Source organism: Periophthalmus magnuspinnatus, chromosome 11, assembly GCF_009829125.3.
Source record: "Periophthalmus magnuspinnatus isolate fPerMag1 chromosome 11, fPerMag1.2.pri, whole genome shotgun sequence".
Classification (NCBI taxonomy): domain Eukaryota; kingdom Metazoa; phylum Chordata; class Actinopteri; order Gobiiformes; family Gobiidae; genus Periophthalmus; species Periophthalmus magnuspinnatus.
Genome location: NC_047136.2, coordinates 21,337,965 through 21,410,053, shown reverse-complemented (window position 1 = coordinate 21,410,053; position 72,089 = coordinate 21,337,965). Strand labels below are relative to the sequence as shown.

Below are 72,089 nucleotides of genomic sequence, written 5' to 3'. Positions count from 1 at the left end.
ATTATTAAGAGGTGTCTGATCTCTCAAAGCCCTCAGCTCTGTCCCTCTGCGTGAAGACGACACCGACCTTTGACCTCTGACCCTTATGTGGCTCTAAGACTACAGAAAGAACAAGAGTAATAGTACAGAATGTCTAATGATTGTATAAACTGAATATGACTTGTACATAATTGTTGAACATTTCGTTTTGATAGTGATTTCTAAACAGGAGATAAAGTGATCCAGTGTCTCCTCCGCTCAGCCCCTGACACAGACTCAGCCTGTGCTCTCTAGGCACATCCTGAGCCTGAGGGCAGCTGAGGGGAGGCACAGCCAGCAGCAGTGCCCTCTGGTGATGTTCAGGCACTACTGCAGCTCACTGTAAATACAAGAGCACTGCATATATAAAACAATACGAATTTAATGGTGTAAATGAAGTCAGTTTTGGTTTTAAAGGGCCCATATTACGCTATTTTCTGATCTGTTATAATGTTGTTTCCTCATCACAAACAGACCTGGAGTTGTGTTTTTTTCATTCACAGGTTTAACACATAAACCCTACATATTTAGGCTGAGTTCTTCTCTCAAACTGAAAACACTCATCAGGTGGTAATACAGAAAGTGCTCCATTGTGTTTGTAAACTCCACACACCTTCACTAGAATCATTTGGATCATTTCAGCTCTGGAATTGACAATCTTACACTGAACTAAAGGCAAAATGTAGCTGCTAACTCTAAAACTACCACAAAACACAACTCCAGGTATGTTTTTGTGGAGGCAACAACATTATAACATGAATTAAAGCTCACAACAGTCAATTTTGTGCCGTACAGGACCTTTAACCATAAGTTCACGTATAAATGCTGTCTTATATAAATTAGTTTGACATAAAGAGCAAAATGTCATTGAATTGTATGTTTGAGATTGGGTTGTTAATAGATTTTATTTTATCATTTTAATATTTTAAATTGTGAATTTGTGTTTTCAGCTTTTTCAGTTCTGGTAATGATCCCGATTCTATACAACAAGACTATACTATATTATACAACAATCTGCAATCCATGAAATCAACCGATACCAGAACACAGACTGAAAACTGCATTTATTTCCTGTAAACTAAACTAAAATAAGACAAAACTGATCCAGACATGTTACGTAGCTGTATTTGTCCTTCATGTAATGACAGAACAGCTTTGTATAAATAAAAGTAAAAAATAACAAATTGAGACTTTCTGGGCCGACTATGACCTGTAAATCATCTTATTACATCAGTTTAAATGTCCAACCAGGATATCGACAGACCTGATATTTGGAAATTGGCATCTGTTCAGTATTCAGCACCAAGAGCGATCAGTGCATCCCTAATCGCAGGTCACATGTGCTTCTAATCGTGTTGGAAAAAGCTAAAATAAAACTACTATTAATTATCAAGATGGCAAGGGATTACATCATCAGTAATGGACACTTCTTTCTGATATTTACTTCTGAAAATGCCATTTAACCAGCGCACGAAAACTGGAGATATTTGCAGATTCTTACGTCTAAAAAGAATAATAAAAAAGAGTCTTTGTTTACTTAGCATTTTTATTTTATTACCGCTGGTTCTCTCCTTGGCTTCGTCCCCCTCGAGGCACTTTACTCTGTCTGAAACCACTGGCCTTCGTTTGTTCCCAAAGCCCCAGACGTTAAATCAGCCTCACCTGTTTGAATGTAGAGTAGGAGTGCGGTACTTTGAAGGTTGCCTCTTCTGTAGAAACACAAGTACTCGTCTTTGTGAATTATTAAAGTGTTTAAGAATCCCGCGGTCAAAAACAGAGAGCTGGATCTGTGCAGTTTGAGTCTGAGTCGTGTCTTGTGTTTTGAGAAGCTTTGAGCGCCTCGTTCAAGGTTGTTCTCTCTGTGTTCAGCGTAAATAATTTATATTTGAGAAAAGCTCTGAGTTTGCGCTGCACCTGGTAAAGAACCTTCACTGTCAATCAATACCTGCTGGGTTTGCTTAAAGATCAGAAAACAGGGAAAGGCTGTGGCTCAGTTGGTAGAGCGTTTGTGCACTGATCTGAGGGTTGGTTATTCTCAACGTAACATCATTAGATCCACTGACCCACAGGTTGACGGTGTGATTCCAGCTCCCACAGATGAATGCTGCCATTGTGTCCTTGGGCAAGACACTTAGCCCACCTGTGTGTGTGTGTGTGTGGTTCCTTGATGTCATGGAAACCTCAAAAAAAAAACAGCTTGTAACTTTAGATAGTTTTAGTTCTAAATGACTTTGCAGATGTTAAAGATGCACTATGTAGCTTTTATTTTAAGGGTCCACCAGCTGATTGTCTCCGTGAAGATGTTATTGTATTACCTGGAATGTTCCACAGTGTAGTATTAAACTTATCTTGAAGAAAACAAGCACCGAGCCAAGTTAGAAGTCGGATCTGTGGAGAAGAAACCCCTCTCACAACATGAATCTGTCTTATTGAATGTATTTTTAAGCAATAAAAACAGGATGTATACGTTTAATGCCATACTGTGGAACATTCCATCAGAAAAGTGACATACTATATATTTAATAGAAGCTATTATATATGCAAAAAAATGTAGTAGTAGTTGTAGTAGCAGTAGTAGGAAGGTTGATCTGAAAAGTTTTGCGTAAGATTAACTTCGATGTGATACCTTTTTGTAGAACCCAGAGTTTAAATCAGACCTATTCTGCAACATTTCAGATTTTTTAACCATGTTCTAGTCGTTTGTTTTCATTGAGCCTCTGAAGTTGTATTTGGAGTGATTCATGTTTGGGTAATCTATAATCGACTGTTTTTAAAATGCCATTTTGCTGTTTTTACCTTCACTGGTACATGCCCACTGTGACATATGCACTTCCTTTTCCAGATTTATTTTCTTAATTGTTGATACTTGTAGGATTCGGCAGCTTTGTGTAGTCTTTTGTATACAAATGAAAAAAAAAGGGCAGCTCTCCATAGGGGGCGACGACAGTATGCGGCGTTTTGTTGTGATGACGTTTACGGTGACATCAGCTCTCATTAGACACCACAGTTTTCTAACGTGAAAGTGAGCGGTCAGTATGTCTGCTTTGTTGCTCCTGGAGTTGTTTACAAAAAATCCTACATTTTAAACATATAAATCAAAGACCGGACATTTTATTATATTTTCTTGTTTTGTTATTTACATTATTACATCATCTTCAGCCCTCACGTTGATGACCTCTTCCATGTGTTGCAGTTGCGCTGATGTTGACAGGTTTATACTAAACTCCACTGTTTCCATCTGTGTGTTTGTGTGGCAGATGAGTTCGTTCAGCACTCGCGCTCTTACCCTGCTCTCCTCAGTGTTCGGGGCGTGTGGGCTCCTCCTGGTGGGCGTGGCCGTCTCTACAGATTATTGGCTGTTGATGGAGGAGGGAATCGTACTCCAGCAGAACCAGACCACAGAGGTGAAAATGGCACTGCACTGTGGGCTCTGGAGGGTCTGCTTCGTCGCAGGTCAGTCTCTCTTTATAAATATATGACAGACATCAAACCACATTTTAATTAAAGCCCCACTGCAGAACTTATTTTTGTTTAGTTACGTAGTTTTTTGGTGATGTCGCACTAAAAAACATGCATCCTGACTATGAGTGGACTTGCATTTCCACAAACCTGACTCTTACTTGGCCTGGAGGAGGGGCACCTGCTTGTTTCCATGGCAAACGTGTTCATGTGGATGTAATCTGCTACAGTCTGGTATAAAACTTATCTATATAGAGAATGTTCCTAACTCTTTGCATGGAAACAAGCTGGTGCAGTGCCACCTCCAGTGTTCCTTTAAATTAATTTTATAGGAGGAGCATCAATAAAATGGCAAAATTGGCAAGGCAAGTTTATTTGTATAGCACGACTGGTACACAAAGTGATTCAAAGTGCTTTACGGAATAAGAAAGACATTAAAATCACAATACAAGAAATCAAAACGCAAATAATTACCAATAATCATCATAAAATTAATATTAAAAAGGAAAGTGCAGTTTCAGTCGTATGCACAGATAAACAGAACTGTTTGGAGCCTGGATTTAAACATTGTCAAAGTAGAGGCCTGTCTCACTGTTCCAAGTTTTAGCTGAATAAAACTAAAACTCTGATTCCTCATGTTTAGTCCTGACTCTGGGCACCAGCAGGAGGTCGGTCCCTGAAGTTCTCCTCATGTGAGATGGTTCATGTGGCTCTAACATGTGGGAGATGTTCTTTGGTGCTGGTCCATGGAGAGACTTGTTCACACAGAGCTGCTTTAAAGTCTATTCTCTGAGCCACAGGAGCCAGAGACCTGAGCACAGGACACATGTGTGAAGTACTTCCTGGTTCTAGTCAGGACCCGAGCAGCAGCGTTCTGGATGTACTGCAGCTGTGTTAAGGCTCGTTTGAAGAGGCCAGTGAACAGGACGTTACAGTAGTCTGACCTACTGGAGACAAATGCAGGATAAATCTGGTGCCCAGAGTCAGGACTAAACTAGAACTAAACCAGAACTACACCGGGACTAATCAGTGTTTCAGTTTTCTGCAGCTAAAACCTGAAAGATGTGAGACAGGCCTCTACTTTGACAATGTTTAAATCCCGGCTCAAAACAGTTGTGTTTATCTGTGCATATGACTGAAAGGTTTTTATTCCTGACTTGTTTTTTAATGTTCATTATTTATGTTTTGATTTGTTGTATTGTGATTTTAATGTCTTTCTTTTAAAGCACTTCGTGTACAAATTGTGCTATACTAATAAACTTGCCTTGCTTAATTTGGAGTTTGGATTTTTCTGATATGCGATGGGAAGTAACTGAATACCTGTACCAAAAATACATACATACTCATTTTGAGTACCTGTATTCTGGTACAGTTATTGTTTCATTTGGTGGTGTCCAGAATACATTTTTTCTAACCCAAACCTCTAATTAAAATGCATACATGGAGTTACTTCATTAATAAATTTTGGCTTTGAACTCCACAATATTAATGAGAAAACAGAAAACACAGCACTTATGATGAGGCAGGTAAACAGATAGAAATTACTGCGGAACAAACAGGGCAACAAAAATCAGACTGTGAGGAAATCTCATGGTTTTTTTTTCACTATAATATAATGCAACTCATGTAAAAGTACAAAATATTCAGAAACCAGTACTCTGATTGTCCCATGTAACAGAACAAACTAACTACATTTTAATTTGGGTATTTATTGTTCTGTACTACATAGATTCACAGTATTCCTCCATCCCTGGTCTTAGGTCCAGAGAAGGGTCGCTGTGTGGCCTCGGAGTATTTCACTGAACCAGAGATCGAGATCACCACAGAGAACACAGCCAACATCCTCAGTGAGTCACATACCTCATCTGTATCTCATTCTGTGTGTGGTGATATTGTTATTACCCTGTGTTCTTCTCTGCAGCCTGTTTCATTCAAGGTGAACTGTGTAATGCTCTAGTACTTTAAATGTATAATGTGAGAACTCAGCTTCAGAGTTTACAATGTTCTTTGCCATTTCACTCTTCATTTCATGTACTTATTGGCAGTGGTGGAAGGTAACAAAGTACAAGTAGTGAAATACTGTACTTAAGTAGAATTTGTAGGTATCAGTACTTTACTTGAGTACATTTTACAGTGGATACTTTTCACTTTTACTTCATTACATTTGAGAGCAGTATCTGTACTTATCTGTGTAAAACCCTCAGTCGTCCAGGTCTGATCCAGAGCAAAAGGCAAAGTTAGAACTGAAGAAGTGTCTTGGATGAGTCTTCACTCCTACAACGATTTGTCCAGTTGACAGATTTAACTTCGCCTTTTGCTAAGTATCTGTACTTGTTCATGGTAACGTCCTGACTAAAGTTTTCGAGTTCAGGCTTCAGCTTTGAGCAAACAAAAACAAAATTTACATGAAAAATTAAGAAATGGATTCATATTGTTACTGTGACCAAAATATGTATCATTTTGAATCTATATCACTACACACTTTGACAAATGAACAACACTTAAACAGGTACTGAAATACTTATACTTCAGCAGATTTTAATTTTTTTCACGTGATACTTTTACTTAAGTCATTCACTCTAAGCTCGATGGTGCTAAGCTGCTATTGCCACAGCTGTCCTGGGGCAGACTGATGGAAGTGAGGCTGCCAGTCTGCACCACCAGCCCCCACCCATCCCAGCACTAACCAGGTCCTGTTCTGCTTAACTTCAGAGATCTATTGAATGAGACTGTGACAACCTGCCCGGTCTCTTCTCTGTTGTGTACTATTGGATAATCCTGTATTATGTAAAGTGGACAGGGCCAGATGTGCTTCTGTGTCTCCTGCCAAACTCTCACTGAGGACTTTTAGGGACATAGTGGGACTTTATTGAATGTGCTGTTTTCTAGTTTATGAGGTGCAATTTTCAGATAAATAGCACCACACTTTAATTTATTTTTGTATAATTATAATGGACGTACTTTGTGCTCTTACCTCACAACGAGATGGTCTCCAGTTTGAGTCCTAAGTGATACTTTGTGGAGCCATGTTCTCAAATTTCTGGGTTTTTGTTTACCCCAGGAATCTGCAAAAACATTTAAGACTGAGCGATGTCACACACGCAGTGGTGGAACAAAGTAAAAGTAGTAAAGTGCTGAGGTCTGTCGTTTACTTAAATACATTTTAAAGTGGATAATTTTTACTTTTTCTTCACTACATTTGAGAGCAGTATCTATATTTTCTACTTCACTACATTTTTGAACTGGACTGAGAAGTAAAAGTATTTTTTGTTATTGTCTGAGACCTGCTGAAAATGTTTTGATCAAATAAAAATATACAAATAAAAACAGATTTGGAGCTTTATAAGACTCAAAATGTGGGCGAAATACTTTCACTGTTTAAGTACATTTTGAAACAGGTACTTTAATACTTTTACTTAAGTAGGTTTTTTCATGTGATACTTTTACTTTTACTTGACTATTTTTTGCTCCAGTATCTGTACTTTTAGTAGTAACAAAACTGAGTACTTCCACCACTGCAAACAAGTGAACGTGCTTTTCCTTATATTCATTATTAAGTAGTTTTAAATCTTTTATTATATTTTATCTAACTTTAAACAAGTAAAACTCCCTTTAAATATTAATATTTTAAATTTAAACAATAAAGATTTTAAACATAGTCATTTGCAACACCACAGTCTCCCGTCTGCTCCATTGTGTTTTTACAGACAGAGCAGTGACTGTGGACCTCTCCATTAAAAAGACTCCAGCTGATCACTGACCTTTACAAACGACTGGGTCTTGATTAGTTTAACACTTGATTAATGACACAGCCTCAGTTCACTTACCTCATCGAGACCTCAGAACCACAATATACTCAGTACTTACACGACCAGAGCAACGTTTGAACACAACATCTCATTCAATGTTTTTATTTCTCTTTAAAATGTAAAAAGTAAAAATAGATACACACAGAAGACATCAAATATATGAAGCAAGACATACGCAATGATGTAGTAAGGAAAAAAGTTTAATAACTCTGCTCAAGAGACTCTAAGAGAAATGATCAGGTTCAACATTTGTGAACCTTTTGGATATTTCATGGTAAAGTACAAAGTAATCAATAGGAAACGCTGTCTCTTGCGCCCCCATGTGGGAGTATGACGTTATCACACTGTATAATCTCATGTTTGTGTTGTAGAAATGGTTCGGACCGCCACCCCGTTCCCGATGGTCTCCCTGCTCTTCGTGTTCACGGCGTTTGTCATCAGTAACATCGGACACATCCGACCTCAGCGCACCATCCTCGCCTTTGTCTCCGGGATCTTCTTCATCCTCTCAGGTCTGTTCTGTGTACTACAGTCTAAAGTACCAGGTCTGTTCTGTGTACTACAGTCTAAAGTACCACGTCTGTTCTGGTGTACTACAGTCTAAAGTACCACGTCTGTTCTGGTGTACTACAGTCTAAAGTACCACGTCTGTTCTGTGTACTACAGTCTAAAGTACCACGTCTGTTCTGTGTACTACAGTCTAAAGTACCAGGTCTGTTCTGTGTACTACAGTCTAAAGTACCACGTCTGTTCTGGTGTACTACAGTCTAAAGTACCACGTCTGTTCTGGTGTACTACAGTCTAAAGTACCACGTCTGTTCTGGTGTACTACAGTCTAAAGTACCACGTCTGTTCTGGTGTACTACAGTCTAAAGTACCACGTCTGTTCTGTGTACTACAGTCTAAAGTACCACGTCTGTTCTGTGTACTACAGTCTAAAGTACCAGGTCTGTTCTGTGTACTACAGTCTAAAGTACCACGTCTGTTCTGTGTACTACAGTCTAAAGTACCACGTCTGTTCTGTGTACTACAGTCTAAAGTACCACGTCTGTTCTGTGTACTACAGTCTAAAGTACCAGGTCCTGTTCTGGTGTACTACAGTCTAAAGTACCACGTCTGTTCTGTGTACTACAGTCTAAAGTACCACGTCTGTTCTGTGTACTACAGTCTAAAGTACCAGGTCTGTTCTGTGTACTACAGTCTAAAGTACCAGGTCTGTTCTGGTGTACTACAGTCTAAAGTACCACGTCTGTTCTGTGTACTACAGTCTAAAGTACCACGTCTGTTCTGTGTACTACAGTCTAAAGTACCAGGTCTGTTCTGGTGTACTACAGTCTAAAGTACCACGTCTGTTCTGGTGTACTACAGTCTAAAGTACCACGTCTGTTCTGTGTACTACAGTCTAAAGTACCACGTCTGTTCTGGTGTACTACAGTCTAAAGTACCACGTCTGTTCTGTGTACTACAGTCTAAAGTACCACGTCTGTTCTGTGTACTACAGTCTAAAGTACCAGGTCTGTTCTGGTGTACTACAGTCTAAAGTACCACGTCTGTTCTGTGTACTACAGTCTAAAGTACCACGTCTGTTCTGTGTACTACAGTCTAAAGTACCACGTCTGTTCTGTGTACTACAGTCTAAAGTACCACGTCTGTTCTGTGTACTACAGTCTAAAGTACCAGGTCTGTTCTGGTGTACTACAGTCTAAAGTACCACGTCTGTTCTGTGTACTACAGTCTAAAGTACCACGTCTGTTCTGTGTACTACAGTCTAAAGTACCAGGTCTGTTCTGTGTACTACAGTCTAAAGTACCAGGTCTGTTCTGGTGTACTACAGTCTAAAGTACCACGTCTGTTCTGTGTACTACAGTCTAAAGTACCACGTCTGTTCTGTGTACTACAGTCTAAAGTACCAGGTCTGTTCTGGTGTACTACAGTCTAAAGTACCAGGTCTGTTCTGGTGTACTACAGTCTAAAGTACCACGTCTGTTCTGGTGTACTACAGTCTAAAGTACCACGTCTGTTCTGGTGTACTACAGTCTAAAGTACCACGTCTGTTCTGGTGTACTACAGTCTAAAGTACACGTCTGTTCTGGTGTACTACAGTCTAAAGTACCACGTCTGTTCTGTGTACTACAGTCTAAAGTACCACGTCTGTTCTGTGTACTACAGTCTAAAGTACCAGGTCTGTTCTGTGTACTACAGTCTAAAGTACCACGTCTGTTCTGTGTACTACAGTCTAAAGTACCACGTCTGTTCTGTGTACTACAGTCTAAAGTACCACGTCTGTTCTGTGTACTACAGTCTAAAGTACCAGGTCTGTTCTGGTGTACTACAGTCTAAAGTACCACGTCTGTTCTGTGTACTACAGTCTAAAGTACCACGTCTGTTCTGTGTACTACAGTCTAAAGTACCAGGTCTGTTCTGTGTACTACAGTCTAAAGTACCACGTCTGTTCTGGTGTACTACAGTCTAAAGTACCACGTCTGTTCTGTGTACTACAGTCTAAAGTACCACGTCTGTTCTGTGTACTACAGTCTAAAGTACCAGGTCTGTTCTGGTGTACTACAGTCTAAAGTACCACGTCTGTTCTGGTGTACTACAGTCTAAAGTACCACGTCTGTTCTGTGTACTACAGTCTAAAGTACCACGTCTGTTCTGGTGTACTACAGTCTAAAGTACCACGTCTGTTCTGTGTACTACAGTCTAAAGTACCACGTCTGTTCTGTGTACTACAGTCTAAAGTACCAGGTCTGTTCTGGTGTACTACAGTCTAAAGTACCACGTCTGTTCTGTGTACTACAGTCTAAAGTACCACGTCTGTTCTGTGTACTACAGTCTAAAGTACCACGTCTGTTCTGTGTACTACAGTCTAAAGTACCACGTCTGTTCTGTGTACTACAGTCTAAAGTACCAGGTCTGTTCTGGTGTACTACAGTCTAAAGTACCACGTCTGTTCTGTGTACTACAGTCTAAAGTACCACGTCTGTTCTGTGTACTACAGTCTAAAGTACCAGGTCTGTTCTGTGTACTACAGTCTAAAGTACCAGGTCTGTTCTGGTGTACTACAGTCTAAAGTACCACGTCTGTTCTGTGTACTACAGTCTAAAGTACCACGTCTGTTCTGTGTACTACAGTCTAAAGTACCAGGTCTGTTCTGGTGTACTACAGTCTAAAGTACCAGGTCTGTTCTGGTGTACTACAGTCTAAAGTACCACGTCTGTTCTGGTGTACTACAGTCTAAAGTACCACGTCTGTTCTGGTGTACTACAGTCTAAAGTACCACGTCTGTTCTGGTGTACTACAGTCTAAAGTACCACGTCTGTTCTGGTGTACTACAGTCTAAAGTACCACGTCTGTTCTGGTGTACTACAGTCTAAAGTACCACGTCTGTTCTGGTGTACTACAGTCTAAAGTACCACGTCTGTTCTGTGTACTACAGTCTAAAGTACCACGTCTGTTCTGTGTACTACAGTCTAAAGTACCAGGTCTGTTCTGGTGTACTACAGTCTAAAGTACCACGTCTGTTCTGTGTACTACAGTCTAAAGTACCACGTCTGTTCTGTGTACTACAGTCTAAAGTACCACGTCTGTTCTGTGTACTACAGTCTAAAGTACCACGTCTGTTCTGTGTACTACAGTCTAAAGTACCAGGTCTGTTCTGGTGTACTACAGTCTAAAGTACCACGTCTGTTCTGTGTACTACAGTCTAAAGTACCACGTCTGTTCTGTGTACTACAGTCTAAAGTACCAGGTCTGTTCTGTGTACTACAGTCTAAAGTACCACGTCTGTTCTGGTGTACTACAGTCTAAAGTACCACGTCTGTTCTGTGTACTACAGTCTAAAGTACCACGTCTGTTCTGTGTACTACAGTCTAAAGTACCAGGTCTGTTCTGGTGTACTACAGTCTAAAGTACCACGTCTGTTCTGGTGTACTACAGTCTAAAGTACCACGTCTGTTCTGTGTACTACAGTCTAAAGTACCACGTCTGTTCTGGTGTACTACAGTCTAAAGTACCACGTCTGTTCTGTGTACTACAGTCTAAAGTACCACGTCTGTTCTGTGTACTACAGTCTAAAGTACCAGGTCTGTTCTGGTGTACTACAGTCTAAAGTACCACGTCTGTTCTGTGTACTACAGTCTAAAGTACCACGTCTGTTCTGTGTACTACAGTCTAAAGTACCACGTCTGTTCTGTGTACTACAGTCTAAAGTACCACGTCTGTTCTGTGTACTACAGTCTAAAGTACCAGGTCTGTTCTGGTGTACTACAGTCTAAAGTACCACGTCTGTTCTGTGTACTACAGTCTAAAGTACCACGTCTGTTCTGTGTACTACAGTCTAAAGTACCAGGTCTGTTCTGTGTACTACAGTCTAAAGTACCACGTCTGTTCTGGTGTACTACAGTCTAAAGTACCACGTCTGTTCTGTGTACTACAGTCTAAAGTACCACGTCTGTTCTGTGTACTACAGTCTAAAGTACCACGTCTGTTCTGGTGTACTACAGTCTAAAGTACCACGTCTGTTCTGGTGTACTACAGTCTAAAGTACCACGTCTGTTCTGGTGTACTACAGTCTAAAGTACCACGTCTGTTCTGGTGTACTACAGTCTAAAGTATCAGGTCTGCAGTCACAATAGACAGTGTTATATTTTCAAATTATATTCTCAATTCTTAAAGATGAACTATGTAACTCTTCTGCCACCTGCTTTTCTCCATAGAGATGTTGAGGAATGTTCCACAGTGTGACATTAAACTTATATTTCATGCATTAAATTACAGGTGTTATTATTGCTCAAAAATACTTTGACGAAGGATAAATTCTTCTGGTTTGCAGTTTAGTCGCTCAAAAGATCTGACTTGTAACATGCTGTCACCTGTAGTCTCCATGGAGATACAGACGCAAATGCCATCTTGTGGAACTTTACAGGAAAAGAAATATAAGAAATATTTCCTGAAAAGTAACATAGTGAAAATGTACCCTATGAAAATGAAAATGAAGCATGGCATTAAACAGATGCATCAGTGAAATACTCAGCGGAAGATTCCAGGCAAAACAATCAACATCTCCATGGAAACAAGCAACTGACAGACACTTGACAAGAAAAGTTACACATTGCACCTTTACCCATATCTTTCAAACACCGTGCTTTCTCAGTGTTTTGCAGTATTCTGTGGTTTCTGTGAGCTGCCCCGAGGATCAGAGCAGATGTGTTTAGTGCTGAAGACTCAGATCCACTGAACAGATGCTGCTGTATTTCAAAGTGATGACACAGCCCACTATTTTAACTCAAACATTTACTCACCAAACTACTCCTAGGACTGTGGGTTTATGCAGAGGGCATTTCTGCTTTTCAACAATTATAGGAACCAGTTTTGGTTTTGGAGACTGTAGAATGAACACCAAAACACTACTCTTAGGTTAAACGTGGACTGTGTGGAGTATAAAACATCTCTAAACTCAAAAGTCTTGCAGATTGACTGATTTACACTGATTTGAATTGGTTGGGGAATAGCGCCATCTGCAGTCCAACTTCTCACAAAGACCAACCCAGGTTCCTGAAAGGTGATGGACCCCTCATCCCTGTTTATACATTCAACAATCGCTCATTTGGTAGATTTTTTCCCCATTGATCTGAAGGTTGCCGTTTGAATCCCGCTCTCGACATGAACATCATTGGTTGAGCGATTAGATCCACTGGCCCACAGGTTGGCGGTGCGAATCCAGCTCCCACAGATGAATGCTGTTGTTGTGTGAGAGGTTCCTTGATGTAGAGCGCTGTGAGAGTCTTGAAGGTGGAAAAGCTCCATTTACCTCTATTCTCCAAACAGAGTAGGTAAGAGAATGGCGCGAAATCAGTGTAAATCAGTCGCAAAAAACAGTACAATCACAATATCACATGACCCTTCTGAAGAATACAGAAGACATCCCAAACATGTCAGAGTGTAAACTGTGCTCTAGCCAGCTAAAAATAAGTTAAATTCCGAAATAATTGGAAGACCGAAATAAACCTCGTTGAAGCGAACATCCAATCAGTGTTTTGAATTCGGTGAAGAGCTCTCCTCAGAGTTAACATCTGAAGTGACAGCGTTGGTTCTGCCTGGCCTCCTCAGACTCACATCTGCTCAGACATCTGCTCCTGTCACAAATATAAACACTATAAACATCTCCACTAGATCTGACCAAGATGGAGGAGGAGGAGGAGGAGGAAGAGGAGGAGTTTCATAACAGGAATCTGAGTTTAAACCCTGCAGCAGTTCACATTGAGGTCAAGTCAACACATTCAGTAAGAAAATAGGTTGCTCTAACCTTTGGCCTTTTGTGAATATGACGGTAACAGTGCTACAATTCCTAATACTACTAATACTATGCTACTGCTACTACTATTACTGCCGTTCTTAAAGAGGGGTATTTTACTTCTATGGGGTATTTAAGAGGAGGTGGACCAACATGAACCATAAACTAGGAAATAAACTGCACCAAAACACATAGACTTTGAAGATTTGGCAGTATCGTCAATGTGTGTGGAGAGATGTAGACAACTTTTTTTTACTTGTCACTGTTTCCTACATCCTTTCATTCGCCTAAAACTGCACTGTGTAACATTTCGCAGTATAGGGGTCGTCAGCTATCAGCTCGGGCCTCTTTAATGCTAAGGTCCACAGCCAATTCTTTGTCAGTAAAAACGTTTGATTTGGAGCAGACTGGACACTTTGGGGGAAGTTGGACGATGGAAATGTGCCTGTTTTTTGTGTTACATCGCGATTAAAACTATATTATTTTACTGTTCAAAATGTTTATTGAATGACAAAAACATGTCAATTAAACAAATGAGACAGAGATTGTGAAAAGCTACAGAAAGTGTGTGTTTACTGTGGAACGTTCCAGGTGAAGCAATGATATCTCCATGGAGACAAGAAGAGAAAAGTTACATAATCCAAATTTAAAGGGCCCATATTATGCTATTTTCTGATCCGTTCTAATGTTGTTTCCTCATCACAAACAGACCTGGAGTTGTGTTTTGTTTCATTCACACATGTTTAACACACAAACCCTGCACGTTTAGGCTGAGTTCTTCTCTCAAACTGAAAACACTCTGTTCCACCTTGTGATGTCATGTGGTAATACAGGAAGTGCGTCGGGACAGATTTGTAGACGTAGTTTGAGTCGATGCATGTTTTTGTAATGTTTATTTAAATTGCGAACTGCGAGATGTTCATTGTGGGACCAATGTTTGAAGAAACACGGTGGAAAAGGAGGGATTTTGTCTTGTTTTTTTATGCTAAATATTTTAACATGTACAGACCTGCTCCGGAACTTTTTATATTTTTGGATTTTTTGACCAATTTGACCGAAAATTATAATAACATGTGTGAATAAAACAAAACGCCAATGCAGGTATGTTTTTGAGCAGCATTAGAGGATGACTTAAACCTCACAAGAGTCAGTTTTTCATAATACAGGACCTTTAAATTATCTTTGTATTGTGACTCTCAAAACGAAGGAAGTAACATTAGCCTTAAACAAACACGGGGACATGATTGACAGCAGAATATTACAAATCTTTGTTCAAATGACTTTCTGTTTCCCATCGATCGCTTGTGCTCATTTCAATCCAATCCTTAATTTACAAACAGCAAAGTCATTGGGGATTTGCTTGGTAACGCACGAGGATGATTACACATCCCCAAAGAATAAAACCTTGATTAAACTTGAAGAGCGAGCTGATCTACTGGGACAAAAATTGAATAAAAATTAGACTAGAAATGTCTTCACCAAACGAGCGGGTCACTGTTTTAGCTTTGCCTGGAAAATTCAACAGTATCGCAGTTAACGTCTTTATCTCCATGGACACAAGCAGGCGGAGGACGCTCTAACAAAAAAGCTGCACAGTGCGCCTTTAAACAGTGCGCATGCTGATTGGTTTTGCGTTCGGTGCATGTTTATGTGTTGTCGGTAAGTAAGTGGCTCCTCCGGTGGCAGATGCAGGCGTTACGGGGGGGCACTGCTGACTGGACGCTGCAGAATCGTGACTCCATTTTGAAACGCAGAGCCAAAGGAAAACCCACACATTTAACTACCTGTGGGGACGGTGACATAAGACTGCAGTCTGGTTGTTAAGGGTAAAACTGGAGAGAGAAAGAGACGGGGAAATGAAACGACTTTTGCGTTTGAATTCATTTTAGAGTGGTTTAGTCCTGCTTGGGTTTGTCATGTTTTAGGCGGCAATTTTAGTCCTGATTATTGTCGAGCTTGGTTCATATTTCGTTTTGGGCGAGTGGTACGAATGTTTGAAAGTGTCCTTGATTTTAAAACGTAATCTGATATCTGCCTGATACTATCGTAATCTGCCTGATACTATCGTTTAAAGATGGCTTCCTGTTTCCATAACAACAGTGAATTGAGTAATTATCACTCAGTTGCGACAGTGGCTCAGCTGGTAGAGTGCTCGTCCATTGATCAGAAGGTTGAAAGTTTGAATCCCGCTCTCAATGTGAACATCATTGGTTTTCCAGGTACCACATTCGAATCCTGTTGTTGTGTCCTTGGGCAAGACACTTAACCCACCTCGCCCCAGTGTCTGTGTGCACTGGTGTATGAATGTGTGTGTGAATGGGTGAGTGGTTCTTTGATGTAAAGCGCTTTGAGTCTTGAAGGTGGAAAAGTGCCATATAATATACTGAAAAGTGTGTTGTCTTTTGCAGTACAGGCTAATATTCCAGGTTGCTAATGGCGACCAAGCCGAGGTCAAGATATGGAGATGGGTCGTGTGCGATGCATGGAGTTGTTACTCTAAAATTACAAATGCAAAACCTGAACATTAAGTAAACTATAGGCTGCGCTCCTGCTCTTGAATTTGATGATGTCATATGTTCAAATAGAGGGCGGGGCCTGTATAACTCTATGGAAGATTTACTGTTTATGAAAGAAATCTCCAAACTCATTATAAGGTTGGGATCGACTCCACAAACTTGTCATATTAATCTTATGGCTTAAAGTCCTTTTTACAACAGTAACGTCTTTGGTTGGATAATGGCTCCATTTTATGAAGATATTGTGAAAAAAAAATAATAATAATTTGACTTTTGTTTAATTAAACTGACAGAGACGTCGTTGAACTTTGTGCCAGTTTTTGTTTCATGTTGATCGGCCCAGTGATTATAACAGATATTCTACAATGTCCTAACACCACATGAACACAACCTATTGAGACTTTGCGGCTGATGTCATCAACATTCCCTGGGGTTGTGAAGCTAACTGGAGGCACTGCTCTGTCTGAAGCTCTATTATACTTTAATCTGAGCTTTATTTTAACACAATCTGACACGAAAGAGCTGAGTTGGAACTAGATGATCTGATTTGTTCTGTTAAACAAGTCCCTCTCAAATAGCATTACCGTCACAAGCTAGCTAGCATTAGCCAACAGTTTTTCAGTTAGTCGCTCTCACCTTTTTGTTGAAAATCAAACTCCTAAAGAGGACCGTAAACGTTTAAATCATGTTTGTATTTTTTCTTGAGTTTTCAGACTAGCTTATAACTTCTTTGACAGTGTTTGCTAATGTGCACATTGTGTCACCATGGTAACTGCTGAACATTTCACCATAGAGATACATGTAGAACCTCCCAGAGTGATGTCACTGCAAAGTATCAATAGGATTGGTACATAAGTGGATAAACAGCCTTATGTAATCTGGTCTTTTGTTCTGGTTTTAAACAGTGAGATGAACAAAGGCGCGAGCAGCAGGTGAATAAAAGCGCATTGATTTTGCCAGTACGATCACGTCGGCCCAGGCCCATTAAAATGATTGTAGCTGCAGTAATTATCCTTCTCCCTGATGAGAACAGACCTGGCGCTGTCACACACTCCAGGAATTAGACACATCCCTCCCCGTGTGCTTTTGTGTGAAGTCGAGCCATGACAAACACATTTAGACTCTGTGTAGAGACATTTTTATGACAGCAAGAGACAGGGAGGATGGAAGGGGAGATAGAGAGAGGGAGGAGAGGGGGAGATAGAGAGAGGGAGGATGGAGGGGGAGATAGAGAGAGGGAGGATGGAGGGGGAGATAGAGAGAGGGAGGAGAGGGGGAGATAGAGAGAGGGAGGATGGAGGGGGAGATAGAGAGAGGGAGGATGGAGGGGGAGATAGAGAGAGGGAGGAGATAGAGAGAGGGAGGAGAGGGGGAGATAGAGAGGGGGATGGAGGGGAGATAGAGAGGGGGATGGAGAGGGGGAGATAGAGAGAGGGATGGAGAGGGGGAGATAGAGAGGGGGAGATGGAGAGGGGGATGGAGGGGGAGATAGAGAGGAGAGGGGGAGAAGGGAGGGGGTGGAGAGGGGGATGGAGGGGGAGGAGAGGGGGATTGAGGTGGAGATAGAGAGGAGAGAGAGAGGGGGATGGAGGGGGAGACAGAGAGGGGGATGGAGGGGAGATAGACAGAGGGAGGAGAGGGGGATGGAGGGGAGATAGAGAGGAGAGAGAGGGGGGGATGGAGGGGTAGATAGAGAGGGGGAGGAGAGGGGAATGGAGGGGGAGATAGAGAGAGGGAGGAGAGGGGGATGGAGGGGGAGATAGAGAGGAGAGGGGGATGGAGGTGGAGATAGAGAGGGGGAGGAGAGGGGGATGAAGGGGAGATAGAGAGAGGGAGGAGAGGGGGATGGAGGGGGAAATAGAGAGAGAGGAGAGGGGGATGGAGAGGGAGATAGAGAGGAGAGAGGAGAGGGGGATGGAGGCGGAGATAGAGAGGAGAGAGAGAGGGGGATGGTGGGGGAGATAGAGAGGGGGAGAGAGGGAGGACAGAGAGGGAAGATTGCGAGGAAGATAGAGAGGAAGAAGAGAGATGGGTAGGAGAGAGGGATGAAGGGGGAGATAGAGAGGAAAGAGAGAAGGGGAGAGAGGGAGGACAGAGAGGAAAGATAGAGAGGAAGATAGAGAGGAAGAGAGGGAAAGAGACGGGGGAAGAGAGGAAGAAGAGACGAGAGAGGAAGGAGAAAGGGGAGGATAGAGAAAAAGAGACAGGGGGTGGAGAGGAAAAAGAGAGAGGTGGAGAGAGGGAGGATAGAGGGGAGGATAGAGAGGAAGAGAGAGAGAAGGGGGGTAGAGCAGAAGAAGAGAGAGGAAGGAGAGAGGGGAGGATAGAGGAAGAGAGAAGGGGTGGAGGGGAAAAAGAGAGGGGTTATGATAGAGAGGAAAAGAGAGGGAGGAAAGAGGGAAAGATAGAGAAAGAGTTTAAAAGTGAGGGAGAGAGGAGAGATAGAGGTGGGGAAGTGAGGGAGAGGGAGAAGAAAGGAGAGAGAGATATGAGGTAGTGAAAGAGGACATCAGAAAAAAGAGATAAGAGGACAGAAGCAGAGAAAGGATGGAGAAAGGGAAAGAGCGAGTGATGGGAGATGAGAGAGGAGGATAGAGAGGAAGAGAGAGGGGAGGAAGAAGAGAGGGGAGAGAAACAGAAGGAGAGAAGAGAGGTGAGGGAGTGAGAGATAGGAGCAGGGAGCAAAGAAAGAGAGTGTGAGGTAAAACATGAAAGAGAGAGGAGACAGAGAGACAGAAGAGGGGAAAAGAGAAAGAGAGGGGCAGAGAGAAGAGGTCAGAAAAAGACAGGAAAATGGGGAGCAAAGGGATGCAGGGAGAGAAAAGAGGGGGGAGTGTGTGAGTGAGGGAGAGAAGATAGGGGAAGATAGAGAGTGTGATTGAGAGAGAAAGGAGACAAAAGGGGAAGGTGAGAGCAGAGCGGACAAGTGAGTGGAGGGGGGTGAGTGAGAGACAGGAGAGAGGAAAAGCAGAGAGAGATAGATGGGTGGATGGAGAGAAGAGAGGGAGGCAGATGGGGTGAGACAGAGACACAGAAAAGAGAGATAGAAAGAGAGAGATGGGGTGAAAAAGAGAGAGACTGTTGGACATATGTTTTCTGGGCTTGTTTTCTTCTTGTAGTGTATTCAGAGTCAAACGGTGCAGTAGATGCTCGATGGAACCACAACACTGCCCCCTGATGGACAAATAACAACAGTGCAGTGTTTACTTCAATGGAATAATCAATGCAAAATGAGTCAGACTTAGAATTTTAATTTTAGATCTGAGCTTTTCCAATTGTACACAACAGATAATTATAGCATTTTGTCGTAGATTACAACAATTTACTATGAAGAAAACACTGCTAAATGGAACTGTTTTATATATTAACATTTTGTGTTTTTGAAGTATTGTTGATCGATTGGTTGATAGACTGATCAGTTCTGAAGGTTAAACATGTACAAAAGTGAATGTGCAGTGTTTTGTGATCCCAAGTGGAAGAAGTACTCAGTACATTGTGTAAAGGTAAAAGTAAAAGTACAGATACAAGAACAAAGACAAGAACAAAAAAAATGTAAATAAATAAATAAATAAATAAATAAATAAATAAATAAATATATATATATATATATATATATATATATATATATATATATATATATATAGGAGCATTAGAATCAGAATCCTTTTATTGCCATCATTTGTGAACACAGTTAGGAACTTATTTTGGTGATAAAGTGCAACATAAAACATAAAACACACTGAATAAATACAAATACAAATAAAGGCATGCACGAAATAAAAAAAAAAAAAAAAGATATGCTTAAAAATCAAATAAAAATACTTAAAGGTAGAAAATATATACAACAGCAGCATCAGAACAACAGTGCAAACATGACTTATTAAAGTGACCGGTGTTATAAAGTGTCCAGTTTTGTGCAAATATTATAAAGTGTTCATTAGCTACTTTTTGTGGGAATATATTATCTGTTTCTAATGTTGTCAGTGACACAGTTCAAGATGATGTAACGCTGTTTTTCTCCTGCAGACTCCATCTTTAATTAATGTAATATAATCATTGTTTTGATGTTTTCATGTTTGAACAGATGTGAGGTCTTACAGCAGAATAGAGTGAAGTCGCTGCATATGAATGAGAGCAGAGGTGGGGCCTGCTCCACCTGCTCCACCTGCTCCACCTGCTCCACACACAAACAGAGACATTCAAACTAACTCAACATCTGGAGCTTTCAATTAGAACATACTCAGTGAGAGCAGTTTGGAAATAATCAGATCAGGATCAAACTGATAGGAGTTTAGAAATGCAGGTGAGCGGTGATGACGTGTTTTAGTGGTTTTAAATTCTCAATCACAAAGGCTGCAGTTAGGAAATCAGAGAAATCAACTAATGTCTCCTTCAGTCAACAAAAACTTCAAACCCTGTAGTTCCGACTCCTACACACATGTTCTGAAGCGCTCTTTGTCGTCTCAAATCTGCTGTCAACTAAAACTTTATTTTTTAAAATGAAATATACAGTATTCACAAAAATCCACACTACAGTAAATGGTCATGTTTTTACACACACATTCATACACCAGAGTACACAGACACTGAGGGTGAGGAGGGTGAAGTGTCTTGCCCAAAGACACAACAACAGTACAAAAGAGGGAGAGCAGAGAGAGGGTAAAGAGGAGAAGAGAGTGGAGGAAAAGAACATAGAGGGAGAGAAGAGAGGTGAGGGAGAGAGAGGAAGGAGAAAGGGGAGTAGAGAGGACGAGTCAGGGGGGTGGAGAGGAAAAAGAGAGAGAGGAAGAAGAGAGGGGAGGAAGAAGAATGAGAGAGGGAGGAAAGGTAGATATAGATGAAGGGGGGTGGAGAGAAGAAGAAGAGAGGGGGATAGAGGGGAAGGAGGAGGGGCAGATAGAGAGGAAGAGAGAGAGGATGAGAGCGGAAAAGAGAGAGGGGGAGAGAGGAAGGATAGAGGGGAGGATAAAGAGGTAGAGAGAGAAGGGGGTAAAGCAGAAGAAGAGAGAGGAAGGAGAAAGGGGAGGATGGAGAGGAGGACAGAGAAGGGAGGAAGAAGAAAGAGAGAGGGAGGAGGGGTGGATATTGAGGAAGAGACGGGGGATAGAGAAGAAGAAGAGAGGGGGGATAGAGGGGAAGGAGGACAGGCGGAAGGGAGGATAGAGAGGAAGAGAGCGGGGGAGAATAGAAGAAGAGGGATGAGGATAGAGGGGAAGGAGAGATTGGAGGATAGAGAGGAAGAGAGAGAAGGTGGAGAGGAAAAAGAAAGAGGAGGAGAGAGGGAGGATAGAGAGGAAGAAGAGAGGGGAGAAAGAAGAAAACAAACTAAAACTTTATTTTTAAAAGATAATTTTAGGGGTTGAGGTGGGATAAGATGGAAAAAGAGGGATGGTGGACAAAGAAAGAGAGGGTAAGGAAAAACATGAGAGGAGGAGAGAACGGAGGGAGAGAGAGAAGGAGGCAGTGTAAAAGCCATGAGAAAGACAGAAGAGGTTCGAAAAAGGAACAAGAAACAGGGATAGAGAATGGAGAGAAGGGAGGTGAGGGAGAGAGACAAAGAGTGAGGGATTGGGGGAGGGAACGAAGAAAGAGAGGGTGAGGGAAAAACATGAGAGGAGGAGAGAATGGAGCAGTGTGAAGACGTGAGAACGAGAGGGGAAGAGAGAAGAGGTCTGAGAAAGACAAAGAACAGTGATAGAGAATGGAGAGGGGAGAGGCAGAGAGAAGAGAGGGGAGCAGAGGGAGGGAGAGAAAGAACATGTGAGAAAGTACCTGCCAGAGTTTTATGAATGGCATTTCAATTGACTCCTGAAACATTTCCAGAGCTGGGAACAATACTTTGGTCACAGTGTCACATGGTCCAATCAGAGTACTGCATTACTTAGAACACTGTATACTTCGATTACCTTTACACCGAGTTGCATTTTAAGTTTAGTGTAAAAAACGTAGCGTAGGATATGAACGGTTGCATTGTTATTATGTTTTTTCTCACTAATAATGTTTGACGCCTAAATTGCAAGCGCTGTAATGTATTTCTCTCCAAACCAAGTCCTAATATTTGCTTTATACCTGATATTGCATGATCAGATTCAACATTCCTGCCTTGACCTTTTGGATATTTCATGGTAAATCCTGTATAACTGATGATTCATTGAGCCGTGTGTGTTTCTTCAGGTCTGAGTCTGGTGGTGGGTCTGGTGCTGTACATCTCCAGCATAAACGATGAGGTCATGAACCGTCCTCGAGAAGCAGAGCAGTTCTTCCACTATCACTACGGCTGGTCCTTCGCCTTCGCCGCCTCCTCCTTCCTGCTCAAAGAGGTACGCAACAACACGATGTGCGATGGGAAATGTGGTTCCTCCTTCTCAAAGAGGTCAGAGAAGAACCAAAGAGGATTGTTAAGGATTGGCTCCATAAATTTGCCTCTGAAGTTGTATTTGGAGTGATTCATGTTTGAGTAATCTTTAATCGCTTATTTTTAAGACGCCATTTTGCTGATTTTCACCTCCACCTGTACACGCCCACTGTGACGTACGCACTTCTCCAACTGTATTTTCTGTATTACAACATTGTGACGTCATATGAGCCCAAACTACCTCACATTTACTCCTTATATTAATCCCAAACTGCAGTGAACTCATAGCAGAGAGTGGCTGATGTGAGGAGGAGGAGGAGGAGGAGGAGGAAGAGGAGGCGAAGGCTGCATCAATATTCATAAATGTTAATAACTGTGATTCTGGGGCAAAGGCTTATTCAGTCCACTGCTCCTCTGCTTCTCTGCAGTGGACTGGAGCAGAGAGAGGGGTGAGGGTGGGGGGGAAAGGGGGACACTGAGGGTAGACTAGAAGAGAGGGGCAGATGGGGGGTGGGGGTTAGAGTTAGTGGGGAGGAAGAGGAGATACTGAGGGTGGACCGGGGAGAGAGGGAGTGTGGGGAAGAAAAGGGGGATGCTGAGGGTAGACTGAAGGAGAAAGAAGGGGGGGTATTTTACGGTCAGAGAATCAGGGAGTGTATGGTTAGTATGCTAGTTGTTTTCCAGTTCCAACTCTGCTCTGGTCTCTGGTCGTTGTAAGAAGTGCTTATAAACTATGGTGAGTAATTAGGATGCTCTGAATGTATAATGCAAGTGAGGGATAACTTTGGACCACTGCAAACTGTGTAAAATGAACTGTTTTAAGGCTTCTTTAACTAACACTTTACAAAGTTGAGAGAATAAATAAAAAAATAAATAAACAATATAGCAATTAGCACTGAATTCTTAAACAGAATAGCTCAACCTATTCATGCAGGAACTCATTTTTCTGACAGTTTAAACATTTTTATTAGACTAATCATAACTATTGTGTACATTTTTGGTCCTCGTTGTTAGGCAACAGTTATAGAATTACCTCTATGTACACTACCAGGCCAAAAGACATCAATATATGAAGTGAGATTTATGTATATAGGTATATTATGTTTATATTTATGTGTATATATAGCCACCCTTTGCTTTGTTGAAAAATATTTAGCAGAGTTATTTACCTTATTTATTTGGCGTCTTCTGTGGGTATATAAAATGTAGAAAGTAGTAAAAAAAATAAAGAAAAAAAACCATGAATGAGAGTGTATTTTGTATCTGCTGCCCAACCAAGAAGTAAAATTATAAACTAAACCAATTTAAAGGGGAAAAAAAAAAGTGAATATATTTAGTCATATCTTAAAGTTTCAGTGAGACGAGCGGTCCAAGCTGTCTTGTGCTCTTGAAGGATGAGGGGGGCTCTGTGACATTTGAGCCAAACCAAAATGCCACAGAAATGCTGAAGAAGCCTGACATTTATATACAGAGCATCAGCCGAGAGCTCAGCGCCCAGAGCCAGCTGCTGCTTTACAATCTATGGCTTTAAAAATGAAAACCTCCTTTTGAAAAATGTGATGTGGGTTTTAGGATTTAGAGATAGTATTGGTTAAAGGTGTACTCTGTAACTTTTCTGTTTTTTGTCTTCATGGAAATGCTATCCCTTTTCCTGAGTGTTCCACGGTACATGGCATAAATCTTACTGTATCTCATGTTTATTCAATTACAGCTGTTTTTATTGAGTGGGGATGCCTCTTCACAGATCTGACCTGTAACTTAACCTGCTTGTCTCTATGACAGTAGGTAAGTTTAATGCCATACTGTGAAGCATAGCAGGAAAAGCAATAGCATCTCCATGACGACAAGCAGGTGGCAGATATGGACCATTTTGAATATTTGATCTTTTTAATAAATGCTAGTAGATATGTTTAATGCCATACTGTGGAAAATTTCAGGCAAAGCAATAACATTTTGAATATTTCATGTTTTGAATAATGGCTTGTAGTTTAAACATTTATAATAATAATAATGTAATGTCATATTGGGAATTGCCTATGACAGACAAAACGACATCTCCATGGAGACAAGCAGGTGGTGTATAAGCCTTCAGAAAAGCTACAGAGTGCACCTTTATCCCATGAGTTTGGCCACAGTGCGGAGAAGTCCAAGACCCATTTACCTTGTCCCTGTCCTTAGCTGTTATCTTGTTCTTTATAATCCTCTCTCCTCTCCTCCTTATCTTTCTCCTTCTGTGCATTCTTCCTTTTTTTCATTTTAAATCCTAACTTTTAAATCTTAGTCTGTGTCCTGCTTTAATCTCTCGTCTTCGCCTTTTCGTCTTTGTATCCTCAAACCGTGTGTGTCCCCGAGTGTTCATCTTCGCTTGGCTGTCCTCTTTTTAAAGTGAAATCTTTTATCCCATACCCTTTGGAGCCTCTAGCGCTGGCGGTTTTAGCATCATGTGAGAAACACTGCAGGCTTTGATGTAGCACACTTTTATTGTTGTTGTTTTCCTCTTTTCATAAGGACCTCCATGCAGCTGTGAACTAGAACTGAAATACATCTGTAGAAACTTGGACTAGACCAGGACTGAACTGCTGTCACTGATACTAAAATAGAACAGGGACCGAACATGATCCAAACCGAGTCTAAACCAACCCCTTAAAGTGTGACGGTGTAATCCCTCATTCATCCAGGAGGGGCCCAGCATATAAATGTCTTCAGAGGTATTATCTGGACAGTGGTTTTGAAATTGTTTCCGCTTCCATCCAGAATTCATTGTGAGCTTTATGTAATTTTCATGTATCTTTATTTATACAGAGAAAGCCCAATATCTTCCACGTCTTCTGCACATTCATTTGTTTTAATGCAGAATCGGTCACATGAGACACTGTTAATCCTACGTGTAAGGAGTCACTCAGTAGGCCAATTAGGTGCAGCGACTGACACCCGTGGATCATTATGTTATAATTTACACATTGTTAATCGCAATATTCATCTAAAACAACGTAATGAAAGCGATTTGTACCAAAATGTCAACGCAACGCTGCCCAATCCTACGAGTATCACCAATAGAGAAAAGAAAATGACGGTGAAAACAGGGGTTGATCAGCAAAATGGCGTCTTGAAAATAAGCGATTAAAGATGCACGAATCACTCCAAATACAACTTCAGAGGCTCAAAGAGAATAAACAACCACAACATGTTTAAAAGTCCAACTACTGTAAACTGCAGTGACCTTGGGAGGCAGCACACACTTAGAAGGACTAGGAACAGTGGATAATGAAATTGAAACACCTATACACAGTTTACTAGCAAAAAAATGTATGGATTTAGTGTTTCGTTCCACTTTATGTTCTGCCTTAAGAGAGGAGTTTTAAAGTGAAACTACACTGGCTTTGTTTAGTCTATTTATGAGTTATGTTATGTTTCTATTGTGATTTTCCTGACTCACCTTCATCGCCGTTAAGTATTCTAATTAGCATGATTAGCCTGGTCTCTTACTTGACCAAAGAGTAGACAGTAAGCCACGATTCCAGTTCCAGTTTGTGAAGTGGACAGCCGACTGTAGACCAGAATGTGACTGTCTTCCCTGTCGATACAGTGTTTTGTGTAGGAATTGCACCAATATGTGGGGGGAAAAAAATCCTAATTATTTATTTTTTTAACTCAAAAATATGTAAGGCCGGTTTAGTAGTTGGAAATCATGTCCAACTCCCAGTGTTATCATAGTGTCCTTGGGCAAAACACTTAACCCATTTTCCCTGAATCCATCTCCTTATTTAAATCCATCTTTTAAACCTCTTTGACATTCCTAAAGCTGATTCTCGCTGTTCTCCCGCTGTTTTCTGTGTAACTAAACCAGCGGCGTTCCTTTGGGGTCGGCTGTAAACATGAATACATTTCCAATAATGAGCCGTTCCTCTGAGGAGCGTCGACCCGTTTTGTCTACGCGCTGCAAAAATTATCGCGCATTTATGTACTTGTTCCCCATCGGCAGAAAGAGCAAAAGCAGGACAAGACTAGTGCAGATTCGGGAGTTTTCTAAAGGCGATTTCTGGCCTTGGCTGCGCCTCATGGTGGACGAATTACGTAAAGAGTTTGGTACAACAGCCCCAAAAACATGCGCTCGCAAAAATGTAGTGAAAGAGTTGAGTCCTGAGGGAAAAGCTTGAATAAATTAACTGTGTTTAAGCAAAATCGATATATTCTCCTGAACTCAGCTGCTTAGGCTGCAATGTCTTCGTTTTATCCTGGTTTAGTCCTGGTTTAGTTCGGGTTTGTTCCTGGTTTAGTCCTGGTTTAGTCCTGATGTGAACTTGGTTTGGTCCCAGTCTAGTCATGGTCTAGTCCTAGTTTAGTCCTGGTTTAGTCCTGGTTTAATCTTGGTTTTGTCCTAGTTTAGTAATTGTTTAGTCGTCGTTTAGTCCTGATGTGAAGTTGGTTTGGTCCCAGTGTAGTCATGGTCTAGTCCTGGTTTAGTCCTGGTCTAGTTCTGGTTTAGTCCTTGTTTGTTCCTGGTTTAGTCCTGGTTTAGTCCTGGTTTAGTCCTGGTTTAGTCCTGGTTTAGTCCTTGTTTAGTCCTGGTTTAGTCCTGATGTGAACTTGGTTTGGTCCCAGTCTAGTCATGGTCTAGTCCTAGTTTAGTCCTGGTCTAGTTCTGGTTTAGTCCTGGTCTAGCTCTGGTTTAGTCCTGGTATAGTCTGGTTTAGTCCTGGTTTAGTTCTTGTTTAGTCTTGGTTTAGTCCTTGTTTAGTCCTGGTTAAATCCTGATGTGATGGTTTGGTCCCAATCTAGTCATGGCCTAGTTCTGGTCTAGTTTTGGTTTAGTCCTGGTTTAGTTCCAGGTTTAGTGTGGATGTGGCTAAAGTGTCCATGCCTTAACATTCAATAAGGTCAAAGGTTATGAACAGTTCATATAAAAGTGCATGTGGCCCTGTCTAAGGCCCATAGTCGGCTGCTTAAATCAATGAGTTTGAATTGTCATGAGATTCTTTCCATAAATGATATGAATGATAAAGACTTAGAAATTTGATTTAATATGTATAATCCAAAAACATGTTTACTTGTGACTAAGAGCAGATATGGGTTAAAATTTTACTAAAATATAGAGGCTTACAGTAATGAATGTTTTGTAAAACATTGGGATATTCTTAAAAATGCTGCTATTCGACTATTAGAATAAACATAATTACATAGTGTTATCTGGACTACACAGAATCTAAAACCAAAAGATGTTTTATATGAAAGAGAGAATGTCTAAATAAGAATGAACACTCTGATTTTAATCACTAAAGCACTTCACTCGCCATTTTTCAACCTTTATCTGGGAAATAATATATCTAAAGCCTCGTTTCCACCGGCATAGTTGGCTCGGGGCCATCTCGGAGCGGGTCTGTTTGGAGCGGCTCCCTCCAGCCGAGTTGTGTTTCCATGCTCGAGGCACGACTACAGGTTCAGGGTTAGAGCTCTGCTGACGTCACACAAACATTACAAAAGTTTTCTAACTAAATCAGATTTGAATTATACTTGTGATCATGAGGCCAATTTCAGCAATTCACAAAAAGATGTTTAGTATATGGCACTGTGAGACATGGCTAAAACTACTTTATCATCTGTTTTTTCAGTATTTACTGCACTTCTCTGGGCCTGTACACTGTGTTTTAACCCTTCTTTATGTAATGCATTGGGTTTGGCTTCTGTTAGATGCATTACGCAACATTTTCAATCTTTATACATGAGTGTCACATCCACAAACAGGAAACTGCTTTTGCTAACGTGCTTTGTTTCGCGACACAGACCGGCTCAACATATAAAGTTGTTATATCTGGAAATAAGACATTAGGTTAGTGTTTGGTGAGCGATTATTAAGTTCTGTTTCTATCTGTTTTGGTCATTGAGTCTGTGTTCTCTCTTGACCAATCATCTCGTTTAATGTGTAGCTACACCTTAGCTAAAGCGATCCGTACCACGCTGGCTTCCTCTGGGAGGTAGTGCGGTCCAGGCTCCTTTTCAGGCTCCTCAAATTGAGCGGTATGGTTCACTTTAGACATTGGAGACACTTGCGGCCAGTACCGATCTGCTCCAAAATGAACCAGTGGAAATGAGGCTTAAAATATCTAGTGTATTTTATAGAATGATTGTACAGAAATAATTGCTAGTCAGCATCTGTAACTTGACTAAATGTGTTATTTTTGCAAAACGATTGATATCTTATTCTTTCTGTCTCCTCAGGGGGCAGGTGTCATGTCCGTGTACCTCTTCATGAAGCGATACGCAGAGGAAGAGCTGTACCGACCCCACCCCGCTCTCTACCGCCCCCGCATGTCCGACTGCAGCGACTACAGCGGTCAGTACCTGCACCCGGACTCCTGGCCTCCACCCAAAAGGGGGCGCAGCGGTTCCGACGTCTCCTCGGACATCTCCATCCAGCTCACCCAGACCCCGCCCCCTCAGCAGCAACAAGCCACGCCCCCCTCCTCATCGGGACCTTCGTCAGCAGCAAGCTACCAGCTCCAGCCCGCGTCTTCCTCCTCTTCATCATCGTACCCTCCGCACCCATTGCACCCAGGGGCGACACCGAGCACCTCCACCCTCCCCCGATCGTCCCACCCGCAGCACCCACACCCCAGTGGACCGCCACCCCAGTCCATACCGCTACAACCACCGGCCGCAGTGCCTCCTCCCCGCTACCAAGCACACATGCGGATGAGCGCATCACCATGCTAGGCTAACACTAAGGGGCTAATGCTAAAAAGCTAAAACATCTGGGTTATTTCTGTATACAGGGCTATAGAGTTAGCATAACAGGATTGTGGACAGTAGTATGGACAATATGAAATCATTTAAGACTATTGCATCAGCTGTTGTTGTAATTTTAGGTTTTACGGCTCGGCACTTTACGTTTTCTTACATTTACTTAGGCTAGCTAGCTGTGGTTAGTTTGGCAGGCAGCATGTACTAACCCGATTCTGAATAAGTTGAAAGAATGGACAAATGTAGCCTACATAAAAAAGAATGAAACTGTTTTGCATTAGAAGAAAAGTGGGATTTGAATTTCTGATGGTTGGATTAAAGACACAAACACCCCCATTATGATAGACAGACCTTTGCCACAACACCGCTAGGCTAGTTCCAGTTGAACGAATCACATTATAGAGGGATTCATTTACTTTATTGGATGGTAACTCAAATTAAATGTGTTAAAATAAGTCACAGCCTTTTCAGCCGGTTTCACACTAGAATAAAATACTTTTCCATACTTTTACGTTTCAGTCCTGTTCAAAAATCTAGTGGAGTAGAAAGTTCAGATGCCTGCTCTCAAGTGCAGTGAAGTAAAAGTAAAAAGTATCTACTTAAAAATGTCCTCAAGTAAAGTTACAAACTCCACACACAAAGTTAATACCTAATCTGAGAACATTTTATAAATTGTAAAAGTAAATGTAAAGATTTTTATCTCTATACCAAAAGCAAACCTAAAGATGTAAAATAAGATCTTTATAAACATAAAATAGATGCTCAGTTGATTGTTTAGTTTGCACGTTGTGGAGCAATCAGAACATTAAAGGGTCTGTACCTTAAAAATGTAAAAGACAGAACTACATTTTGCTCAAATACATGGGCAAATCTGTGTATTGGCCCTTTAAGAGGCTCATTCAATTTGAAAACATCACCTACTTTTAATATTGATGAGACCAGAACTATTGGGGCGGTGTTGTGGAAACGGTCTATATATGTATGTACTGTATGTACGGTGAGTAGGTTTAGTCTTTGAAATGTGAGAAAAGAGCTGAGAGAGAGAACTGTCCAACAGCCACTGAAATGACAAATCAAATGTAAATCTGTGTAAATATTGAAACTTTAGCCTTTCCTCTAAGTTTGTTTTGGATGTGGGCTTCCATAAGGTTCTAATCATGATCCACGAGCAGAACAAAGAACAAAGATTTATGTAGCAGCCAATAATGTTATAACAGGTAATATGTTAAGAAGTAACACATTTGTCCCGAGCCACCTCAGCTGCTCCTCTCCATGTGGAGGAGCAGTGACTCTACTCCGAGCTCCTCCTGTGTGTCTGACCTCCTCATAATCCTCCTCCTCATGAGGAGCTCCTCACTGTATCTCTAAGGGAGCGCCCGGCCACCCTTCAGAGGAAACTCATTTTGACTTCTATCCACCATCTTGTCCTTTCGGTCATTACCCTGGACGCCTCCCTGAAGAGGTGTTTGGGGCTTGTCCCACCAGGAGAACCCCAGGAGGGACTATTTCTCTCGACTGGCCTGGGAACGCCTTGGGCTCCCACTGGAGGAGCTGGAGGTAGTATCTGGAGTGAGGGAAATCTGGCAGTCCCCACTGAGACTGCTCCCCCCGTGATGCGACCCAAGATCATAGGAAGAAAATGGATTGAAATTTCAAATTGAGTTTGTTTGGTTGCCATGGATACTGCCTCATTATAGTTTTAAACAAATGTAGTGAACGTTATAACATTATTGGTTATAACAAATGACAGTGTAGCAAACAGGACTGTGTTAATTCTGTAAACCTGTTTTTTATATTGAAAAACAGTAGTAAAATTCTGTTTTTAGAAACATTCAAAATGAGAATGTCAAAATAAAACAGGGTCAGAATAGAGAGATATTTTGAAAAACAAGAATATACAGCACTGTTGCTGGTTTAACAGTGTGAACAAAAGCACTTATATAATCCTTAATGATACTGTCGTCATGATACATATGATTTATCTGCAGTTCTGTACAACATAACACACCCAAAGTGTCTCTAGATACAACTTTAATACAAATATAAGATTATGAAAGTGTTTTAGTCTTTCTGTTACAGTGAAGGAAACATGAGTCAGTAATATTTTTATATAGCTGGAAAATGGACATTTTTGTTGTTGCTCTAAGCCACTAGATTTGAACTTAAATATAGACAAAAATAGAATATCTAGAATGTTATAAAAAATATCATAAAACTGCAGAAAGCTGCATACAATGAACTGTATAATAATCCCTGAGCGTAGGCTGAAAGGTGTGTCTCCAGAGACTGCTTTGCCTAGAATATTCCACAGTATGGCTTTAGCCTTATCAGTCTTGCATTTAATCAGTCTTGTAGCAGTTTATATAAAAATGCATTCTGGCTATGAGTGAGGCCACCTCTCCACAGATCTGAACTGTAATGTTGCATCATATTTGCACACGTTTGTGGATTTTGTAGCTTTTTCTGATTCTGATTCCAGGCCTGGTGGTGTCAGTGTCACCTGCTCATCTCCATGGAGACAGAAAAGTTTTATTCTGTGGAACATTCCAGGCAAAGCAATTACATCTCCGTGGTTACACAAGGAGGTAGCAGAAAGAAAAGTTACATAGTGCAGCTTTTAATGGTTAATAACATTGATCATTTTCAAAATAACAGAAAAATATTGAGATATGAATCATATCGACTCACAATATCGCCCCCCTGTGGCGTCAGTGGCAGACGCAGGTCACTGCTGTTGAGGAGCACACAGACTTGGAGCTGTGCATTCACACGTGTCTGATAGGACTTTTTCACTTCTGAATGAAAGCTTCTGCCAACGCTGTGATATTTGTATTATTTTTGCCAAAGCTAAAGCTATGTAGCAAGCACACAAGTTTAGATATGCAGTAGGACATATTTAGTACGCTAACAAACAGAACATTTTTTTTTCTATTTATTAAAGACACATTACAGACATTTTTAGATCACACTTTTGAATCTATAATACTGTATTTGTTGACTGGGGTGTAAATATTCATTACATTTGAAAGAGTCATCCTCTCTGTTTAAACTCTATAGAGGTATATGGCCATAATGTTAGACTTGCAGTAACAGGATCACAGACACAGGAGTGATCTGTTCTTTACCTGAAACATCGTTTGGTTATGTTTATACTGAATAAAGCTTTGCCTGGTTCAGCCTTGCACCTGCTCTGGCCCTGATTATTTCTGTAACACAATACTATATGTTTAGGGGTTTTGTGTTTTTTTTTTGTTTTTTTTGTTTGTTTTGGTTTTTTTTTTAATTATTATTTATTTATTTTACTGCATGTATCCAGTACACTTAATGCACATTTCACACATTTTTCTTATTTAAGCTCGAAAGGAGCTTGTTCATTTAATATAGTGTGATTTATATTTAGCATTACCACATGATTATTTTGTTAATTGATTTATTTACAGTATTTGTTTGTTTCCATAGTTAAGTGCAGATATACACTTAAAAAATAATTGAACTACTGAAAAAATGTTTTATTCCTGTTTCATAGTGTCCCACAATGTCTCTCCATTTTACTTCACTAAATATAGAGCCAATTAACCCAGTAAAGACGAGTATTAAAAAAATGTTGTCTATAGTTTGTCTGTAGGGGGCGACAGTGGCTCATTTGGGAAAGTGATTGTCCATTGATTTGAAGGTTGGAGGTTCAAATCCCACTCTCAACATAAACATCATTGGTTGAAAAGTTAAATCCACTGACCCACAGGTTGGTGGTGAAATTCCAGCTCCCACAGATGAATGCTGTTGTTGTGTCCTTGAGCAAGACACTTAACCCACCTCCCTGCCAGGGTCTGTGTGTGAGTGGGTCAGTGGTTCCTTGATGTAAAGTGCTTTGAGTGACTTCAAGGAAAAGAGCTATATAAAAATGTGACTATTTACCACATTTTGGATCCTTTTCACACTGTTGTCTCTGTCCCTGGAAAAAAAAAACAAAAAAAAAAAAGTTTAATATCGTTACATATGAGACAAAAGGTTGAAACTGCTGATTTAACCCACGTATAGGGTGACCACACATCCCCATTGACCCGGGACAGTCCCAGATTTGAGCCCTGTGTCCCCTGTCCCAGTGGATTTATGCAAAATCTGTGATATGTCCCAGTTTTATACAAGAAACGTCTCTTATGTTTGACCAATCCATTCCCCGCCGACAGTGAAGAGGGGAATATATTTTTATTTGGTTAGCTGAAATACAGAGAACTGAGCTTGAAAATGACTGTAATCGCCGGAAGAGTAACCTTAGCGGTCTGACGAGGAACGGAGCAGAGCTGAGACAATTTGTCCAGTGCAAATCCAGGCGCATTTATTTTCCAACACCAAAAATATTTTCAAAAACAGGATAATTTAAAAAAACAGCTAACTGACTGTGCCCACACTGCAGCACAGGTAAGTTTAGTTAAAGTTATTGCCAACAGTGTAAATCTTTATTCAATCAAATTTTGTTGTTAAAAACCAAACAAGATACAACAAGCTAAAATATTGTGACACCCCTCTTCCTCAGCACAGAGTTGTCTGCCACGGAAACTTGTTCAGGTGCTCTGGCTCCTCAGGGACTCTTTTGGCAGTAACACCTAAAATGGCCGACAACATGGTTAAGGTAAGTAGAAATTTCACACATTTCAATTACAGTCAATTAGCTGCTACACAACCACTTCAATCAATAAGACATTTTAAACTTCTTTGAGCACCTTCATTTTTTTCTGTTCACTTCAAAGTTAGGCCCGTGTAATGGACTAGCTACATTTACAATTACCTTCAGAAGTCCCTCAGATTCTTGTATATACTGACCCAGCTGAGAATAGCCCAAACCCGGTCACTTTACCCGTGAACATGTGGCCACTTATGATGAGTGAATGTGATTTCACGAGTCAATTTGACAAGTTCCACATTTCCATATTTAGTCATTTGTCCGTGTGACTCTATAATGTATACAGCCCTGTGTAATGATGGATTAGTGAAACAGTCCCTCCTCTGAGTGTGCTGCTGTGTCCATGCTGCTCTTAATATCCCCATGTTCACTCAGGTGTATTGTCCTATGATGCTAACTGGAAGCCCTTCTCTGTCTGGAGTTCTGTTACTCAAGTCAGACTTTAATTTGAGTTTTATTTTTACACAATTTGACCAGAAAGAGCTAAGTTGGAGCTACGGTTTTTAGTCACTGTCACCTTTTTGTTTAAAAATCAAACTCTTAAACAGGACCATGAACGCTCAGAACACAGGCTCCTGAAAATGTGCTGTTTAAATCCATTCTATATTCTTTCTTGAGTTTTCAGATAATCTTAAAACTTCTTTTTGGCAGTGTTTGTGAATGTGAGCATTATGTCACTATGGTAACTGCTGAACATTGAACCATAGAGATATACGTGTAGAACACCCCCAGCCTGATGTCACCGCAAAGTATCGATCAGCATCGTATTTTACACCGAACGTCCCTCCTGCATGATACCTGCTATTTTAGATTCTTGTAGTTTTTTTGATCCTTTGCCTGAGCTGGCCTTTCCTTTTAAACTGTAGTAGTATCAGCAGTAGTACCAGCAGTAGTACCAGCAGTTGTAGTAGTACCACCACCAGCAGTAGTAGTAGCAACATTTTTCGAGTAAAGAGAATAAGGAAATGCTTTTATTAAGAAGTGTTATGTAGGTAAACATATTTAACTCAATTAAAACATATTTGGATAAACGTGATGAAAGTAGATTGAAATAAGATTACAAAAGTCTTTCTACACTTTTAAATAGGTTTCAGTAGTAAGACTTCTCCCGGCTGGAGTCACTGGAGCAGGACCAAAGTAATTGCGTGGACTGCAGACGCTGCCATGTTCCTGTGAAGCCCTCCTCCTGGTGCATTGTGGGTATTCAGAGGCAGACAGCTGAGCCCCAAACCTCCTCACTCCAATTTGAGAAGAGTGAGTGGCATCCCTGAAGAGAGCCAGCTAACGGTAATTACACAGGAGGTCTACAGGGAGGAGATGCTAGGCTAAAGCAGCACAGAGGCTCAGTGGAGCACTTACACTACACAACAAGAAGGTTCTGGGTTTGATCCCCAGGTTGATTTTCTCTGTGGAGTTTGTATGTTCTTTCTGTGTCCGGGTGGAGTGTCCATGTTATCTCTGTGTCTGTGTGGAGTTTGCCTGTTGTCTCTGTGTCCGGGAGGAGTTTCCATGTTCTCCCTGTGTCTGTTTGGAGTTTGCATGTTCTCCCTGTCTCTGTGTGGAATTTGCATATTCTTCCTGTGTCTGTGTGGAGTTTACATGTTCTCCCATTGTCTGTGTGGAGTTTGCATGTTCTTCCTGTGTCTGTGTAGAGTTTGCATGTTCTTCCTGTGTCTGTGTAGAGTTTGCATGTTCTCCCTGTGTCTGTGTAGAGTTTGCATGTTCTTCCTGTGTCTGTGTGGAGTTTGCATGTTCTTCCTGTGTCTGTGTGGAGTTTGCATGTTCTCCCTGTGTCTAGGTGGAGTTTGCATGTTCCCCCTGTGTCTAGGTGGGTTTCCTGCAGCTAAAACTTGGAACAGTCTTCCTGAAGATGTGAGACAGGCCTCTACTTTGACAATGTTTAAATCCAGACTCAAAACAGTTCTGTTTAGCTGTGCATATGACTGACAGGTTTTTATTCTGCACTCTTCTCTTTTAATGTTGATTTTATGATGATTATTTGTGATTATTTATGTTTGATTTGTGTGATTTTAATGTCTTTCTTATTCTGTAAAGCACTTTGAATTACCTTGTGTACGAATTGTGCTATACAAATAAACTTGCCTTGCCTTGCCTTGCCTTTCCTTCGGTTTCCACCATAAACCTAAAACATGCACAACAGGTCAAATCCTCCAGCTAAGACAGTCCTGACTAAGTGTAGCTCAAGATCACAGATGTGGGTCCCCTGCTCCCGACACGTGGCCCCAGTGGCATTGAAGGATGGGTCAAATGCAGAAGGCAAATTTCCCTACGCGGCCAATAAACTGTTCTTTAATCCTCCAGCTAGCTACTGCTGACCAAAAACCTGGATAACATCTGGAATAAGTTCTCCAGATGCTGCCCCTTCATTAGTTCTCTCATCCGGATCATTTCAAAAGTTAAAGGTAGCTTTAAAGGGGCACTGTGTAACTTTTCTGATGAAGAGTCCACCTTAACCATATAATGTTGCCCCCTCATTCAAAACATACCTTCATACTGGTTTCATTAATCCTGTTTATGAAGTTGTCTGTCATGAGGCACATATCTCTGCTCCTGTGTTGTCTCCCTGTGTGCTCTCCCCCCTCCCTCACCTGCCTGAACCTGGAGCTGGGCGGAGCTCCTGGCTCCTCCTGCGCACACCTGCTTTCCATCAGGGTAATCAACACCACCTGCCGTGGATAAGAGGAGCTGGGACCAGACACTCGGTGCCAGATCATCCGCATGTCAAACATGACTATTCCAGCTCCATTTTTGTACTCTTTGTTACCTGCCTTTTTGATGCTCACTGCATTTTTGCTGCTCCTCAGATTCCGGCTCTCTCGACTGTCCCAGCTCCTGGTATCTGGTTCTGCTCCTGACCCCGCACTCCTGTTCCGGTACAGTCTACTCCTTGTCTTCACCTCCTTGTCTCGTCCTGGACTCCGGCTTGCTCCACGTCTCCCATTCTGGCTCCCGTTCACCGGACCGCCCCTGCTCGGCTTCCTCTGGTTCCATTCCCGGTCCTGTCTTTGCTCCGGTCCTGGCTGTTCCCTGTTCCTGTCTCTGCTCTTCACGACGCATCCCTGGGCCCTGGCCGCACCCCCGCTCACTGTACACTAAACACTGTAAATCTGCCCCGAGTTCTGCACCTCTTTGGTCCACCCTACACCGGTATTACGATATTGTCTTACTTTGCGCCTCAGAAATCACTACATTTCAATTTCTCCTGGATTGTAACGTCACAGGTAAAAACTGAACTTCTGAAAATGTGTTATAAAATGTTTAATTTTGAAATGCACTGTAATTTGAGAGTCCAGGAAAGGGAAAGAAAGCCTCAAGAATGTTTTTTTTTGTTGTTTTTTTCACACAAACTCTATGAAATAAATAGAGAATAAGGCTGTTCAACCAAATGAGTGAACCATAATGAGACTTAATAACTGTTTTAAATGTTGAAGAGTGAGGTACATTTTGCAGTAGCAGCTTCCTGATGAGACACACGCAGCCAGAGCAGTGGAGGAACAGCAGGGGGCGCAGGGCACAGCGGGGGACGGGTTATCCGACAAGGTGAAATGAAGAAGTCCTAGAGGGGATTAATTCAGATGTTTTTTTTTGCTGTGGTCCATTTCTACTCCATCATACAGTGGTTCACATCAACAGAGAAAAACACATGAGCAGAGGAACAAAATTACAACACTTTTTTAGCATGTGTCATAAAGGTACAGTGTGGACATTTTCTGGTGGAGACTACATCACCTGCTTGTCTCATTGGTAACATAGTCTCTATAAACTGAGAGTGGTTGTGGCTCATTTGGTAGAGTGCACGTTCTTTGATCCGAAAGTTGCTGGTTTGAATTCCGCTCTTAAGATAAAAATCGTAGGTGTAGCAGCCATTTAGTGAGTAGAATATTCAACACTATGGCATTAAATTTATCGATCTCCATGGAGACAATTAGTTGGAGCCACCAGGCAAAGTTAACAGGTTAGATCTGTGTAGAGGAGACCCTGCTTTTGAGCAATAAAAACACCTGTAATGACATGAATGCTAAATAGATGATACTGTAAAACGTTACAGGAAAAAAAACAAAAAAACAATGTCTCCATGGAAACAAGCAGAAAGATTGCACAGAGAACCTTTAAACATAAACATAATTTTACAGTATGCGCATCATTTTTCTGCTATAACTTTCTTCAATGTAAAACTGTGCATAGGCTATTCATGTCACTTATATTTACGTTTTATTGCGAGACGCCATTTTGACGACTTGTCACCATTCAAAAGCTAGAATAGTGAATTATTAATTGCTATGGCGACTATGCTAACTGTCATGTCTTGTCTGGACAGTCAAACCTCCCCTGACTCCTCTGTAGTTTCATATTTGTGTTCACATCGATCTCTGTCTGTCTGCATTACTCCACAGGGCTCCAGTGACACCGAGCTGTCCCAGGCGGCGGCCATCTTGTATCGACCGCTCGTCTTCCCTCACTGTCCTCTAAGTCTCTCTCTGAGCTATCAGTTCTGCTCGCAAGGACACACAGTACTGATGTGCAGATAGAGACACAGAGAGACTGGAAGTTGGAGGGAAAACAATGTATTTCTTTTTAAACTTGCTATGTTTACGGAAAATATTTGAAATACTTGAAATGGAGAGTGGCACAGAGCAGGGACAGTGAATAAATGGTACAGAGGAGGGACAGAGAAGTCAGTTGGGAGACGAGGATGCAGAGATTACTGGAGAAATACTTTGCAGATACATGAGTGTGTTGTATTTTGTTAACTTAACTGTTCAAATGTCACGTTTAGAAAGGACTCCAGGATATGTGTGTGTTATCAGATGGAAACTGGTGCTATTCGTCTGCACTGGTCTGACACCTGCAGCAGTGAATCAAATCAAACGGGGGCAGATTCAAAGAACCAGAGACAGCTCCCATTCAGCCCCATTATGACTCACACACTCACCAGTGCTTCTCAAACTGCGGTAGGTGTACACAAGCTCCCCCTGCTGGTACGTGCGTTCCTGCAGTTCGAGATCAGGTCTGCATCTTCTTCAGCTGTATAATAACTACACCTTAATTAGTCGATACTTTACTTTACAATCTATATTAATATTTAAATGTAATACAAACATTTGCAAACAACATCAAATCCACTTTAGATGTATTTCAAATGTTCTTAGTGACTTCAGTTTGTTCATCTTTGCATTCTGTTCTGTGACTTTTTGTATTTGATTATTTCCTGGGATCCAGAACACACACTTCTTCAGTACTGTACAAATATGTGTGTGTGTGGTCTCCCTGTTTTCAGATGGGTGTGACTGACAGGTGTGTTAGCCAATCAGGGACACTCTTGGTCCACTGTATTGGGGGAAAAAATATATAACACAAGGGGCAGGAAAACATGGATTTCTGCAGAATCAATGAGCAAAACCTAAACTCTCACATGACTCACTGAAAAAAAAACAAATATGATTGGACGATTATGTTTGGTTCGATTTAGGGACCCAGTATAGGACCCGCCTCCCAATCATTAATATTAGAAGGGGGCCCATGTGAGGCTCCCTGCCCCGGGTCCTCAAATTTCTGACGCCGGTCTTGTCAATCTGAATAAAAAATACAAAGATATCAGTCTGGATTAGCCATGCTTTTTGATTATTGAAATAACTTTAAAAATCACATCTTCTAAATACTTTCCTGAGCCTACACAGATAATGAAAAGCCTTTTGGATGAAACATGGGGTTGGTAAATCTCTTCTTTCGAGCAGACTTTATGCACACAGTTTATAAAGTCATTTTCAAAAGGCACAATAGAAAAAAACACTTGACTAAAAATGCGCTAAGATGTGTTTTGTGAAGTATTCTGTCACATGGACCAATCAGAGTACTGTGTTCTGAATACACATCTGAAGGTTGCTGGTTTGATTTCCGCTCTCAACATAAACATCATTGGTGCAGTGGTCATTTAATGCTTTGAGTATGTTCAACACTATGGCATTAAACTTATCGATCTCCATGGAGACACTTGACATCACCAGGCAAAGTTACAGGTCAGATCTACATAGAGGCGACTCTATTTTTGAGCTAAATAGTGAACTTTAAACATAAACATAATCTTACAGTATGTGCATTTTCCCATAACTTTTTGACAATATAAAACTGCAGACCATTCAGGTTGTTTATGTTTATTATAAAGTATTCTGGACCAATCAGAGTACTTTACTGACATAATTACAAACAGATTAAATATTTTTTTACCTGTTTGTTCTGCATTTACTTTTGTCTTATTAGAGACAAAAAGTTACATGTGCCTCACCACAAGCTCAGTGTTTTATATTTATCTCACTAAAACAGCGCAGTTTAAGCCAAAATTGCATGTATTCCCTTTAATTTAGAAAAGTAATTGTATTCTGAATACTGCCAAATGAAAGAGTAACTGTACCAGAATATAAGTACTAAGTGGAATGAGTAATCTGAGTACACATTCTCGGGTACATGTGTTCAGTTACTAAGCCAAACCCAATACCACAGAGTTAAATAAGAATGATCCAGCCTTAGATAGTACTTCATTAAGAATCCTAACCCCAACTCCAAGTATTTATAAAAATAATTAAGATGTATGGAAAGGTATAGTTATTATTAAGATGAAGATTAGTTGTTTTGTTCTTATTCCTTTGTACGATCACTACACTGCATCTCTCTCTCTTTCTCTCTCTCTCTTGCTGTTTGTCACTTCTCCCATTTCCTCTCGTTTCCTCGTCTCCTCGTCTCCTCGTCTCCTCGTCCCCTCGTACGCAACCCCTGAGCCGTTATCACAGATCACAGCCTGACATAAACTAGCCCGATGTTTCATTTACAGAGGACATGTTGGTGCTGTGCTACGTCGAGGTGACTCAGCGGGAGGCGCAGGCAGACACGGAGAGCAAGGCATAGAGGAGACGCTTAGGAACACGAGCCCCCGCAGTCTGGTAAGAGACGATGTCCTTTTGAGCTTTTAATTTTGAAATGTGCTAATTTAATAACAGGTTAGTCTTTTGGATTCTTGTTTTTATATTTTTTTCATAGTTTTGGTTTTAATACAAGTTCAGCTCTGTTTTGTGCTGTTTGTTTCTGTATTTTTCTGACATGGGAAGTACTCAGTTACATTTACTCAAGTAACTTTTTAAAGAAGTACTTTTCAGAGTACTTTTCTAGCAACGTACTTTTACTCGACTTCTGCTTGAGGAATATTTTAATGAAATGATTTGAACATTTGTTTCTTGCGTCTTCAAATATTATTATAGATTTTTGAATTTTTGTGTCTCTCCTTTAAAAATACCTGAGTAATATTTTGACAGTTTCTCTTTAAGTTGCTTTTACTTTTAGTCCTGAATATTTTTTGTACTCTTACTGGTGTCATTTCTCAGTTCACCACTTTGTACTTCTACTAGAGTAATATTATTTTTGAAGTATAGGTACTCTTACTTGAGTACTACTTTTGTGTGTTCTTTACCACATCTACCGTGTGTGTGTGTGTGGGGGGGGGGGGGGGGGGGGGGGGGGTGCGTGTATGCGGGTGTGGGTGGTACTTTAAACAGCAGGAGTTGTAGTAAATGTGCTATAGAGTAGTAGTAGTAGTAGTAGTTGCAGTTGGTAGAGTGTTCTTCCTCTGATGCAAAGGTTGACGGTTCAAATCCCACTCTCAACACAAACATCATTGGTTGAGTGATCAGATCCACTGACTCAGAGGTTGGTGGTGCGATTCCAGCTCTCACAGATGAATGCTGTTGTTGTGTCCTTGGAACACACTTAACCCACCTCGCCCCTAGTGTCTGTGTACACTGGTGTATGAATGTGTGAATGGATGAGTGGTTCCTTGATGTAAAGCGCTTTGAAGGTGGAAAAACATTATATATAAAAATATGACCATTTACCATATTTTGATTTAAAGTTTTGATCTGAAAAAGCAAAACTAGAGAAATATTGAGCGTAAATAAGATACTCAGTTTTGTCTTAACATTATAATGGCAGAATTGTGTAACTGTTGGAACTAAGTGTTCAAAGCTGCAGTGGATAACTTTTCTGATTGGTCACCATGGAGATCCTGCACAGTAAGGCATTAAACTTACATATCTCCATAGAGACAAGCAGGTGATGCTACATTAGGCCAAGTCACAGGTCATATCTGTGGAAAGAGGACACTACACATTTTAGGATATATGTTTTTAAATAAAAGCACCTATGATTAATAAATGCTAAAAAGATATGTTTAATGCTATATCATGGAATTTTACAGTCAAAGCAATGACATACCTGTAGAGACAAGCAGATGGCGCTACACAAAGTCAAGTTACAGGTCAGATCTGTGGAGAGACAACACAATGCATGTTTTTAAATGTATTTTTACCAATAAAAACACATGTGATTTATAGATGCTAAATATATATGATTAATGCCGTATTGTGGAACATTATAGGCAACACAATAAGATCTCCATGGAGACAAGCAGGTGACATATCCCCCTCTTGAAATGTTACGTATTGTGTGATGACTGAGGGAAGTGACAAGTGTGTGTTTTGATACTTAACTTTGCCCTTAGTGAAATCTGACCTGTTCTGAGCCACATGGAGACGGGTGTTGCAAAGATTATCACATGTTCATCTGTGTATATCTGTTTCTATCAAATAAACAATAAATAAATCTCCATAGAGACAAACAGCTAGTATACCCTCCAGCAGTAAAGTTCCATAGTACACCTTTAATGCTTTAAAACACATATTATTTGTGTAACCTCCTGTCCAGTCCGCGGTCATCTCTGTGTCCTGTTTTGTTGTATCTATAGAGACGTGTGCTGGTGTCCTGGGGGCTCCTGGGGGCTCCTGGGGGCTCTTGGGGTGGGGGTGGGGTTGGTTTAGGACTCTCACTGCTGGATAAATATGAAACACTGATCCCACTTCCTGTGCCTCGGTTACATCAGAGCAGGTTTCACTGACCCTGACAAAGCTGCAGTGAGGACATTGAATACAGTTTGTAGTTTAAAGGGAGGGCATCTGGCTTATGTTTAAGTGTGTCTCATTCTCAGTGTATGGACAGGCCTCATCTGAAAGCACAGAATCTCTACAGTTCACTCTGATTCATGATTCGTTGCAGGTACTGGGGTTTACGGAGTCAGAATTCAGATCAGAGAGCGGCACTTTAGGTTTAAACTAACTGGATTTTACACAGAGCAGCATTATGAGCCAAAGGTGAAGCGCTCAAATGAATCAAAACAAACATAGGCGTACTTCAGTCATGGATCTATAATAAGACCTGGATAAGATTCTCCCCCTTTGTCCTGGATCAAGATCAACTAGTGCCCACTCCAGATACTGCAGCTCCAGGAGTTTGGGCCCAGAAAGAATTCAGACTGTCCTCGTTCTGACAGGGCGTCCAGCTTCCACAAAGATCAGGTTTTGGAGACGATGTGGTCGGATTTTCACAAGATGAACTTTTTGGAATTTTAAATCCTCAAAGCGAATAAAAGTTAGCTTTGTAAGAATTAGCCTAGCCTCTGATTCTGACGTCACATGGTGGGAGGAGCTAGTTTGTATTGAGGAAATAATGCCAAAGAGAAAATAATATTTAGGGCCATTCGCCAATGAGCTCAGACCATTGAAATAAATACGGCGCCATCTTGTGTCCACTTTCCAGATCTTGCTATACTTCCATGACTTCAGCCTCCAAAGTGCAGAGGGCAGAGCTGTGTGTGTTTGTGGTAAGACGCCTGTGCTTTTCTCTCAGCTGGGTTTAACTAAAGTTTGATTTCTGGGTTTGTTCCGCTGCCGTGACACTTCCAGTCAGAGCCTCCTTTTCCCGACCTCTTTCAGACGGATGCGTAGCGGTGTGTTCAGAGTGCTGCACAAACACATCTGGAGTGAACCTGGTTATGATGCATCAAACTGCAAATACAGTCTCTGGCCTGTTCCTCCTCCACACTGCGTCTGAGTGTGTGAGCTGGGGGCTTCAGTGATCCTGCTCCTCTGGCTCTTCTGTTCTATTAGCTCCAACTCTAAATTAGTTTCTCCAACAGCCAGTCTGTGTCCCATGTTTACTGCAGATGATTCTTCCTTATATGTTTCCTCTCTGGTCTGTCGCACTACAGACAGGTAGGGGACAGTAAGGTAGAGGACAGACAGGTAGGTAGGGGACAGACAGGTAGGGGGCAGACAGGTAGGGGACAGTCAGGTAGGGGACGGACAGTTAGGGGACAGACAGGTAGGGCATAGTCAGGTAGGTTACAGACAGGAAGGGGACAGAAAGATAGGGAACAGACAGGTAGGGGACAGTCAGGTAGGGGACAGATAGGTAGGGGACAGACAGGTAGGGGATAGTCAGGTAGGTTACGGATAGGTAGGGGAAAGACAGGTAGGAGGCAGACAGGTAGGGAACAGACAGCTAGGGGACAGACACGTAGGTAGGGGACAGTCAGGTAGGGGAAGGACAGCTAGGTAATAGACAGATACGGGACAGCCAAACGTATCTACTAACAACAAACTGGAGAGGAGTGGATGAAAAAACAGGCGTCTTATACTGCAGGTAAATTGGTCCTGGTGCACCAGCTGTCAGATCAGGTAAGCCCAGGTAGGAGGAGAGACGGACAACACAGAAGAGAGGAGGAGACAACAGGAAAAACAGCAGAAGGCTTGCAATGTTACTCGAATAAATGTACTTAAGTAAATGCAACGAGTGCCCAGATGCTACTTTATTATTATTATTTCAACTGTATGACTTATTAACAGTGATACTATGTTACGTTTTGTATGTTATGTTCCTCCTTTTTGGTCTCGCACTCCATTCCCCTTCAGTGCTGTGTTTCTGTATTCTGCTGGTGCTCTCAGACTTCGTCCTTGAACTTTCTCGGTGCTGTGTATCTGAGCCCCCGGTGATGCCTGCGTGTGTTTGTGCGGCTAAAGTCTGTGTAACTTTGTAGTGTATCAGCCCAGATACAAGGTACATATAAAAATCAAATACAGCTTTTACAGATAACAGCTGTTGATGTTGTCATTTGGTGTTTTGGTTCAAGACGATTATCCAGTCAAAGCAGAATGAGCCTCACATCAGTCTCACATTTGCGTTGTCAGGTTCAATGCTGAAATCGAGTCGGTTTAAACATAAAATGCCTCTATCTGATCTGATTGGTCACTACTCATGAAACTGTTTCTGCTGTGTATCTGTGTCTCTGGTGAAGCCTGTGTGTGTTTGTAAAGTCCATGTACTGCTCATAGCCTGTGTAAAGAAGTGGACCAAGTGCGTGTGACGTCACTTATAGCCTTCAGCTCCAGTCAAATGAAGCTCATCAAGGCTAGAACAGTTACGGAGCGAACTTGGAGCCAGTTTTCATATTTGGGAGTCTGACCGCGAGTATCATAGCAACCAAAGAGCCAATCTAGAGTGAAGCTGTGGCAGGTAACGCCCCATCCCACTTGCACCGCTGGTTTCACCGCTAGCGGGAGTGACCTCGGGGAAAGAACCCGCCTGATTTGTCTGTTATTAATGTTCATATCTTGATTTATGGACACAATAGTTAAATAAAAACACCAGGATCATGTAGAGCGGGTTAATACAAACATTTTAAGACCAAATTGACAAGTCTGACAGCAGCAGTTACAGAGAGAGGAGCCACCCCCCCTCCTCTCTCCCTCTCTCAATCTCTTTCTCACCCTCCCTCCTTCCTCCCTCTGTCCCTAACCCCCCCCCCCCCCGCCCCGTCTCTCTCTCCCTCCCTATCTCTTTCTCCCTGTCTCCCCCCTCTCCCTTTCTCCCTCCTTTTCTTTCCTCTATCCTTCCCCCTGCCTCCCCCTTTTTTCCTCCTCTCCCCCTCTTCCTATCTCTTTCTCTGCCCCCACTTCTCCCTTTCCCCCTCTCTTCCTTTCTCCCTCCTTCCCTCCCTCTGTCCCTCCCCTCCCTCTCTTTCTCTGTCCTCTCACAGTGAGTCTGGGGGTGGACGTGTTATGGACAGATATTTTCTCTCTTTTCAAATTCATTTCTATAAAAAGCTTTGACTTGTCTGTGCGAGTTGGACTCATTGTGGCTCAGTGAAAATGTGACTCTCGGCCGTGTCCACAAACACTCGAGTTTTGTTCTGATTTATATCAAATGTGTAATAAACATTTGAGCTCATGCAGAGAGAGAGAGAGAGAGAGAGAGAGAGGAGACAACTTTACAAACATGTCAAACAGAACACGACTCACTTGAATTCAAAGAGTAAACAGTAATCCCAGAAGGACATTCTGTTTACTTCTGTTTACTTCTGTTTACTTGTTGTTGTTGCGTCACATGTTAAGAACAATAGTCTGGATCTTTGGATCAGAACCAGGTTTGATGTGACTGAAGTTACCTCCCGCTGCCTCTCTCTCTCTCCTCATTCTTTCTTCTTTGTTTTGCTCTCTTCCTGTCCTTTTGCTTCTTTTGTCTCGGTCCTTCACTCTTTCACTCCTCTGTCTCACTCCTTTCAGTATTTTTCCCCTCTTTCTCTCTCTCTTGCCCCTGTCTCCCGCCTTGTATTTCCTCTCTTCTCCTAATCAGTCCCACTCCTTCTGCTTTTCCCTCCCTCTCTCAGAACACCATGGTTACTCCCTCTCTCTCTCTCTCTCTCTCTCTCTCTCGCTCCACTCCTCCCTCTCTCTCCTCCCTCTCCATTCCTTGCTCTCCTCTCTTTCTCTCAGAACACCCCAGTTTCTTTTGCTTTCTGAGGACCTTGTCAAACTCATGAAACGCTGCAGTGACATAAGCTGCTTGGAGAGCTCGCCCCCTGGTGTTCAGTGAAAGTAGGACAGAGCGACAGGAGACATATTATGTCACAAATGCCACTATAAATAGCCGCTGATGGAACATAACCAAGTAAAAGTAGTAAAGCATTGGACTTTACACATTTAAGGTATCTGTACTTTATTTAAGTACATTTTAAAGTGGATACTTTTTACTTTTACTTCAAATAAAAACAGCTAGGAAAAACAATATATTTTTTTTCTATTGAACAAAATTCTGCTCAAATCTTTATTAAAATCACTACATTTGAAGCTTTATTAAAACCTGCATGAAATACTTTTACTTTTTACTCTTTAAGTACATTTTAAACATTTTTTTTTATGTGATACTTTCACTTGAGTATTTTTTGCCACTGTATTTATACTTTTACTTTAAGTAGCAAAACTGAGTATTTCTTCCTCCACTATAAATAACACAATACTAATAGTACTGTGGCAGAGTGGTTATCATTGCTACATCTGAGCTGTGAGGTTGTGGGTTTGACTCCTGATTGCTCAGAGTGTGCAGATTTGAAAACTATGAAACTGTGAGAGTTACTCAAGTAAATGTAATGAGTACACAGAGGTCATTTTAATTTTCTGATTTATTATTTTGACCTTAATTATTTTCAATGGATTTTTAGTTTTAGTCAACCAAATATTTAAATGATATTATTATTTCAAATGAGCCCTGGTCCTACCCTCCTGTTTTGACCCTAAAGCCAAACTGCACTGTTCCTTTAACGCCTCGGTTTGGTCATTGTCTTAATGTCTTCACCCTGTTTGAAAATCTCCCATGATGCATCAGTGTGAGTGACACTGTGCTAAACACTGATGATACACAGCTCCTCAGAGCAGCAAAAAAAAGGAAACTGAGTGGACAAAGAGACGAGCGCAGTGCACATGAGTCACCACCGGGCGGGGTGCCTCCTCTCTGCAGTCAGCGCCGCTCTGCCTAAACACTGTGAACATATAGAACCATTTTATACAGATGTGAGACACGGACCGGAGACACGGACCAGAGACACGGACCGGAGACATGGACCGGAGATGAAACAGAGACATGAACCAGAGACACAAACCAGAGACACAAACCAGAGACAAAAGCCAGAGACACGGACCAGAGACACAAACCAGAGACACGAGCCAGAGACAAGAGCCAGAGACACGGACCGGAGACACGGACCGGAGACACGGACCGGAGACACGGACCGGAGACACGGACCGGAGACACGGACCGGAGATGAAACAGAGACATGAACCAGAGACACGAACCAGAGACACGGACCAGAGACACAAACCAGAGACACGGACCAGAGACACGAACCAGAGACACGAGCCAGAGACACGGACCAGAGACACGGACCAGAGACACAGACCAGAGACACAAACCAGAGACACGGACCAGAGACACGGACTAGAGACACGGACCAGAGACACGGACCGGAGATGAAACAGAGACACGAACCGGAGACACGAACCAGAGACACGAGACACGAGCCAGAGACACAGACCAGAGACATGAAGGACACTGCTGCTAAAGAAGATAAAGATTTGAAGAATGGACAATAGGACAATGCATGGATGTGGATGGGAGATTGTACTGCAAACATATTGTACTGTTTTGTGGTTTAAATAAAGTTAACCTTCACAGTAAATAGATACAGAAGAAAAAAACTGCATTCTTTGTTAAAGCTACAGTATGGAACATTCTGAAGGTCATGCATCACCTGCATGATTCCACGGGTTCAGGAAGTTAAAACCTACTTAAATCCTGTTAGCATCTATAGATTAAGCCAAAGTAAAGTTTTCATGGAGACAAAAGGAGGAGTCAGGTTTATGGAGATGCAAGCTCATTCACAGTAAGAAGGCAAGATATAATAAAATGAAAGAATATGCTTTTGTTGAAGTCTGTGTTTAGGCTATAAAGTTACACACTGTGGCTTTAATTACCGAAACACTACTGCAACTAGTGACACTATTTTGGAACTATTTTTAAGGCGACAGTGGCTCAGTTGGTAGAGTGTGTGCCTGCTCGTTCAAATCATGCTCTCGGTTAGCGGTTAGATCCACTGACTCACAGGTTGGCGGTGCAATTCCAGCTCCCACAGATGAATACTGTCGTTGTGTCCTTGGCTAAGACACTGGTCGCAAATATAATAGTAGTAGTAGTATTTGACGTTTTACATTCACAAAAACATAAAAGAGAAAAGAGAAAATAATAATTCTTTAACTTCAGTCCTTGAGCAGGCGCACGCGTACAATAAAACAGTACAAATACTGCTCAAAAGTCTATTATAAAAGGTTTCTAGGCTCGTTCAGTGTTTATGATTAAGACTTTCAGATATGTGAATGTGATGATGTCATACTCTCAGAGGGGGACAGATGATCACACGGTACTTTAACGTGAAAGCCCCAAAAGCTAAATGCACAAATGTTGAACCTGATCATTTTTATCAGTGACAAGTCCATAGCCTGTACAAAGAAGTGGATTAAGTGACTTTGGCGTCACCCACAGAGTTCGCCTCCAGTCAAACAAAGCTCAGATATGGGGCCAATTTGGAGCCGACTTCCATATTTGGAATTCTGATCGCGAGTACCCTAGCAACCAAAGAGCTAATCCGGAGAGAGGCTGTTGACGGTAATGCCCCTTCCCGTGTGTGGGCATTTAGAAACGCTGTCAATCAAACATGTTGCTAACGCCAGCAGGAGCGACCTCGGGGAAAGAAGGCACCTGATTTATCTGTTATTAAAGTGCATGTCTTAATTTAAGGACACAACAGCAAAACAAAAACCTCAGGATCATATAGAACGGGAATATTTTAAGACCAAAATGACGAGCCTGACAGCAGCAGTTATAGAGAGAGGGGCCACAGTTTTTCAATAGAAAGTGAATTGGAGCCCAGTCGATGGAGCCAGAAGCGCGCCCATGCTCACTTCCTATCTAGAACGTGGCGGCTAGCAGGTTAGCTATGTCCATTTATATGTACAGTCTATGATTACAACAAAATCTGCATTTGGACAACATTTTATCTGTCCCCATTTGTATTAAATATTTTTAGCTGATATGCAGAACGAAAAAAAATCCCATACTGAAGTGATTTTTCCTCATGTTTATTTGTTGCTTGTGTGCTGTGCTGGTGTTGAGGTTAAACTCGCTCCGGTCCCTGTGTACCTGTGAGGTTGATACAGAGCACATTTGTCATAGAAACACCTGCCCCGAGCAAAAGCAGCTGAGAACGATTCACCGTGGCAACCCTGAATGAGCAGCCTAAAGCGCCGCGCTCCAACACCACCGCTCTGTATCTGCCCCTATACAGGAACACAGGCAGGGATGGAAGAGTACTTTGAAAATGCGTTTAGCTACAGAATACTGAATACCCAAATTAAAATGTATTTTGTAAAGTATTCTGTTATATGGAGCAACCAAAGTACTGTGTTCTGAATACTCTGAATACTTTTACATGGAGATGCTTATATTATAGTGAAAAAACATGACAAGGGATTTAAAAATGGGCAACAGTGGCTCAGTTGATAGTGTTGAATCTCACTCTCGACTTAAACGTCATTGGTTCAGCGGTTAGTTTGGCAGTGCGATTCCAGCTCCTACAGATGAATACTGCTGTTGTGTTGTTGGGCAAAACACTTAACCCACCTTGCCCTGAGTGTCTGTGTGCGAATGGGTGAGCGGTTCCTTCCTATATTTGTTTCTCTGTTCTACATTTATCCCTGAAAATCTCACCTGCCTCATCACTGTGTCTATTCTCTTTACTAAAATGTGCAGTTTGGAGTCAGAAGTGCTTGATCAGGTACTACAGTCTATTCTTATTTTTATTATTTTAGTATCTGTATTCTGGATACCACCAAATGAGTATTTTCAGCACATGTGTTAAGTTATTTCTCAACAGTGAATATGGTACAGTTTGGTATTATTCTTAACCCACTACAGATACTACACATACATTACCATTTTTTTTCTTTTTTCTTTAATTTTACTACATTTTATATACATACAAAAGAATATATTGAATTATGTAGCAATGATAAAAAGGTAAATAACTGTACTAAATAAATACTTATCTTATTTTAATCAAGTCCTCACAGTAGCCGCCCTTTGCTTTGTCGAAAAATATTTTGTCGTAGTATTTTTGTCTGATATATACAGTCTATGCTAATGCCGCTGTGTCTGTCTAGTTCATGGGTAATATCTCTGTGATCACTTTGTACATCCACATGAAAGAAAAACTTCAACAAATGTAAAATACTGTGTTTACTTCACGTGTATTGTAATGTATTCAGAATGGCTCCATTATTCAAACACTGAAGCACAGTTGTAAGTACAAGTTGTGTTTTTTTTAAATTTCATCCGGTGAAAAGTCAACCACCTGATTTCTCCATAGAGATGTCATGGCTCTGCAGGTTCCACAGTATGGCATTCAATCTATCCATGTGGCATTTATTCCATTACAGATGTTTGTTGCAAAGAAAATAGATAGAAAAACATGTATTCTTGGTGAAACCTTCGAGGCTCAAAACACTTTACATCACGGAACTACTCACACATTCACACACACACATTCACACACACATTCACACACACATTCACACACCAGTGGACACAGACGGATAAGTTTAAAGCCATAGTATTAAACATTTTCGGGAAAAGAGCATTACCATGGAGATGCGCAGCTGGCAGATTTGCTACACCAGGAAAGTTACACAGTGTACCTTTAGAGCCGCCAGATTAGTGCAACAATTGCGTGGAGCTGATCTTTTTTGAAAATATAATTAATAAGGATTTTTAGCTTGTATATTTCTTCCAATAAAGTTATTATATAGTAGAAGCTTCATATATGGAAATACTGTCTCTCGTTTGCAGAGAGAGACACACACACACACGCACACACACATTTGATTAGCTTTGCCCATACACACAATCCTGTTTTATTCTCGCTGCATTCATGAGACAGTGTTGCCATGGAAACCTGTTCGGAGCACGCTCACTCCGTCTCCCATCTCCTATCCTCTTATTTTCCAACCAACCAACCAACCTGCCTACTACTGCCCTCCCTAACACTTACACTACAGCAGAATTCCCAAACTCCGAAGCCAGATTGGAATTTTTAAAGATTTTTTGGGGAGATTTCTGGACAATGTATTGATTATTCATTTGTATTTTTTCCTTAGTGACATCACTCCAGAGCACAGGCATCCCATCGTTCTCTGTCACGTCGCTGAGGAGCAGAAGAAGAAGAAGGAAGGAAGGCAAAGGGGAACGCAAAAAGAATCAAAGAAACACTGACAAATGACTATCTACTGAAAGAGCGGAGGACAACAAGTACGGAGGAGACGAGAAGGAAACGAACCGAGGAAGCAACGCAAGGAAGCAAAGGAAGGAGACGAAAATTAGAGGATTGGTGTTGCATGGAGAGACGATGGATTCAAAAAGCAGGAATGCCCCTCCAGGTAAGCCTAAAGACAACTACACACGTGAATTTGGATTTTGTAGTGAAATTTTTGCTCAGTTTTGCAACGCTTTTTCATTCCAAACATGGAGGATTTGAACATTTGAAAAGTACACAGCTGTTGCTACCCCCAGAGACCAGTTTGAGATGTCAGTCAGTGTTTATGTGCTCGGGTATCTCGTCTCGTTCAGGTGAAGGGAAACGCCGCTGTGGCAAACTGCATTGACTTTGACAGTTAAAAGTCTATAGGCTGGATGTCTGCACGGTATTGATTCCGGGGCTGGATTAGGAGCGTGGCTAATCTGGGGATATTATCTGTAAACATAAGATAAAACATATGCATTGGTTTATAATAATTAAGATATTGTGGGATTATATAAAGCTTTCTCCATTTTGTGGCAATGCAAGGGACTAGACCACTGCTAATACATGCTGTAAACCTGCAGACGATATGAAACTTACTGTACAGATTTGGAAAATGTTTATAATTTGCTAAACATCACAGTTATTGTATCTAATGTAATTCACTGTTTGAGTCTTAGTCAATATTATCTCATATAAATTCGTATTCCTATGTCTAAAACTGAGCAATATGACTTAATGGTCCATGGAGATCTTGTTTGCCTGACATTAAAGCTGTATCTCTATGCAAATGAGCTGTTGGTGCCGTGTTACAGGTCAGATCTATGGAGAGGCCACTCACATAAAATAGTGTGTTTTGGCTGTAATTAAATAAATGCATGGTAAATGTGTTTAATGAGATACTCTGGGATATTTTAGGTAAGATATATTTTTAAATATACGTGGCAAACCGTGTAACTACGAGTTTATGTTGTCTGAATTAATATAGAATAAATCAGTGGAGGGAGAGTGAGTATGTGGTACAGAGGAAGGATGTGGTGCAGAGGAGGGAGAGTAAATATGGTAAAGAGGAGGGACAGTGGTACAGAGGAGGGACAGTGGTGCAGAGGAGGGACACTGGTGCAGAGGAGGGACACTGGTGCAGAGGAGGGACAGAGGTACCAGAGGAGGGACAGTGGTACAGAGGATGGACAGTGGTACAGAGGAGGGACAGAGGTACAGAGGAGGGACAGTGGTACAGAGGAGGGACAGTGGTACAGAGGAGGGACACTGGTGCAGAGGAGGGACACTGGTGCAGAGGAGGGACAGAGGTACCAGAGGAGGGACAGTGGTACAGAGGATGGACAGTGGTACAGAGGAGGGACAGAGGTACAGAGGAGGGACAGAGGTACCAGAGGAGGGACAGAGGGACAGAGGTACAGAGGAGGGACACTGGTGCAGAGGAGGGACAGTGGTACAGAGGAGGGGCAGAGGTACCAGAGGAGGGACAGAGGTACAGAGGAGGGACAGAGGTACAGAGGAGGGACAGTGGTACAGAGGAGGGACAGAGGTACAGAGGAGGGACAGAGGTACAGAGGAGGGACAGTGGTACAGAGGAGGGACAGAGGTACAGAGGAGGGACAGAGGTACAGAGGAGGGACAGAGGTACAGAGGAGGGACAGAGGTACCAGAGGAGGGACAGAGGTACCAGAGGAGGGACAGGGGTACAGAGGAGGGACAGTGGTACAGAGGAGGGACAGAGGTACAGAGGAGGGACAGAGGTACAGAGGAGGGACAGTGATACAGAGGAGAGATGGTAAACATAGATTTGTAGAATTCTTTATGATGAATCCAAATGTGAAAAGTACACTGTGACTCTTTCCATCAGTAGCTTGTTGTATTGGGCCTAGTGCTGGAGACATGTGCAGCATCATCTCTCACAAATAAATTATCCCCACATTTGTTTTGTCTTAATCTTGTTTCCTCTGCCCCGTGTTTCTTTGTTTACACCAAAACGTATCCAGAAGTATTTGAAACACTCACTACAGAAGCTCACAGTTGCAATATCTGTTCAGTCTTTGTGTTGGTTCAATGAAAACATTTTGATTGGTACCAAATGGTTAAAGGTGCACTATGTAACTTTTCTGGTGTTGAGTTTGTCCCTTGCTTGTCTCTATGGCGATGTTGCCTGGAACATTTCACACTATGACATTACATAACTTATCTATCTAGCATGTATTTAACATTGGGTATAGTGCTCAAACATACCTTGAAAAATATGTATTCTGATTGTGAGTGAGAAAGGTCACCTCTCTACAGATCTGATTTGTAATTTGTCATGGTGGCAACTGCGGCTTGTTTACATAGAGATAGCTAAGTGTATTTACTTATTTATTTATGTATTTATTTTTATTTTCTTTTTTTTCTTTCTTTTTCTCATGTGAAGCACTTAGGTCATCTTAAGCTGGTTTAAATGTGCTATATACATAAACCTGAATGTTATTGAATTGAAACATTTCTGCTGTAACATTTCAGGCAAAGCCATAGCATCTCCACTGAGAGTGCATGACCCCAGGAAAGTTACGCAGTGCACTTTAAACATTTCTTAGACAGACAGACTGTGTTTCACTGGGAAGCTGGAGCCAATTTGCCTAAAGATTGAAAATTATATTATCCAAAAGTTGTCTCACCTTTAAATAAGAACACGTCCTATTTCACATTTATACATGTAAAGTAACTGTGGTGCAGTGGGCTGATCATTTACCCTCCAAGGGAATAGTCACCGGTTCAAACTGTATTCACACACGTTTCAAGTATTGCTGTTGTGAGAGAAAATGCATCAGGGGTAAATGATCAAATCACATTATAACAATTAGAGCTTCAGCATGAACAAAGAATTCATTTATAACAAACAAACTGCTCATTAAGAATGATTTACACTTAGATAACTACTCAGCGCTAACTCCTTTAATTAAATCTGAATCATACTTAAAGCTCCTATATTACACAAAACTGACTCTTGTGAGCTTTAAGTCATGTAATAATAATAATAATGATGATGCTCTTCTCTCCTCAAAAACAGACCTGGAGTTGTGTTTTGTTTCATTCACACATATTTGAGTAACACTTTATTATTAGTCTGTCTACATCTCCAAAGCTCAAAATGCTCTGTTCCACCTTGTGATGTCATGAAGTGGTAGTTTTCATTTTAACAGCTCGTTTTTAATTCAGTAGAGATTGGCAGTTCTAAAGCTAAACTCATCCAAATGATTCTAGTGAAGGTGTATGGAGTTTAAAAACACATTGAAGCACTTCCTGTATTGCTACATGATGACATCACAAGGTGGAACAGTGTTTTCTGTTTGAAAGAAGAACAGGGTTTGTGTGTTAAGAATTTGTGAATGAAACAAAACACAACTCCAGGTCTGTTTGTGATGAGGAAACAACATTAGAAGACAAATTAGAAAACAGTGTAATATGAGCTCTTTAAAAACCTGTTAGTTCTTTATTATTATTAAGTCTTTGTTCATGCTTTATTACGGCTTTATTAAGTTGCAGTTATGTCGTGGCATTGCTTTAGAACTGTCTCGTCTGCTTTTGTGTGTATTATCAGCCTAAATGCGAGTAAAACGTCTTCTTGTTTGTTCCTATGCGCCAATACAAAAATAGGGACATCGATTTCCTGCAGAGTGCTTGAGGAGAGAGGAGCTGAGAACATACGTGGGCTGAGTTAACCCTTTGAGCCATGGCTAGAAAATAAGAAAATAAAACAGATGTAGTGACGCAAACTGCAGGTTATAATGCAAACTACAGCGGTCCCTTTGAGGCCTTGTAAAATACCGCTCGGATCGTTGGTTGGCGCGTCACCACGGCAACGGGGGCCTGGAAATAACGAACTCTGACCCCTTGTCCGACCTGAGAGAGGGGAGCTGCGGAGGATAATGCAGACATAATTGGACGGAAGGTATAGAAAGAGAGAGAGAGACAGGCTTTAGAGGTGTGTTTGTTACAGGTGTTCTATATAAGGCCTTAATGAGCACTGACAATACTACTTGGAATGTTCCACAGTACGGCACCTGGAACCACAGTGAAAGAGAGATCCACTTCTATGGACTACACCAGGACTAAACCAGGACTAAACCAGGACTAAACCAGGACTAAACCAGGGAGGCTGCAGATGTGTCCAGGCATTCCAGTCTAGTGCAGTCCAGTGCTTATGCTTCCAGTTTAGACATTTCAAATAATTTGGTAACTTTAGGTTAAATTTTAAGATTTCCTTATTGGAACTATTAAAAGTTCCTTTTGGTGAAAACATTAAGTTTCCAATGTAATTTTGGTGCTGTATCTATGCACTCACTGCCAGCTCAGTCCTACATCATCAGAGGTATAATACTCCCTACAATGTAGTAAAAAATGGTGTGAGAGGGTGTATCCAAGCTTCTGACTGCTCGTGTATTTGTCTGCACTCAAACCTGAGTTGAACGTCTCACATTCAGATTCAAGGCAGTGGTTTTACCTTTGTTTATGCCTCAGGGAGAAAACTACACTCTTAATCTTGATTGTCATTGCAGTGCCTTCTGATAGCATTGTCTAGGGACGAGAGCAGACTGAAAACTTAAACATGAGGATGACCTGATGTGGACTTGGTTTGGTCCTGGTTTAGTGCAGCTCTAGTTTGGTTTAGTCCTGGTCTAGTCCTGGTCTTGTCCTGGTTTAGACCTGGTTTAGACCTGGTCTAGTCCTGGTCTAGTCCTAATTCTGAAGTGGTGTATGCGCAAGTAAAGTTAAGTTAGAGGCACACTGTGTAACATTTGTAAAAGTGAATAAATATACGTAAATAAAAGTATTATTTCATTGTGTTTTTATTGCTCATAAATAATTTATCCTTACAGTCAGGTGGAGAGGCTCGCCTCTCCACAGACCTGACTTGTACATTGTCCTTGTTGGTAGATATTGGTTATAGTTGGAGGAATGTGAGTTTGTACCACTTTTTTATCAAATGACACATACATGAACCTGTAAAGGACATTTATTTAATCACAATCACAAAAACAAAAGTATTAAAGTGTAAAGCAGCTGAGTGTTTGTCCTCAGTTCAGTTTGACTTCAGTCTGTTCCTGCAGCAGGTCTGAGCCATTTGTTTCGTCTGCAGCTGCCAAAAACTCCAGCCTCCAAATGTTTTTATTAAAGAGGCTCTGCAGGTGAATAGGAACTAATCTTACATTTAGAGATATCACTCACATAAATATAAGAAAAAAATGTATTACAAATGTATTACAAAAAAATGTATTACAACCGCGTGAGGTTTTCATATAAAAAATAACAAATTTTATTTCTAAAAACAATATGGACCATTTTTGGGATATGGATGAAAAGAGCCTGGTTTAAATTTCTTGCTTCTTTATGTTGCCATATTAGATACTAAAACACACACAGAGGGGATTCTGGATCTTTTTTAGTATTTGAGTAAACTACATCTGAATCAACATTTGCCTAAAATTGAGGGAAACAGCCTTTGTAGTTACTCTGTCACATAGAACTCTGGAGGAAGGATTAAATGAAATATTCTTTCTGTACACAGTGGACAGTTTTGGTTGTGCGACCTGCTTGTCTCCATCTCGCTGGGGGTGTACAGCATTTAAATCTATGGTGGAATGTTCAGCAGTTACCATGGTGACACTGTCAAAAAGTTTTAGGAAAACTCAAGAAAAAATACAGAATGGTTTTAAACAGGACATTTACAGGAGTGTGTGATCAATCTGAGCATTCATGGTCCTGTTTACGAGTTTGATTTTCAGCAACAAGGTGAGAGTGACTGACTGAAAAACTATTGGCTAATGCTAGTTAGCTCGTGACTGTAACTTTATGCATGACAGATTTGTTTAACAGCACAAATCAGCTCACCTATTGTAGTTCCAACTAAAATAAAGCTCAGAATAAAGTCTAATTTGAGTAAGAGCTTCAAACAGAGCAGTGCCTCCAGTTAGCATCACACCCCCAGGGAAAGTTGATGACATCAGCTGCAGAGTATTATTATCAATACTGCTAAGTTCCTGTAGAGTATTGTAAAGTCCTCAAACACCTGTGCTCGTACCTGTTTCAGACCTCAGCTTCCTGCCTCGCCCGGCGCTGGTCTGGTGCGAGCGTGGGATCCAGGTGCTGCTGACCACCATGGGAGCCTTCGCCGCCTTCTCCCTCATGACCGTCGCCATAGGAACGGACTACTGGCTGTACGCGCGCGCCTTCATCTGCAACAGCACTGCAAACTCCTCCCAGGATGACTCCAACTCCAACAAGGACAAGAAGGACCCCGGGGCCCTCACACACTCTGGGCTCTGGAGGATCTGCTGTCTGGAGGGTAAGTGACTGAGGTACTGGGTGGACAAAAAACTATTAATTTCAATGTAAGATGATCTATTTTACATTCATTTAACTTAATTCCATGAGAAAAGGTGACAGGACATTGTTCTTTTAGAGTGTACTTTCACACAGATTTAGTATCGGAGTGTACTCCTGCTGATCCTTGGAAAACTTGAAAAACTGTCAACATCATATTTGTTCAGCAAAGTGTCTAGAAAGTAGAAAAGCTTATGTAATATATGACCACTACCATGTACATTGCTAATTCCTGTCACATGTGGGTCAATTTTGATTGGAAGGGCATCTGGCATAATAACCTGTGTTGATTAACTTAAAATAAGTAAACATAAGCCACGTTTCCCTTCACATTCAGAGCTCTGTGTCTTTTGGAGGTCATTTAAATCAGTGAAAGCACATCCAACACAAAGAGGGGTCGTGTTACTCACTGCTCTCCTCTGACCTTCTCTGGCTCCTCTGGGCTCCTCTGGGCTCCTCTGAGTTCCTCTGTCTCCTCTGGCTCCTATGGCTCTTCTGGCTCATCTGCCCTTCCCTGGCTGCTCTGGCTTCTTTGGCCTCCTTTGCTCTTCCTCTGCCTTCCCTGGCTCCCCTCGCTCCTCTGGCCTTCTCTGGCTCCTCTAGCCTCCTCTGGCTCCTTTGGCTCCTGTGACCTCTGCTCTTCCCCTGACCTCTCTGGCTCCCCTGGCTCCTCTGGGCTCCTTTGGCTCCTCTGGCTCTTTTGGGCTCCTTTGGCTCCTCTGGCTCTTTTGGGCTCCTTTGGCTCCTCTGACCTCCCCTGGGTCCTCTGGCTCCTCTGGCTCCTCTGGCTCCTCTGGCTCCTCTAGCTCCCCTAGCTCCTCTGGGCTCCTCTGGCTCCTTTGCCTCCGCTGGGCTCCTCTTGCTTCTCTGGGCTCCTCTGGCTCTTCTGGGCTCCTCTGGCTCCTTTGGGCTCCTTTGGCTCCTCTGACCTCCCCTGGCTCCTCTGGCTCCCCTAGCTCCTTTGGGCTCCTCTGGCTCCTTTGGGTTCCTCTTGCTTCTCTGGGCTCGTCTGGCTCCTTTGGCTCCTCTGTGCTCCTTTGGGTTCCTTTGGCTTCTCTGACCTCCCCTGGCTCCTCTGGCTCCTCTGGGCTCCTCTGGCTCCTTTGGGCTCCTCTGGCTCCTTTGGGCTCCTCTTGCTTCTCTGGTCTCCTCTGGCTCATTTGGCTCCTCTGGCTCCTCTGGGCTTGTCTGGCTCCTCTGGCTCCTCTGGACACTGCTCCTGTCATGTCTAAGCTCAGTATGAGTGACCCACTTACACATTATAGAATGCTCTACCATTGAGCCAACATGAACCTGTCCATGGGTTTAAGAGGAAAATGAGAATTGTTGCCATAGCAATTTACTATTCCAAACAAATCATTTTATCTTTTGAATAGTGAAAAGGAACAGGAACAGGAAGGAATAAATCGGAAGCTGATACGAATGAAAGACCTGTCACATTATCCACTCATTGATCAATATATGAAAAATAATGAGTATTTAATTTTGGTTTAATACTGATGTGATTTTGGTTTACAGAGATTACAGAACTGTTGTATCTTAAATCAGACCTATTCTGCAAATCTACTTTTCAAGCTTTTAACCAGGTTACAGTTGTTTTTCTTCTCATTTACCCTCTTAATGTGTGAATCTTTGAACAACCTTTAATCACTTATTTTTCAGACACCATATTGTTTCTTAATCGATGATCGCGTAGTCATTTTGGTACAAATGGAAAAAAATGGGCTGCTCGGTAGTGTGATGTGCAGCTGTCCATAGGGGGCGCTGACAGCATTGTTGTGATGAGGTTTATGGCAACGTCAGCTCCCATTGGGCAACGCAGTTTTCTAACACGGAAATCAGCAGACATGTTTCTTTTATTAAGTCGTTTTAGATGAATATTGTGATTTAAAATATGCAAATTATTACATAATGATCCACGAGTGTCAGAGACTAGAGCTGTAGAGACACAAGAACAATAGGACTGATTTAATAAAACAGCATGTGAGAGATTGAGGTTTGAAAAGTTTTATCCGAAAATTGAACTACTCTGCTTTAAAATGGGTCATCGGAGCAGGTCTAGTTTGCAGTGGTGGAAGAAGTATTCAATTCTGTTCCTTACGTAAAAGTATCACATGAAAAACTCTACTAATAAAAAGTATTAAAGTAACGGTTTAAAAATGTACTTAAAGAGTAAAAAGTGAAAGTATTTCGCGCAGGTTTTGAGGTCTAATGAATCTTCAAATGTAATGCTTTTGATAAAGATTTGTGCTAAATTGTGTTCAATAGAAACAATTGAATCGATCTGTTTTTATTTGTATATTTTTGTTTGATCAAATTATGAACGTGTTAAAAGCCTTTTCAGCAGGTGGAGTAGTGGAGTAGAAAGTACAGATGCCTGCTCTCAAATGTAGTGCAGTAAAAGTAAAACATATCCACTTTAAAACTTAAGTAACACATATACAGATACCTAAAATTATACTTGAGTGCAGTACTTTACTACTTTGACTTAGTTGTGTTCCATCACTGCTCGTCTGTCTGTATTTCGAGCTCATGATTAAACCCCTAGAAACAGCCTGATCCCACCTGTAATCAGAGGTCAGGGCGAGTTATACTGTGACTCACCCAATATATTTCCTCATTGTATTTTTTTATTTTTTACTGATGGTCTGAGTGGTCTCCTGGCTCTGGCATAAACAATAAATGAGTCAGAATTAGCATGCGGACAAAAGGGACTGCAGTGCTTTTTAATACACTGCCATAGATTTTTGGGGTTGTTTCTAAAGGAATAGTGTAGGCGAGTTTGCATGCCAGCACACTCAACCGATACAAATTAACATCTTTAATCAGACGCAAAAATCTCTATTCAGGCTTTAGTCCAGATTAATACTCAGTTACTATGGAAACCGCTGGAATGTCATTTATGGAGTGTTTGTCACCTGCTCGTCTCAAATAACACGTAATGGCTTTGACTCGAAAGTTCTGCAGTTTGGCTTTCCACATACTTACAGTCTCTCCGTGGAGACAAAGAGGGGACATCATCAGCTCATGTAACAGGTCAGATCTGTGGAGCGGCGACTTACAGTAAGATGGTGGAGGGATGGCTGCAGAAAGGTCAACACTTGCACAAGGACAACAACAAAACTGGGACTGAATTCAGAATTTCCTTCACTGTTGATGGTTTTTATCATCTTATTTCATCATGCTTTGTTCACATTTTAGTGTTTCTGTTTAAAGTAACTGTAAATATACGTTACTTTACTGACTTAACCCTCTCCTCTTGTGTTTCTGCAGGTCAGAAGCGTGGTGTCTGCTCACAGATCAACCATTTCCCCGAAGACGCAGACTACGACCAGGACGCAGCCGAATACCTGCTCCGTAAGTCACACGCAGAGGGCGGCAGTGGCTCAGTTGGTAGAGTGTTTGTCCACTGATCCAAAAGGTTTGCGGTTTGAGGCCTACGAAGCCCCCACACTTGATGTAAAGCTTGAAGGAGGATAAAACAAAAACGTACCATAAATCATAAGTTTGTGGAGGCAATCTCAAACAGATAATGAGTAACTTATGTATCCTTTAGCAATAAAAACATCTGCAACTGAATAAAAAATACAGAAAAAGTTACACAGTGCACCTTTAAACCCAGATAATGGACCAGATATTGTAGTCTGGCATGATCTGTTTTGCTGTTCCGCTAATCGGTCTGCACTCCCTCTGTAAACTGTATCTAGAGTGTCTTTTCTGGCTGAGTGTGAGAGGACTTGGTCATAGCAGCGTGGGCTGGACTCACTCACAGAAGCTGGCTGTCTGCCTATTACAAATACATCACAAAAGCAGCTCCACTGAAGACTCTTACATAATAAAGATACATATTTTTATTTGATTGTGAATTATTACGTGGCAGCTTTTATGTAACCAAGTAAAAAACATAACTGGGTTTCATTCATATCCTACCGTTTTGATTTGAGAGGGAAACGAAGGCCAATTTTACTCAGTAGGTCAACTAGTGTTTTAAATAATAAGAGCTACTATTATTAATGGATTTAATATTAGCCACTGCATATTAATCCAGTAGCACTTAACAACGCCATCAGTCAAACCTGTCGCTAACGATAGTGGGAGCAACCTCAGGGAAAGAAGGTGCATGATTTGTCTGTCTTATTAAGGTTCATATCAATCATTTATGGACACAATAGTGAAATAAAAACACCAGGATTATATAGAGCGGGTTAATACAAACATTTTAAGACCAAAATGACGAGTGGAATGTGCCGGCTAACATGTTAGCTATGTCCATTTATATATACAGTCTATGGTTACCCAATCCATGGGTTTCAGAGTGATACAAATCCATCATCATTGCCATGGCAATAACCAATTAAAAACAAAATATTATATCTTTTGAATGGGTAAAAGTCCTTAGAATATTACCTGTGAACAGGAAGCTGAAACCCCTAAATAAGGGAATATTAAATCAGCCTTAATATAGCCCCCATGCTCTGAGCCGTCTCAGTTGAACAGTGTTTGTTCAGAGGACAGAAGGCTGTGGGCCGCGCTCCTCTCCACTGCTCTGCTCCTGTTTATGGATGTATCAAATTCTAGGGGCTCAGGGCTCAGAGTTTCACATGAAATCACAACACCCTGCAGGGCTAAGCAGAAAGATATCATATTTCCATTTGTTAATTGCTATGGTAACATTCATCCCTTATGATGTGACACTGCACCATACTCCTCTATGCATTGGTTTCAAAAGTATTATTTGTTTAATTATTACCTTAAAAAAAACTTTTAACCTTGCCAGAATTGTTGCGATTTTTATAAGTTCATAAACCCTTGAGGATTCGTCTGGTTCAGCAGCTGAAGCGTTTATCACAAATCACAGGGCAGCAATGTGGTTTGGACAGAAGCCAGCACCAAACAAACCAAAACAACATAACATAGTGACACCAATAAACGTACTCTGTCATGTTTTAGCACAAATATGAACTATTCTGCTGTTGTGACGCTTTCACCAATCAGCATAGAGTATTTGTTTGAACACTACGATCATTGTCACATCCCGATGTCCTTCAGCGAGAGTCGCCCCAGACTGATGTGTGCTGCACATATCAGTCACAGGCTAATGTTCTTTTTCTTCTGTACAATTCTTCAGAACTCTTTCCATTACTGTCTGCAAGCAAAAGGGCAAAAGTGTCTTGCTCAGGGAAACACCAACCCACACATATCGTGTACCAGAGGTGAACATTTCTGTCTCCTCTGGTGTTCCTCAGTGTTCCTCTTCCTCTTATAAACATCTATTTGTGTGTCTGCTCTGGTCTCTGGTGTTCAGTGTGAGAGGTTTGTATCAGTATGTGACAGAGTGTGGAGAGGAGGAGTGTTTCTAAAGCTGGTACAGGAGTGAGCAGGTCAACACCATTGTGCTCTGCTCTTCACCAAAGTATCATTGGGTTTTAATGGGCTCTGTTTTCACACAAGTGCACCACAGACTTTTATGGCACAAAATGGCAACGTTTGTACAAAAATGTTCCAGAGTGGGCTTGCCCTCCCACAGATCTAACCTGGTGGTGTCACCTGCTTGAGAGATGTTTAATGCCATACTGTGCCATACTTCCAAGCAAAACAATATTATATCCGTACCATAGAATGTAAATATAAATGGACATAGCTAACCTGCTAGCCGCCATGTTCTAAATAGAAAGTGATCATGGGTGCACTTCCAGCTCCATTAAATCTGCTGTCAGACTCATCATTTTGGTCTTAAAATGTTCGTATTAACCCACTCTCTTAGTCCACTTCTTTATACCGTCTATGATCCGTACAAAGGCAATCAGCTGACAACCACTCCATCAGAAAAGTTACAGTGTGCCCCTTTAAGTCTTATAGTCTTATTCTGGCACAAATCTGATATGCAGCAATATGTCTTGTTTTTTTGCTCTATAATATCATACAACTAGATGTAAAAGTACTCTAAGTATTCAGAACACAGTACTCTGATTGGCCCATGTAACAGAATATGTCACAAAATACATTATAATTGGGGTATTTACTATTCTGTAACTAAATACATTTTCAAAGCATTCTTCTCAGCACTGTGCATGTATCGATTCACAAACTCTTTTTTTTTTTTTTTTTTTTTTGCTTCTAAAGAGTCTAAACCCACATCTCGCTGTGTGTTCAGTGAATCCCTGAGTCGTCCTTGTGTCTGACAGTACAAAAGCTCATCACAGCATCAGCAGAGTTAGAGTCACCTTCAATCCTCTTCATCATGTTTGAACTGTGCAGTGAACGCTGAGCAGAGAGGTGAGGCCGACCCAGGGAACATTTAAATGAAGGCAGTGTCTATAGAACTGTCAAATGGGTATATGCTATTTTGCCGTCTTCGCTGGTTGTCATGGTTACACGTGGAAAAAGGTCATGTATCGGGTTACAAACTTTTGTTGCTATGAAACAGACCAATACGTCAACTAACCTAAAGCCTGATCTTAAACCAGTGAAAAAATAGCTGTTGTTCTGTTGTTTATGTGTAAATCGTAGACGACACAACTGACGACGACACATTTGTAATATAAAGATGCCTCCTCAGGGGAAATATTGTACTGGAGAAACTGCTCTGCATCAACCAGTGTTGGGTAAAGTACTCAATTGTGTTACTTAAGTAAAAGTACAGATACAGAGGCAAAAAGTAACTCAAGTAAAAGTAAAAATATCACATGAAAAAATCAACTTGTAAAAGTATTAACATACCTGTTTAAAAATGTGTTTTAAGAGTAAAAAGTAAAAGTATTTCACACTAATGTTTAAAGTGTTAAATATAGTGATATCGATACATATTTTGGTCATAGTAATAATACAAATCAATGTCTTAATTTTTCTTGAGTTTTGTGTGTTTATTTTTGTTTGCCGAAGAACAGATGCGTAAAAATTCTACTTAAGTACAGTACTTTACTACTTGTACTACCACCTGGCTACCTGGCGTCCACAAAAGTGTCAGTGATTCTTCCTGATACTAATTCTGTAACTTGGCACTTTCTTTATGTCACACCTCAGAAATACGGGCCACAGTGAAATAATAAAAAATATACAGCGTCACGGATTATGTGGAGATGACAAATTAACTACACAGAAATAATATTGTGTTGTTTTTAAGATATCTCCACTGGTCTCCATTCACCAGCAAATCCAATTCAAGCTCCTCCTTCCGTAACCCAGCCCCTAAATACCACTCTGAGCTCCTCTGACACCTGTCTCCTTCCCCATCAGGACTAAAACATAAAACCTGGGGGGTAGGGCTTCTCCACTGCTGTCTCCAACCTCTGGAACTCCCTGCCCAAACACATCAGAGACTCACACACTCTCACCATCTTCAAAAAAGCCCTGAAAACTCACCTGTTCAAAAGTACCTTCAGATCATGGAACCTCCTTTCATTGTGTTTTGTCTTGAACTTTGTGAAGTGTCTTTGAATGTCAAGAAAAGCGTTATACAAGTGTTTTTCTTAGTCACTATGCCAACAGTACGACTGTTGGTATAGTGATTGGACCCATGGATATATTTCTTGGTATAGAATTCTTGCAAAAAGAACTGGTTAGAATGTGTGAACTTGCAAATAAGGATATAAACTTATTCTCTGTATTAGGTAAAGTTAGAGGAGTCGACAGAGGGGGACAAAGGGATCTAGTGTCCCGGTCCATGGCGTCTTAGGGGCATAGAACTGGACCCTCTTCTATTTAATTTATATTAAAGGGGGCCCATGTGCGTCTTCTTGCCCCAGGCCCCCAAAATTTCAGTCGACGGGCCTGATTAGAGTCATTTCACATTTGTCTGATACTTAAACACACATATTATCGAGAATACTGCGATGTTCACTTTTGTCAATATTACCCAGCCTTAATTTTATGTATGTATTTGTTTGTTGTGCAGGAGTGGTGCGGGCGTCCAGTATCTTCCCCATTCTTAGTGCCATCTTGCTGCTATTGGGGGGAGTGTGCGTTGCTTCCAGTGGATTTTACAAAAGCAAACGAAACATCATTCTGGGAGGAGGGATCCTGTTTGTGGCTGCAGGTAAAACTGAGACTGATGCATGTACTCCCTGAAGATTATTATTCATTTATTATTAATTTATTTATTGAGATTGAAATAGGATCTAGATTTGAAAAGAAAACACTTACCATATTTTACAAACTATAAGTCGACCCAGTGAATGCATAATTATGAAGAAAAAACATATATATAAGTCGCACTGGACTATAAGTCGCATTTTTTGGGGAAATTTATTTTACAAAATCTGAGACCAAGAACAGACATTTTATCTTTAAAGGCAGCGTATAATAATAACAATAAAACAGATAACAGGCTGAATATCAGTACAACACGCTAACATGACACATTTATATTTATTCAGCTACATGAAACATAGACAGAACTGAATATGGTCACACTGGTACGAGTCTAGAGTGTTGTCGCGCAGTTGTCAGTGTGACAATTACGAAGATGTGAAATTATGTGTTTTAATAATTCCACATATAAGTTGCATCTGAGTATAAGTCGCACTCCCAGACAAACTGAAAAAAGTGTGACTTATAGTCCGGAAAATATGGTAAATAGATTCGTTAGATAGATAGACATAGACATTTACACAGATAAATACCTTGTTATCGTTGAGAACTTTACTTAACTTCTTTTAATTTGCCACTGAAATAGACAATAGCAATAATAGAAACGTGCATGAAGTAAGGATGGATGATTTTAGAAATATATTTGTATATCATGTATATCAATTTATCATTAAAATTCAAGATTTAGCTCACACAGTTCACATTTTAAAAAGCAAATCTTAACACATCTGATCTCACTCAGTTTTTGGCCTAAATCCAGCTTTTGCCTCTGAGTCAGACATTTTGAATAGTCATATTTAGCAATCAATAGACCCTGCCCTATCAGCACATCATATCTTTGTACATAAATGGATACTATAGGCTTCAGGCTGTCTCTAAACTACATATGTAATTTATATATTTATGGTCAATTTTGAGATACTGAGATACTTGAACTCCTCCAGTCAAAAGGCAAAGCTCTCCATTTACCAGTCAATCTACATTCCTATCCTTACCCTATGGTCTTGAGCTTTGGGTAATGACCGAAAGGACAAGGTGGCGGATATAAGCGGTAAAATGAGTTTCCTTCGCAGGGTGGCTGGGTTGTCCCTTAGAGATAGGGTGTGGAGCTCAGTCACTTGGGATGTTCCACTAGGAGGAGGCCCAGGCCACACTGGAGGGACTGTGTCTCTCGGCTGGCCTGGGAATGCTTTTTTGGGCCCCACTGGAAGAGCTGGAGAAAGTGTCTGAATGAGCGAAGTCTGGGAGTCCCTGCTTAGACTGCTGCCTCCGCGACTCAGCCTGGATAAGTGGAAGAAGATGGATTGTTAATTTATTCATTTTTTGTTTTATTCCAGGTCTGAGTAACATCATCGGCGTGATCGTGTACATTTCTGCTGCCCTGAGCGACATCTCTCCTAAAAAAGACGAGGACAAAAAGTGGCACTACTCATATGGCTGGTCCTTCTACTTCGGTGGGCTCTCATTCATTTTGGCCGAGATGGTTGGAGTTTTAGCCGTTAACATTTACATTGAGAAGAACAAGGAACTACGTTGCCGATCACGCACGGACTTATTCAAAAGCACGACCCACGCCGTCCTCCGCCTTCCCAGCTACCGGTTCAGACGGCGTTCCCGCTCTAGCTCCCGCTCCACCGATCCTCCGCGCTCCCAGGAAAATTCGCCAATCGGAGCATCGAAATCCTTCAACCTTCCTCCGTCTGCACCGCCATTTTCAGTCGCGACTCTACCCAATCCGCATCACAGCTCCAGCGCAGGTAGCGGAGGTGATATCTCGATGTATACGTTATCCCGGGACTCCAAATTGGGTGCACCTCCGCTTTACGGCACGGTTGACAGGGCAACGCTTTACCAACTCCACAACTACTTCCCCAAAGATTCGACTGGAGGCAGCGGAGGAGGAGGAGGAGGAGGGGGAGGAGCGATAAACAGCGGGACTCTGCCTTCCCATTCCAAGTCTAACCTAGCGACGGCCGCGGCTCAGAACACGGCGCCGCTCAATACGTCCACGGCAACCTCCGGGACGACCCAGCAGCCCCCGGTTTCCACGGCGACCATGGAGCGTGATCGCGGCAATGTGGGAACGCTGGACCGCCTCACCGCCAAACGGGACCGCGACAGCAACTCGGATACGCTAAACAGGAAGACCACCCCAGTGTGAGGGACAGGGGGCGGGGCAAAGCAGTCACCAGGAACTAGAGAGTATATATAGAGAGAAAGATACAGAGGCAGCCATAATTTGGAGGGTAAACAATATGAACTAATGACAACAAATACTTGAACTACACGACCAGGCAAATGTTTGGACACACTTTTTTATTCATGTTTCTTCTTTATTTTCATGCGTATTTACATCATAGAATCTCACTGAAGGCATCAAAACTATTAATTCATTATATAAATTAATACATGTGGAACGTAGTAAACATAAAAAATAACCCAAGTGTTTCAGATTTTAGATTTTGAAAAATGAGCCACCCTTTGCTTTTATAACTGCTTATAAAAGTGGATACTAAAAATATATATTTAGTAGAGTTGTTTAACTTTGTTGCTTCATATATCTGATGTCTTCACTGTGCATATAAAATGTAGAAAACTGAGAGAAAAACAACACTGAATGAGATGGTGTGTCCAAACGTTTGGCTGGTAGTGTAAATGTCTACAATATTTAATGGAAAATAGGGTAGTTGAGATAAGATTTAAGCTCCTAGTGAAAAGCCCTATTGTAGAGCCCTATCCCAGACTGCACACAGACTCAGTATAGTAAGGACTTAATGTGATGCTTTCAACATGTACAAGAATGTCCAGAAGTAGTGCGTTATAATATATATATATACTGGACATTTCGCTAGTTAAACCGAGACTAAAAGTAAAGTGAATTATTTGACTATATTGCAACAAAATGTAAGTGTTTCTGGTGACTGACTTGCTTTAATCAATGACAAATTATAAGGGATGTGTGGATAAACAATGGGAGACTGTGACTGTCCTTTGAGCCTGTGGTATGTGGAGCGGCCATTGTAATCTATAATCTATTATAGAGCCAAGTAATGCCAAACTCCCTCAGACCAGGTCTCCTGCTTCATCCTGTCTGAACATCAGCTCCACTTCTGTACCGATTGGATGAATGACAACTGTAATCTGATGGAAATTAGGAATGCACCGATACCGCTTTTTCACTCCTGATACCGATTCTTTGGCTTTAAGTTTCTGTGTAAACCCAAAAATAACTGATGCCAGTGTAGGGACTTCAAAACACAGTTAAATTATTACAAAATGGATTCAGTTGTGTTATGTAACTGTTACTTATCCTGTAAGTAACTACTTTGTATAAATAACAGTGAGATTTTCTGGGCCAACTTCAGCCAGTAAATAGTTTTGGTCACATGGTCACATTTTTATATAGCGCTTTTCCAACTTTATGGCACTTTACATCAAGGAACTACCCACTCATTCAGACATCTATAAATTATGTGTATGTCAAGAGCAGGATTCAAACTGCCAACCTTCAGATCAGTGGACAAACGCTTTACCAACTGAGCCACTGTCTTATTACATTCAAATTAAAGACCTGCCCAGGCTATCAGCTGAACCAATATAATGGAACTGGTATCTGTGCAAATGTCAAAAAATACAAATATTAATAATAAGTACTCCTTTTGGATTCACTATCTTCACTTAGAATCTGGCACTCTTCAGCGCACCAACAGGGGGAGTCCTTGTGTCCTGACGTAGATGCCTTGTTATACTTAAAGCACATACTCTCGAGTACTTTTGCGTTGGCATCTCAAGTTTTGGAACTTTAAATAATGGCCATCTATAGAACCTCATTATTTCTCAGTTTGAGCACTCCCCATACTGATGTTAGCGCGACATCTACTGGCAGCAGAGGGAATTACCATGGGTGAACATTTAACTAGCTAATAAGTGACATGCCCCTATATGTAAACATAAGTATGCAGCTGTAATGAATATGATTTGACAGCAGAAATTGAAAAAATGGTTAAACAGGCCTGCTGATGATTTATGGACTTAAAAACAATAGGCTCAGAGGCAGAGAACCTCGAAAACTGTGTAAATGAAACTAGCATGAATGAAGCCAAATACAATGCCAGGTATATTTTTGATGAGGGAACAATATTATAACATGGTTAAAAGCTGTTCTGGTCCCAAAGGCTCATGGGACAGTCCACAGCCAGTGCTCCACAAAGGGCTGTTACCGCGGGCGACAAGAACGGGGCAATTCAGTTTACACTCAGGGGGCGGAGCGACACTTTCATTCACAAATTTACCCAAAAACATGTAGTATATCCAACTAGAGAATAGAAACAGAAAGGACAGTGTATAGTAATATTCAGACTTTATAAAAGACCAATGGATTAGTGTTTTAACATATCAAAGGATGCATACTCTAAATGTACACGGGGGGAGGGGGAAACTTTTTCAATCTTTAGTGCTAACTTACTAGGTATATACTATTTCAACTACTAGAACAATGAGTGCACTGCAAAAAAGAACTATCTAGAAATGACAAATAGTTAAAAGTCATTATTTGAATATTAATATTTATTTAAGCAGTTTTTAATAGATTTATGAGGTTAAAGGCTTTGTACCTGATTTTTACTTTTTGTTTTAAAACCGTGAAAAACAGAATTAGTTCATTTTAAACAGTTTGCAGTGGTCCTAAGTTATTCCTCATTTACCTTATGGACTATGGACTGAGTATTCAAATATGTATAAGCGCTTTACACAACTTTCAGAGGCCAGAGTAGAGTTTTGCCATCATGGTAATGCTAATACAACTATCATGTCAATCATGCACTTCCTGATTGTTTGACAATAAACTTTATTATTAGATGCAGACAGTACTCAGTGGACTTATTTTGACCTCAAGAGCTGCTCATACAATATATCTGTTCTAGGGCTAGACACATTTTGCTCAAATACATGGGGAAAAATCAGGTACAGGGCCTTTACTGGTCCTACATGATTTTATTTGTTTAATGGCATTTCTAATTAATTTCAACATGTAGATGAAGATTTTAAAAATGTAAGATAATAACATATAATTTATATATTCCATGGTTGGAAACATAAAGTAAAATCACATAGGACCTTTAGGTAAATAAGTACTGCTACTACTGTTGCTGCTACTACTACTACTACTACTAATACAACTACTGCTACTGGCATTACTACTGCTGTTATTACTACTGTTACTACTCTACTACTACTACTACTACTACTATGACTACTACTTTTACTGTAACTACTACTATTGCTGCTGCTAGTACTACAACTACTTCTATTGTTAACACTATTACTATTACTACTTCTACTGTTACTACTACTACTACTACTACTACTACTACTACTTCTACTGCTGCTGCTACTACTACTACTACTACTACCACTACTACTACTACTACTACTTCTCAAATTAAGATCAAAATTCTGAATTCAGATAGTTTAAACTTCTCTAAAATGCTCCTTTTTTGCAGTGCATGTCTAACCAGAAGCACATACATGTCTGTAAATGGTATGTTTTGGGTTCTCTTGAGATTGTAAAACCTTGAGTATTGGTATCTCATTATCTTATTATTCTCATGTTGCTGGTGTTTCTACAATTGTACTGGTAATTGCAGGGTATTTTTACATTTTATATCTTTTCTTTTG

At 41.1% G+C, this 72,089-nt stretch overlaps 2 protein-coding genes across 4 annotated transcripts; both read left to right on the top strand.

Annotated features, from left to right (window-relative positions):
• The first annotated feature begins 3,275 nt into the window (after positions 1 to 3,275).
• On the top strand, positions 3,276 to 29,463 carry cacng7a (calcium channel, voltage-dependent, gamma subunit 7a). 2 transcript variants are annotated; one of them, XM_055225475.1, is made up of 6 exons: positions 3,276 to 3,471; positions 5,238 to 5,324; positions 7,658 to 7,798; positions 22,272 to 22,417; positions 28,669 to 28,886; positions 29,097 to 29,457. In XM_055225475.1, the coding sequence occupies exons 1-6, from the start codon at positions 3,276 to 3,278 to the stop codon at positions 29,161 to 29,163; spliced, it is 855 nt and encodes a 284-aa protein (XP_055081450.1). In that variant the 3' UTR covers positions 29,164 to 29,457. The 2 variants fall into 2 exon arrangements, with proteins under 2 accessions (XP_055081450.1, XP_033831333.1); XM_033975442.2 differs by having other exon boundaries at positions 28,669 to 29,463.
• A 22,406-nt stretch (positions 29,464 to 51,869) lies between these two features.
• LOC117378634 (voltage-dependent calcium channel gamma-4 subunit-like) lies at positions 51,870 to 70,039 on the top strand. 2 transcript variants are annotated; one of them, XM_033975274.2, is made up of 5 exons: positions 51,870 to 52,089; positions 58,033 to 58,287; positions 61,599 to 61,682; positions 66,220 to 66,360; positions 67,751 to 70,039. In XM_033975274.2, exons 1-5 carry the CDS (start codon positions 52,059 to 52,061, stop codon positions 68,572 to 68,574), a joined length of 1,335 nt encoding a protein of 444 aa, XP_033831165.1. In that variant the 5' UTR covers positions 51,870 to 52,058; the 3' UTR covers positions 68,575 to 70,039. The 2 variants fall into 2 exon arrangements, with proteins under 2 accessions (XP_033831165.1, XP_055081449.1); XM_055225474.1 differs by having other exon boundaries at positions 52,059 to 52,092; positions 58,060 to 58,287; positions 67,751 to 68,574.
• Positions 70,040 to 72,089: the final 2,050 nt, after the last annotated feature.

Excerpts from the sequence above, each read along its gene's own strand:
- cacng7a (XM_033975442.2), top strand. The coding sequence starts at position 3,276 with ATGAGTTCGTTCAGCACTCGCGCTCTTACCCTGCTCTCCTCAGTGTTC. Across the intron at positions 5,325-7,657 it reads GAACACAGCCAACATCCTCA|AAATGGTTCGGACCGCCACC; the intron begins GTGAGTCACATA and ends TTTGTGTTGTAG. Across the intron at positions 22,418-28,668 it reads CCTCCTTCCTGCTCAAAGAG|GGGGCAGGTGTCATGTCCGT; the intron begins GTACGCAACAAC and ends CTGTCTCCTCAG.
- LOC117378634 (XM_033975274.2), top strand. The coding sequence starts at position 52,059 with ATGGATTCAAAAAGCAGGAATGCCCCTCCAG. Across the intron at positions 61,683-66,219 it reads CGCAGCCGAATACCTGCTCC|GAGTGGTGCGGGCGTCCAGT; the intron begins GTAAGTCACACG and ends TTTGTTGTGCAG. Across the intron at positions 66,361-67,750 it reads GATCCTGTTTGTGGCTGCAG|GTCTGAGTAACATCATCGGC; the intron begins GTAAAACTGAGA and ends GTTTTATTCCAG.